The sequence below is a fragment of the Oncorhynchus kisutch genome, linkage group LG28 (genome assembly GCF_002021735.2).
Source record: "Oncorhynchus kisutch isolate 150728-3 linkage group LG28, Okis_V2, whole genome shotgun sequence".
In the NCBI taxonomy this organism is placed as follows: Eukaryota; Metazoa; Chordata; class Actinopteri; order Salmoniformes; family Salmonidae; genus Oncorhynchus; species Oncorhynchus kisutch.
Genome location: NC_034201.2, coordinates 47,300,258 through 47,372,346, shown reverse-complemented (window position 1 = coordinate 47,372,346; position 72,089 = coordinate 47,300,258). Strand labels below are relative to the sequence as shown.

General features: G+C 46.0%; 1 protein-coding gene across 1 annotated transcript; it reads left to right on the top strand.

The window, feature by feature from the left end:
* Nucleotides 1-20,564: 20,564 nt before the first annotated feature.
* smg6 (SMG6 nonsense mediated mRNA decay factor) lies at nt 20,565-66,572 on the top strand. Its single transcript, XM_031807692.1, has 18 exons — nt 20,565-20,703; nt 22,966-25,468; nt 25,907-26,099; nt 33,507-33,617; nt 34,354-34,460; nt 34,639-34,717; nt 35,090-35,200; nt 35,527-35,742; nt 38,446-38,507; nt 38,815-38,960; nt 39,414-39,527; nt 48,530-48,699; nt 49,858-50,037; nt 50,289-50,432; nt 55,464-55,608; nt 61,002-61,264; nt 61,392-61,473; nt 64,594-66,572. The coding sequence occupies exons 1-18, from the start codon at nt 20,610-20,612 to the stop codon at nt 64,722-64,724; spliced, it is 4,851 nt and encodes a 1,616-aa protein (XP_031663552.1). The 5' UTR covers nt 20,565-20,609; the 3' UTR covers nt 64,725-66,572.
* The last annotated feature ends 5,517 nt before the right edge of the window (nt 66,573-72,089 follow it).

The following is a 72,089-nucleotide window of genomic DNA, read 5'->3' as shown; positions in this document are numbered from 1 at the left end:
TTACCATCAGACTGTTGGACAGCTTCTATCACCATCAGACTGTTGAACAGCTTCTATTACCATCAGACTGTTGAGCAGCTTCTATTACCATCAGACTGTTGAACAGCTTCTATCACCATCAGACTGTTGAACAGCTTCTATCACCATCAGACTGTTGAACAGCTTCTATTACCATCAGACTGTTGAACAGCTTCTATCAGACTGTTGAACAGCTTCTATTACCATCAGACGGTTGAACAGCTTCTATTACCATCAGACTGTTGAACAGCCTCTATTACCATCAGACTGTTGAACAGCTTCTATCAGACGGTTGAACAGCTTCTATCACCATCAGACTGTTGAACAGCTTCTATCAGACTGTTGAACAGCTTCTATTACCATCAGACTGCTGAACAGCTTCTATTACCAGACCATCAGACTGTTGAAGAGCTTCTATCACCATCAGACTGTTGAAGAGCTTCTATCACCATCAGACTGTTGAACAGCTTCTATAACCATCAGACTGTTGAACAGTTTCTATTATCAGACCATCAGACTGTTGAACAGCTTCTATTACCATCAGACTGTTGAACAGCTTCTATTACCATCCGACTGTTGTACAGCTTCTATTACCATCAGACTGTTGAACAGCTTCTATCACCAGACCATCAGACTGTTGAACAGCTTCTATTACCATCAGACTGTTGAACAGCTTCTATCACCATCAGACTGTTGAACAGCTTCTATTACCATCAGACTGTTGAACAGCTTCTATTACCATCAGACTGTTGGACAGCTTCTATCACCATCAGACTGTTGAACAGCTTCTATCACCAGACCATCAGACTGTTGAACAGCTTCTATTACCATCAGACTGTTGAACAGCTTCTATCACCATCAGACTGTTGAACAGCTTCTATTACCATCAGACTGTTGAACAGCTTCTATTCCCATCAGACTGTTGGACAGCTTCTATCACCATCAGACTGTTGAACAGCTTCTATTACCATCAGACTGTTGAGCAGCTTCTATTAACCATCAGACTGTTGAACAGCTTCTATCACCATCAGACTGTTGAACAGCTTCTATTACCATCAGACTGTTGGACAGCTTCTATCACCATCAGACTGTTGAACAGCTTCTATTACCATCAGACTGTTGAGCAGCTTCTATTACCATCAGACTGTTGAACAGCTTCTATCACCATCAGACTGTTGAACAGCTTCTATCACCATCAGACTGTTGAACAGCTTCTATTACCATCAGACTGTTGAACAGCTTCTATTACCATCAGACTGTTGAACAGCTTCTATTACCATAAGACTGTTGAACAGCTTCTATCACCAGACCATCAGACTGTTGAACAGCTTCTATTACCATTAGACTGTTGAACAGCTTCTATTACCATCAGACTGTTGAACAGCTTCTATCACCATCAGACTGTTGGACAGCTTCTATCACCATTAGACTGTTGAACAGCTTCTATAACCATCAGACTGTTGAACAGCTTCTATTATCTGACCATCAGACTGTTGAACAGCTTCTATTACCATCAGACTGTTGAACAGCTTCTATCAGACTGTTGAACAGCTTCTATTACCATCAGACTGTTGAACAGCTTCTATCACCATCAGACTGTTGAACAGCTTCTATTACCATCAGACTGTTGAACAGCTTCTATCAGACTGTTGAACAGCTTCTATTACATCAGACTGTTGAACAGCTTCTATCACCATCAGACTGTTGGACAGCTTCTATCACCATCAGACTGTTGAACAGCTTCTATTACCATCAGACTGTTGAACAGCCTCTATTACCATCAGACTGTTGAACAGCTTCTATTACCATCAGACGGTTGAACAGCTTCTATTACCATCAGACTGTTGAACAGCTTCTATCACCATCAGACTGTTGAACAGCTTCTATTACCATCAGACTGTTGAACAGCTTCTATCACCATCAGACTGCTGAACAGCTTCTATTACCAGACCATCAGACTGTTGAAGAGCTTCTATCACCATCAGACTGTTGAACAGCTTCTATAACCATCAGACTGTTGAACAGTTTCTATTATCAGACCATCAGACTGTTGAACAGCTTCTATTACCATCAGACTGTTGAACAGCTTCTATTACCATCCGACTGTTGTACAGCTTCTATTACCATCAGACTGTTGAACAGCTTCTATCACCAGACCATCAGACTGTTGAACAGCTTCTATTACCATCAGACTGTTGAACAGCTTCTATCACCATCAGACTGTTGAACAGCTTCTATTACCATCAGACTGTTGAACAGCTTCTATTACCATCAGACTGTTGGACAGCTTCTATCACCATCAGACTGTTGAACAGCTTCTATTACCATCAGACTGTTGAGCAGCTTCTATTACCATCAGACTGTTGAACAGCTTCTATCACCATCAGACTGTTGAACAGCTTCTATCACCATCAGACTGTTGAACAGCTTCTATTACCATCAGACTGTTGAACAGCTTCTATCAGACTGTTGAACAGCTTCTATTACCATCAGACGGTTGAACAGCTTCTATTACCATCAGACTGTTGAACAGCCTCTATTACCATCAGACTGTTGAACAGCTTCTATCAGACGGTTGAACAGCTTCTATCACCATCAGACTGTTGAACAGCTTCTATCAGACTGTTGAACAGCTTCTATTACCATCAGACTGCTGAACAGCTTCTATTACCAGACCATCAGACTGTTGAAGAGCTTCTATCACCATCAGACTGTTGAAGAGCTTCTATCACCATCAGACTGTTGAACAGCTTCTATAACCATCAGACTGTTGAACAGTTTCTATTATCAGACCATCAGACTGTTGAACAGCTTCTATTACCATCAGACTGTTGAACAGCTTCTATTACCATCCGACTGTTGTACAGCTTCTATTACCATCAGACTGTTGAACAGCTTCTATCACCAGACCATCAGACTGTTGAACAGCTTCTATTACCATCAGACTGTTGAACAGCTTCTATCACCATCAGACTGTTGAACAGCTTCTATTACCATCAGACTGTTGAACAGCTTCTATTACCATCAGACTGTTGGACAGCTTCTATCACCATCAGACTGTTGAACAGCTTCTATTACCATCAGACTGTTGAGCAGCTTCTATTACCATCAGACTGTTGAACAGCTTCTATCACCATCAGACTGTTGAACAGCTTCTATCACCATCAGACTGTTGAACAGCTTCTATTACCATCAGACTGTTGAACAGCTTCTATCAGACTGTTGAACAGCTTCTATTACCATCAGATGGTTGAACAGCTTCTATTACCATCAGACTGTTGAACAGCCTCTATTACCATCAGACTGTTGAACAGCTTCTATCAGACGGTTGAACAGCTTCTATCACATTCAGACTGTTGAACAGCTTCTATCAGACTGTTGAACAGCTTCTATTACCATCAGACTGCTGAACAGCTTCTATTACCAGACCATCAGACTGTTGAAGAGCTTCTATCACCATCAGACTGTTGAAGAGCTTCTATCACCATCAGACTGTTGAACAGCTTCTATAACCATCAGACTGTTGAACAGTTTCTATTATCAGACCATCAGACTGTTGAACAGCTTCTATTACCATCTGACTGTTGAACAGCTTCTATTACCATCCGACTGTTGTACAGCTTCTATTACCATCAGACTGTTGAACAGCTTCTATCACCAGACCATCAGACTGTTGAACAGCTTCTATTACCATCAGACTGTTGAACAGCTTCTATCACCATCAGACTGTTGAACAGCTTCTATTACCATCAGACTGTTGAACAGCTTCTATTACCATCAGACTGTTGGACAGCTTCTATCACCATCAGACTGTTGAACAGCTTCTATTACCATCAGACTGTTGAGCAGCTTCTATTACCATCAGACTGTTGAACAGCTTCTATCACCATCAGACTGTTGAACAGCTTCTATCACCATCAGACTGTTGAACAGCTTCTATCAGACTGTTGAACAGCTTCTATTACCATCAGACGGTTGAACAGCTTCTATTACCATCAGACTGTTGAACAGCCTCTATTACCATCAGACTGTTGAACAGCTTCTATCAGACGGTTGAACAGCTTCTATCACCATCAGACTGTTGAACAGCTTCTATCAGACTGTTGAACAGCTTCTATTACCATCAGACTGTTGAACAGCTTCTATCACCATCAGACTGTTGAACAGCTTCTATTACCATCAGACTGTTGAACAGCTTCTATCAGACTGTTGAACAGCTTCTATTACCATCAGACTGTTGAACAGCTTCTATCACCATCAGACTGTTGAACAGCTTCTATCAGACTGTTGAACAGCTTCTATCAGACTGTTGAACAGCTTCTATTACCATCAGACTGTTGAACAGCCTCTATTACCATCAGACTGTTGAACAGCTTCTATTACCATCAGACGGTTGAACAGCTTCTATTACCATCAGACTGTTGAACAGCTTCTATTACCATCAGACTGTTGAACAGCTTCTATCACCATCAGACTGTTGAACAGCTTCTATTACCATCAGACTGTTGAACAGCTTCTATCACCATCAGACTGTTGAACAGCTTCTATTACCAGACCATCAGACTGTTGAAGAGCTTCTATCACCATCAGACTGTTGAACAGCTTCTATAACCATCAGACTGTTGAACAGTTTCTATTATCAGACCATCAGACTGTTGGACAGCTTCTATTACCATCAGACTGTTGAACAGCTTCTATTACCATCCGACTGTTGTACAGCTTCTATTACCATCAGACTGTTGAACAGCTTCTATCACCAGACCATCAGACTGTTGAACAGCTTCTATTACCATCAGACTGTTGAACAGCTTCTATCACCATCAGACTGTTGAACAGCTTCTATTACCATCAGACTGTTGAACAGCTTCTATTACCATCAGACTGTTGGACAGCTTCTATCACCATCAGACTGTTGAACAGCTTCTATTACCATCAGACTGTTGAGCAGCTTCTATTACCATCAGACTGTTGAACAGCTTCTATCACCATCAGACTGTTGAACAGCTTCTATTACCATCAGACTGTTGGACAGCTTCTATCACCATCAGACTGTTGAACAGCTTCTATTACCATCAGACTGTTGAGCAGCTTCTATTACCATCAGACTGTTGAACAGCTTCTATCACCATCAGACTGTTGAACAGCTTCTATCACCATCAGACTGTTGAACAGCTTCTATTACCATCAGACTGTTGAACAGCTTCTATTACCATCAGACTGTTGAACAGCTTCTATTACCATAAGACTGTTGAACAGCTTCTATCACCAGACCATCAGACTGTTGAACAGCTTCTATTACCATTAGACTGTTGAACAGCTTCTATTACCATCAGACTGTTGAACAGCTTCTATCACCATCAGACTGTTGGACAGCTTCTATCACCATTAGACTGTTGAACAGCTTCTATAACCATCAGACTGTTGAACAGCTTCTATTATCAGACCATCAGACTGTTGAACAGCTTCTATCACCAGACCATCAGACTGTTGAACAGCTTCTATTACCATCAGACTGTTGAACATCTTCTATCACCATCAGACTGTTGAACAGCTTCTATTACCATCAGACTGTTGAACAGCTTCTATTACCATCAGACTGTTGGACAGCTTCTATCACCATCAGACTGTTGAACAGCTTCTATTACCATCAGACTGTTGAGCAGCTTCTATTACCATCAGACTGTTGAACAGCTTCTATCACCATCAGACTGTTGAACAGCTTCTATCACCATCAGACTGTTGAACAGCTTCTATTACCATCAGACTGTTGAACAGCTTCTATAACCATCAGACTGTTGAACAGCTTCTATTATCAAACCATCAGACTGTTGAACAGCTTCTATCACCAGGCTGTGTCAGTTGATATGGACGGTACTGTGTGTGATATGACTGACTGACTGACTGACTCTCTCTCTCTCTGTCTCTCTGTCTCTCTCTCTCTGTCTCTCTGTCTCTCTCTCTCTCTCACACACACCCTTCACTTCCGGCTCCCTCTCATAGACACTATTCCACAGCAGAAACGACACATCCTCCACAACAGCACTGAGTCACAGCATATTCCTAATCAACACTGTGTTGGACCACAACTACATCCATGTATAACCACAATATTAATGCTAAAATGTGTGAATGTTGTCTTCTCCCTCTCCTCTTTTTGTCCTCTCTCTCGGTGTGTCCGTGCTTCCCAAGAAGAAGAAGAAGAAGAAGAAGGTGAGAGAAAAGACAAAGAAGAAGAATTTCTTTGATTCTGGTATTTGATTGGTGGGGCTGAAACTAGGAAGAAGAGACCCTTATAAATGCTGTATGCTGTTATCTACCGATGTAAACACCTACTGAATGCCATCTGGTAGACAACCAGGTCTGAATGATGCCAAACACCTACTGAATGCCATCTGGTAGACAACCAGGTCTGAATGATGCAAAACACCTACTGAATGCCATCTGGTAGACAACCAGGTCTGAATGATGCCAAACACCTACTGAATGCCATCTGGTAGACAACCAGGTCTGAATGATGCCAAACACCTACTGAATGATGCCAAACACCTACTGAATGCCATCTGGTAGACAACCAGGTCTGAATGATGCAAAACACCTACTGAATGCCATCTGGTAGACAACCAGGTCTGAATGATGCCAAACACCTACTGAATGCCATCTGGTAGACAACCAGGTCTGAATGATGCCAAACACCTACTGAATGATGCCAAACACCTACTGAATGCCATCTGGTAGACAACCAGGTCTGAATAATGCCAAACACCTACTGAATGCCATCTGGTAGACAACCAGGTCTGAATGATGCCAAACACCTAATGAATGCCATCTGGTAGACAACCTGGTCTGAATGATGCCAAACACCTACTGAATGCCATCTGGTAGACAACCAGGTCTGAATGATGCCAAACACCTACTAAATGATGCCAAACACCTACTGAATGCCATCTGGTAGACAACCAGGTCTGAATGATGCCAAACACCTAATGAATGCCATCTGGTAGACAACCTGGTCTGAATGATGCCAAACACCTACTGAATGCCATCTGGTAGACAACCAGGTCTGAATGATGCCAAACACCTACTGAATGATGCCAAACACCTACTGAATGCCATCTGGTAGACAACCAGGTCTGAATGATGCCAAACACCTACTGAATGCCATCTGGTAGACAACTAGGTCTGAATGATGCCAAACACCTACTGAATGCTATCTGGTAGACAACCAGGTCTGAATGATGCCAAACACCTACTGAATGCTATCTGGTAGACAACCAGGTCTGAATGATGCCAAACACCTACTGAATGCCATCTGGTAGACAACCAGGTCCTTCCTCCAAGTAGGTCCCAGAGAGTTTTCATGGTCAATAAATACCAGCTGGACTTTATATATAAAGCATTGCCTCAATTCAAGTGTCTTCTACTGTGTCTGCATGTACTGTAGAGTATATACGTTAGGTTACAGAGTCCACTGTTAACATGATGTAGAGTGTATATGTTAGGTTACAGAGTTAATTATCTACATGATGTAGAGTGTATACGTTAGGTTACAGAGTCCACTGTTAACATGATGTAGAGTGTATATGTTAGGTTACAGAGTTAATTATCTACATACTGTAGAGTATATACGTTAGGTTACAGAGTCCACTGTTAACATGATGTAGAGTGCATATGTTAGGTTACAGAGTCCTGTTAACATGATGTAGAGTGTATATGATAGGTTACAGAGTCCTGTTAACATGATGTAGAGTGTATATGTTAGGTTACAGAGTCCTGTTAACATGATGTAGAGTGTATATGTTAGGTTACAGAGTCCTGTTAACATGATGTAGAGTGTATATGTTAGGTTACAGAGTCCTGTTAACATGATGTAGAGTGTATATGTTAGGTTACAGAGTCCTGTTAACATGATGTAGAGTGTATATGTTAGGTTACAGAGTCCTGTTAACATGATGTAGAGTGTATATGTTAGGTTACAGAGTCCTGTTAACATGATGTAGAGTGTATATGTTAGGTTACAGAGTCCTGTTAACATGATGTAGAGTGTATATGTTAGGTTACAGAGTTAACTATCTACATGATGTACAGTAAGCTATTAGTAAATACAGCTCTCCATGTAAAACATCAAACTCTTCTGGAACCTGTCTGTTATAGACCACCCTCTACCTCCTGCCTGTGCTCTGATTGGTCCTTACACTTCCTCAGGTCTGTTATAGACCACCCTCTGCCTCCTGCCTGTGCTCTGATTGGTCCTTACACTTCCTCAGGTCTGTTATAGACCACCCTCTGCCTCCTGCCTGTGCTCTGATTGGTCCTTACACTTCCTCAGGTCTGTTATAGACCGCCCTCTGCCTCCTGCCTGTGCTCTGATTGGTCCTTACACCTCCTCAGAGTTTGCGTCATCAGATGACCTCAACTGGGACATGCTCAGGCCTCCCATCAGTAGGATTCTTTAAACCTCGCCCTGATTGGCTCCAGCAGGATGCTTTAAACCTCTCCCTGATTGGCTTCAGCAGGATGCTTTAAACCTCGCCCTGATTGGCTCCAGCAGAATGCTTTAAACCTCTCCCTGATTGGCTCCAGCAGGATGCTTTAAACCTCGCCCTGATTGGCTCCAGCAGGATGCTTTAAACCTCGCCCTGATTGGCTCCAGCAGGATGCTTTAAACCTCGCCCTGATTGGCTCCAGCAGGATGCTTTGAACCTCGCCCTGATTGGCTCCAGCAGGATGCTTTAAACCTCTCCCTGATTGGCTCCAGCAGGATGCTTTAAACCTCTCCCTGATTGGCTCCAGCAGGATGCTTTAAACCTCGCCCTGATTGGCTCCAGCAGGATGCTTTAAACCTCGCCCTGATTGGCTCCAGCAGGATGCTTTAAACCTCGCCCTGATTGGCTCCCACCAGATACAACCAAGTCTATGGTTATTTTCACTAATATGCCTGCTGAGTACACTTCTGGTGTTTTCTGCCAAGGCCTTTAATGGCCGCTGTTGTATTTCCTGTGTCCGCAACAGAACCACTGTTTAATGTCCCCCTTTGACTATTGTCAAACGTCTATTAAAGCACTTCAATGAGCAGGCCTTCCTACACAACCTGGGGAAATGGGGATACTGTCACGTTCTGACCATCGTTCGTATGTGTTTTCCTTGTTTTAGTGTTGGTCAGGACGTGAGCTGGGTGGGCATTCTATGTTGTGTGTCTGGTTTGTCTATTTCTATGTTTGGCCTGATATGGTTCTCAATCAGAGGCAGGTGTTAGTCATTGTCTCTGATTGGGAACCATATTTAGGTAGCCTGGGTTTCATTGTGTGTTTGTGGGTGATTGTTCCTGTCTCTGTGTTTTGCACCAGATAGGACTGTTTTAGGTTTTTGTACGTTTGTTGTTTTGTTCGTTTATTCGTGTACAGTTTCTTTATTAAAGTACAATGAAAAACAACCACGCTGCATTTTGGTCCTCCTCTACTTCACCTAAAGAAAACACTTACAGATACCTAGTCAGTCGCACGACTGAATGCATTCGACCTAAATGTGTCTTCCGCATTTAACCCAATGCTTGGGGGGGGGGGTGCCTTAATCAATGTCATTTGGTTAACTGCCTCGCACAAGGGCAGAACAGCAGATTTTTTTCTGCCTTTTCCCGAATTGGGGATTCGAACCAGCAACCTTTTGGTTACTGGCCTAACGCTCTTAACCGCTACATTACCTGCCATCTGTACACTGGCCCAGAATCAACTTATCCCCTCGGTTGAGGACGTTTGGTCTTATTCCTCACATTCCTCACATGCCTCTGGTTTAGCACAGAACTGACAAGGAGATGATTGTGGACAACAGGAAAAAGAGGACCGATCGCGCCCCCATTCTCATCGACGGGGCTGCAGTGGAGCAGGTTGAGAGCTTCAAGTTCATCGATGTCCACATCACCAACAAACTAGACAGTCGTGAAGAGGACACGACAAAGCCTATTCGCCCTCGGGAAACTAAAAAGATTGGTTGCATCACTGCCTGGTATGGCAACTGCTCGGCCTTCCGACCGCAAGACGCTACAGAGGGTAGTGTGTACGACCCAGTACATCACTGGGACCAGGTTGTCACGACTTCCACTGCAGGTGGCTCCTCTTCCTGTTCGCTCGGCGGTCTACTAGCTGCCACCGATCACCTTTTTTGGTTTGGTTTCGTCTGTCTTGCGTTCACCTGTGTCTAGTTTAGGCTAATCAGTGGGGTATTTAATCTCGCCCTACCCGTTAGGTTTTGTGTGGGAATGTTTGTGTTACTGTCGTTGGTTTGGGTTGCGTTTTTCTTCTTCTGTTTAACAGGTGAAATTCTTTGATCTCCTGCACCTGACTCCACACCCACCTCTCCTAGGGAGAATCTGACACAAGCTGCCTGCCATCCAGGACCTCTACACCAGGCGGTGTCAGAGGAAGGCCCTAAAAATTGTCAAAGACCCCAGCCACCCCAGTCATAGACTGTTCTCTCTACTACCGCATGGCAAGCAGTACCGGAGTGCCAAGTCTAGGACCAAAAGGCTTCTCAACAGTTTTTACCCCCAAGACATAAGACTCCTGAACAGGTAACCAATGGTTACCCAGACTATTTGCATTGTGTGTCTCCCCCCAACCCCTATTTTATGTTGCAGCTACTCTCTGTTCATCATATATGCATAGTCACTTTAACTATACATTCATGTACATACTACCTCAATTGGCCCGACCAACCAGTGCCCCCGCACAATGGCTAACCGGGCTATCCATTTCACTGTGAGGTCTACTACACCTGTTGTATTCAGCATTTCACTGTCAGGTCTACTACACCTGTTGTATTCAGCATTTCACTGTCAGGTCTACTACACCTGTTGTATTCAGCATTTCACTGTCAGGTCTACTACACCTGTTGTATTCAGCATTTCACTGTCAGGTCTACTACACCTGTTGTATTCAGCATTTCACTGTCAGGTCTACTACACCTGTTGTATTCAGCATTTCACTGTGAGGTCTACTACACCTGTTGTATTCAGCATTTCACTGTCAGGTCTACTACACCTGTTGTATTCAGCATTTCACTGTCAGGTCCCCCCCCCCCCAATACTCTTTCCTTGAACGGCTCAGGGCTAGAGTATGTCTACACCTATAAATATCTTGGTATATGGCTGGGCTGCTCACTCTCATTCCATAACCACATCAGCCACCTTGAATCTAAAGTTACATCCAGGAATGGGTTTATTGTACCACAACGAAGCTTCACTCTCATCCATAACCACATCAGCCACCTTGAGTCTAAAGTTACATCCAGGAATGGGTTTATTGTACCACAACGAAGCTTCACTCTCATCCATAACCACATCAGCCACCTTCAGTCTAAAGTTACATCCAGGAATGGGTTTATTGTACCACAACGAAGCTTCACTCTCATCCATAACCACATCAGCCCCCTTGAGTCTAAAGTTACATCCAGGAATGGGTTTATTGTACCACAACGAAGCTTCACTCTCATCCATAACCAGATCAGCCACCTTCAGTCTAAAGTTACATCCAGGAATGGGTTTATTGTACCACAACGAAGCTTCACTCTCATCCATAACCACATCAGCCACCTTCAGTCTAAAGTTACATCCAGAAATGGGTTTATTGTACCACAACGAAGCTTCACTCTCATCCATAACCACATCAGCCACCTTCAGTCTAAAGTTACATCCAGGAATGGGTTTATTGTACCACAACGAAGCTTCACTCTCATCCATAACCACATCAGCCACCTTCAGTCTAAAGTTACATCCAGGAATGGGTTTATTGTACCACAACGAAGCTTCACTCTCATTCCATAACCACATCAGCCACCTTGAGTCTAAAGTTACATCCAGGAATGGGTTTATTGTACCACAACGAAGCTTCACTCTCATCCATAACCACATCAGCCACCTTCAGTCTAAAGTTACATCCAGGAATGGGTTTATTGTACCACAACGAAGCTTCACTCTCATTCCATAACCACATCAGCCACCTTCAGTCTAAAGTTACATCCAGGAATGGGTTTATTGTACCACAACGAAGCTTCACTCTCATCCATAACCACATCAGCCACCTTCAGTCTAAAGTTACATCCAGGAATGGGTTTATTGTACCACAACGAAGCTTCACTCTCATCCATAACCACATCAGCCACCTTCAGTCTAAAGTTACATATTCCTTCACCCACTCTGCCAAGCTCACCATCCTGCCCATCCTGGACGATGGCCATTTACAGGCCTAACCTCAATAAACTAGACGTCATTTACCACACTGCCATCCACTTTGTTACCAGTGCCTACTTTCAACGCTCATCACTGTGACCTTTACACCCTGGTCAACTGGCCCTCGTTACCGACACAACGCCAGATTTACTGGTGCTCCCACCTCTACCTCAGCTTCCTCCTCTACCTCAGCTTCCTCCTCTACCTCAGCTTCCCTCCTCTACCTCAGCTTCCCTCCTCTACCTCAGCTTCTCTCCTCTACCTCAGCTTCTCTCCTCTACCTCAGCTTCCCTCCTCTACCTCAGCTTCTCTCCTCTACCTCAGCTTCTCTCCTCTACCTCAGCTTCCCTCCTCTACCTCAGCTTCCCACCTCTACCTCAGCTTCCCACCTCTACCTCAGCTCCTCCCTCTACCTCAGCTTCCTCCTCTACCTCAGCTCCCTCCTCTACCTCAGCTCCCTCCTCTACCTCAGCTTCCTACTCTACCTCAGCTTCCTACTCTACCTCAGCTTCCTCCTCCTCATCTCCTCTACCAATAGCAACCTGGGCTCTGGTAGATGTATCACAAGGGTCATTCAAAAGTCATTTATTTGTATGTCTGTGTGTGTGTGCGTGCGTGTGTGTGCGTGTGTACTGGCCTTTATTCCGTAGTGAATCGGTGTTGCTAGGGAAATTAGGATGTTTACTCTACTGTCAAGTAGAGCAGACTGCTGCTATGGTTACAACATCTCTCTGCACTGTTGCTAATACTGTGTCCCCCCATGTGCTGTCTCTCTCTACTATCTGTCCCTCTCTATACCTCTCTCTCTCTCTCTCTCTCTCTCTCCACACCTCCCTCCATCCCTCCCTCTCTCCACACCTCCCTCCCTTTCTCTCTCTCTCTCCCTCCCTCTGTCTATCTCTCTATGTCTCCCTCCCTCTCACTCCCTTTATACCTCCCTCTCTCTCTCTCACTCCCTTTATACCTTCCTCTCTCTTTACCTCCCCCTCTCTCTATACCTCCCTGTCTCCCTCCCTCTTTCTCTCTATAACTCCCTCTGTCTCCCTCCTCTCTCTATCCCTCTCTCTCTCTATAACCTCTCTCTCTCTCTATACCTCTCTCTCTCTCTATACCTCTCTCTCTCTCTATACCTCTCTCTCTCTCTATACCTCTCTCTCTCTCTATACCTCTCTCTCTCTCTATACCTCTCTCTCTCTCTATACCTCTCTCTCCTCTCTCTCTCTCTCCTTCTCTACCTGTCGCTCTCTCTCTCTAACCTCTCTCTCTCTCTATACCTCCCTCTCTCTCTATACCTCTCTCTCTCTCTATACCTCTCTCTATACCTCTCTCTCTCTATACCTCCCTCTCTCTCTATACCTCCCTCTCTCTCTATACCTCCCTCTCTCTCTATACCTCCCTCTCTCTCTATACCTCCCTCTCTCTCTATACCTCTCTCTCTCTCTATTCCTCTCTCTCTCTCTATTCCTCCCTCTCTCTCTATACCTCCTCTCTCTCTCTATTCCTCCCTCTCTCTCTATACCTCTCTCTCTCTCTATACCTCTCTCTCTCTCTATACCTCTCTCTCTCTATACCTCTCCTCTCTCTAGTACCTCTCTCTATACCTCTCTCTCTATTCCTCCCTCTCTCTCTATACCTCTCTCTCTCTATTCCTCCTCTCTCTCTATACCTCTCTCTCTCTATTCCTCCCTCTCTCTCCTTATACCTCTCTCTCTCTATAACCTCTCTCTCCCCTCTAAAACCTCTCTCTCTCATATACCTCTCTCTCTCTATACTCTCTCTCTCTATACCTCTCTCTCTAATACCTCTCTCTTCTCGTCCTATACCTCCCTCCTCTTATATCTCCCTCTCTTCTATACCTCCCTCTCTCTCTATACCTCCCTCTCTCTCTATACCTCCCTCTCTCTCTATACCTCCCTCTCTCTCTATACCTCCCTCTCTCTCTAATACCTCCCCTCTCTCTCTATACCCCCCTCTCTCTCTATACCTCCCTCTCTCTATACCCCCCTCTCTATACCTCCCTCTCTCTCTATACCTCCCTCTCTCTCTATACCCCCCTCTCTCTCTATACCATCCCCTCTCTCGATACCCCCCTCTCTCTCTATACCCCCCTCTCTCTCTATACCTCCCTCTCTCTCTATACCCCCCTCTCTCTCTCTATACCCCCCTCTCTCTCTATACCCCCCTCTCTCTCTCTATACCCCCCTCTCTCTCTATAACCCCCCTCTCTCTCTATACCTCCCCTCTCTCTCTATACCCCCCTCTTTCTCTCTATACCTCCCTCGGTCTCCCTCATCTCTCTCTATACCTCTCTCTCTCTATATACCTCCCTCTCTCTCTATACCCCCCTCTCTCTCTATACCTCCCCTCTCTCTCTATACCTCCCTCTCTCTCTATACCTCCCTCTCTCTCTATACCTCTCTCTCTCTATACCTCTCTCTCTCTATACCTCTCTCTCTCTCTATACCTCTCTCTCTCTCTATACCTCTCTCTCTCTATTCCTCCCTCTCTCTATACCTCTCTCTCTCTATTCCTCCCTCTCTCTATACCTCTCTCTCTCTATTCCTCCCTCTCTCTCTATTCCTCTCTCTCTCTATTCCTCTCTCTCTCTATTCCTCTCTCTCTCTATTCCTCTCTCTCTCTATTCCTCCCTCTCTCTCTATTCCTCCCTCTCTCTCTATTCCTCCCTCTCTCTCTATTCCTCCCTCTCTCTCTATTCCTCCCTCTCTCTCTATTCCTCCCTCTCTCTCTATACCTCTCTCTCTCTATACCTCTCTCTCTCTATACCCTCTCTCTCTCTATACCCCCTCTCTCTTCTATACCTCTCTCTCTATACCTCTCTCTCTCTATACCTCTCTCTCTATACCCCTCCTCTCTCTATACCCCTCTCTCTCTCTATACCTCTCTCTCTCTATACCCCTCTCTCTCTATACCTCCCTCTCTCTATACCCCTCTCTCTATATACCTCCCTCTCTCTATACCCCTCTCTCTCTATACCTCTCCCTCTCTCTATACCCCTCTCTCTCTATACCTCCCTCTCTCTCTATACCTCCCTCTCTCTCTATACCTCCCTCTCTCTCTATACCCCCCTCTCTCTATACCCCCCTCTCTCTCTATACCCCCCTCTCTCTCTATACCCCCCTCTCTCTCTATACCCCCCTCTCTCTATATACCTCCCTCTCTCTATATACCTCCCCCTCTCTATATACCTCCCCCTCTCTCTATATATACCTCCCCCCCTCTCTCTATATATACCTCCCCCCCCTCTCTCTCTACCTCCCCCTCTCTCTCTATATACCCCCCCTCTCTCTCTATATACCCCCCCCTCTCTCTCTATATACCCCCCCTCTCTCTCTATATACCCCCCCTCTCTCTATATATACCCCCCCTCTCTCTATATATACCCCCCCTCTCTCTATATACCTCCCCCTCTCTCTCTATATATACCTCCCCCCTCTCTCTCTATATACCCCCCCCCTCTCTCTCTATATACCTCCCCCTCTCTCTATATATATATATACCTCCCCCTCTCTCTCTATATATATACCTCCCCCTCTCTCTCTCTCTATATACCTCCCCCTCTTTCTCTCTCTATACCTCCCCCTCTTTCTCTCTCTATACCTCCCCCTCTCTCTCTATATATACCTCCCCCTCTCTCTATATACCTCTCTCTCTCTATTCTTTCAGCAGAAAGAAAGAGTGGGAGATGTAATGATGAGAGATGGAGAGAGGGAACAAACAACCAGAGGGGGCTGGTGGGGGGAGCTATAGGAGAAGAAGGCTAATTTGTGATTGGTTGGAATGCAATAAATGGAATGGTATCAAACACTTCAAACATATAAAAACCCCACGTTTGACTCCGTTCCATTACAATGAGCCTGTCTTCTTATAGCTCCTCCCACCAGCCTTCTCTGCTAGCAATTTGGTTGGACACATTCTAAAATATTCATATTTCTATATTATATTCCTGTAGTTGTGTGACTGTCTGTCGTCCAGAGATTGTAAGAGGATGCTGGAAGCTGCAGTGTGTTTGAGCATTGCCAGTCAGGACTTTGAGACTCACTTAATCATATCCAATCGATACTGACACCTGCTGGTCAATGTCTGTAACTGCATATTAAAGATGATTGCCAACAAAGCCATTACAGCCGTGTGTTTTGTTTGTTATATGCCCATATTTACTCCCTGTCTTTTCCTATGTCATTCTTAACACACCGCATGACTCATTGGCTGACTCACAGGCCCCATTCCCTCTCCGTACACACATCAGAGAGAGAGAGAGAGAGATGGCTCTCAAGAGAAGACAGGCTATGTGCTCACTGCCCACAAAATGAGGTGGAAACTGAGCTGCACTTCCTAACCTCCTGCCCAATGTATGACCATATTAGAGAGACATATTTCCCTCAGATTACACAGATCCACAAATAATTCGAAAACAAATCGAACAAATTCGAAAACAAATCGAACAAATTCGAAAACAAATCCAATGTGCCATCACAGCAGCAAGATTTGTGACCTGTTGCCACAAGAAAAGGGCAACCAGTGAAGAACAAACACCATTGTAAATACAACCCATATTTATGCTTATTTATTTTTCATATATAATATGACATTTGTAATGTCTTCATTGTTTTGAAACTTCTGTATGTGTAATGTTTATTTTTATTGTTTACTTGCTTTGGCAATGTTCACACATGTTTGAGAGAGAGAGGTATATAGAGAGAGGGGGAGGTATATAGAGAGAGGGGGAGGTATAGAGAGAGAGGGGGAGGTATAGAGAGAGAGGGGGAGGTATAGAGAGAGAGGGGGAGGTATAGAGAGAGAGGGGGAGGTATAGAGAGAGAGGGGGAGGTAGGTATAGAGAGAGAGGGGGAGGTATAGAGAGAGAGAGGGGGAGGTATAGAGAGAGAGGGGGAGGTATAGAGAGAGAGGGGGAGGTATAGAGAGAGAGGGGGAGGTATAGAGAGAGAGGGGGAGGTATAGAGAGAGAGGGGGAGGTATAGAGAGAGAGAGAGAGAGAGAGAGATGGCCTCTCGAATAGCGCAGTGGTCTAAAGTGAGGTGACACTACTTCCTGGTTCGAATCCAGGCTCTGTCACAGCCAGCCGCGACCGGGAGACCCATGGGGCGGCGCACAATTGACCCAGAGCGTCCGGGTTAGGGGAGGGTTTGTCCGGCAGGGATGTTCTTGTCCCATTGCGCACTAGCGGCGGTGCAGGTCACGCTGACACGGTCGCCAGGTGTACGGTGTTTCCTCCAACACATTGGTGCGGCTGGCTTCCGGGTTAAGCGAGCATTGTGTCAAGAAGCAGTGTGGCTTGGCTGGGTTGTGTCTCGGAGGACGTCTGTACCGTGTCCGTATGGGAGTTGCAGCGATGGGACTAACTACCAATTGGATATCACAAAATTGACGAGAAAAGGGGTACAAAAACGTAAGAGGTGGAGAGAAAGCAAGGAAGAGATGAGATGAGAAGAGAACAATGAAAGATATGGAAGGAACATAAAACTGAAGATTGACAGTGTGTGGGAGAGATAAAATGCATGATGTAAAAAGAGCCTCTTGGTATAGAGAATGAGAAAATAGGACTTATAATGTGTACTAAAACAGAGCTTATTTTTACATATTAAAAAAAACCATTTACTCGCATTTCAGCATCTCTGTAGACGAAGTCAACCTCACTTCACTTACCACCCAACCATTTTATCTTAGGCAAGAAGCCGACAAGATTCACACTGGACTTCACCATAGCCATCAATCAGCATCAGGTTCTATCTATCGGGTAATGGTTAGCACTCTGGTCTCTACATTTTCTCCATAAGCATTTTGGAATCTGAGAATAAATAGAGATGAATATATTGCTAAAAGTCACTTTGTCCGAGAGAGATATGTGCACAGTGCAATCCGTTTTATCACCAAAGCCCCATATACTACCCACCATTGCGACCTGTACGCTCTCGTTGGCTGGCCCTCGCTTCATACTCGTCGCCAAACCCACTGGCTCCATGTCATCTACAAGACCCTGCTAGGTAAAGTCCCCCCTTATCTCAGCTCGCTGGTCACCATAGCATCTCCCACCTGTAGCACACGCTCCAGCAGGTATATCTCTCTAGTCACCCCCAAAACCAATTCTTTCTTTGGCCGCCTCTCCTTCCAGTTCTCTGCTGCCAATGACTGGAACGAACTACAAAAATCTCTGAAACTGGAAACACTTATCTCCCTCACTAGCTTTAAGCACCAACTGTCAGAGCAGCTCACAGATTACTGCACCTGTACATAGCCCACCTATAATTTAGCCCAAACAACTACCTCTTTCCCAACTGTATTTAATTTTAATTTATTTATTTATTTTGCTCCTTTGCACCCCATTATTTTTTATTTCTACTTTGCACATTCTTCCATTGCAAAACTACCATTCCAGTATTTTACTTGCTATATTGTATTTACTTTGCCATCATGGCATTTTTTGCCTTTACCTCCCTTCTCACCTCATTTGCTCACATTGTATATAGACTTGTTTATACTGCATTATTGACTGTATGTTTGTTTTTACTCCATGTGTAACTCTGTGTCGTTTTATCTGTCGAACTGCTTTGCTTTATCTTGGCCAGGTCGCAATTGTAAATGAGAACTTGTTCTCAACTTGCCTACCTGGTTAAATAAAGGTAAAATTTAATTTTTTTTAAAATATACAAGGTTATCAAACCGACAGGGTAAACCTACATGAAACACAGCCCTCATTTGTAGTGTTTCTAAAATCCCATATGGGTGAAATTAATGGTGGGAAAAACGATTGGAACCATTTCCCTGTTTGACCGCAAGGTTTTATGGGTATTATCACACCTCCACTGTGGGGCTCTATATGGCCCACTGGTTCCTTTGAAGCCTCTCATTGGCAAATACACTATAAATGTATGGACTCTATTTCAGCCACACCTGTATCTGACAGGTGTATAAAAATCGAACACACCGCCATGCAATCTCCATAGACAAACATTGACAGTAGAATGGCCTCACTGAAGAGCTCAGTGACTTTCAATGTGGCACCAGTGTAACAGTATAACTTTAAACCATCCCCTCGTCCATACCCGGGCTCGAACCAGGGACCCTCTGCACACATCAACACCTGACACCCACGAAGCATCGTTACCCATCGCTCCACAAAAGCCACGGCCCTTGCAGAGCAAGGGGAACCACTACTTCAAGGTCTCAGAGCGAGTGACGTCACCGATTGAAACGCTGCTAGAGCAGCCCCGGTGCTGTTATTGTGAAGTGGCAATGTCTAGGAGCAACAACGGTTTAGCCACAAAGTGGTAGGCCACACAAGCTCACAGAACAGGACCGCCGAGTGCTGAAGCGCATACAAATCGTCTGTCTTCGTTACAAACTGCCTCTGGAAGCAACGTCAGCACAATAACTATTCGTTGGGAGCTTCATGAAATGGGTTTCCATTGGCCGAGCAGCCGCACACAAGCCTACGATTATAAATGCAAACGTTAAGACATTATTAGCAGCATTACTTTATTGGTAGTATTTAAATTATCAGCTATATTACACTCGTAAGAAATTAAGCATTACGAAACTTCTATTCGATCAAATAAACCTTACCCAGCAAATCAACCGGTATATTTTTTGGGGGCGGGGGGGTGACCAAATTCCACAGTCATTGACCATTATAAAAACTCCTTGCTTGGTGCGCGAAACAACGCCAGCTGCTGGAGGGGGTTGGACCTCCCGCTTCCTCTCCGGTGCGTTCGTAAATTCGCTGAATAATTAATGAGTTTACGAACGCACCCTCTGTTATTGCTTCGTCTGACGAGCTGTTTGGCCACTGCTAACTATAGTCGACTAAATAGCCTATTGATCTCACAAGAAGTGTAACTAAAGTAAACGGTTTTTAAATTATTATTTAAAAAAATATATAATCTTAACATTTTCCAAAATCGTTTAAAAAGGATTGCAAGTCAGATCACTTTGGGCAATGGTCTGATTTGTTTAGTATGCTAGTACAAATGGTAGTTAATTTTTTTGTTGGCCTACCTATGCCTTGTTTCGGCATCTTAACTAAAACATTTTGAATTAATATTTATCCAAATTCACTTCGTAAAAAAAACAACAACAAAAAAACGCAATGTGACAGTTCCAGCTTGACTACTGACACTGTAGGCGACAGAATATTACACAGGTGTGTTTTTTGGTTTCTCAACGCGCTACTCTTGTGTGTAATGTGTGTGCGTGTAATGTGTGTGCGTGTAATGTGTGTGCGTGTAATGTGTGTGCGTGTAATGTGTGTGCGTGTAATGTGTGTGCGTGTAATGTGTGTGCGTGTAGTGTGTGTGTGTGTGTGTGAGATGTGTGTGTGTACACAGAAACGAAGATGGCGGACGAACTAGACCGAGTTCGAATTTCAGCTGCGGAGCTGCGAGCTGAAGCGTCGACTTTGACCAACCATCACGACGATTGTCACAGAGGTGAGAGCGATCACCCGACTGTTATCGTTATAAACCACGAAAGAGAACAACAACAACAACAAACGAGGGTGTAACACAACGTATAAACGGAAACGAAGTAGTTAGCTTGCTAGCTAACGTTAGCTATCTGATGTAACGGCAGCTAGAAGCATCATGTGGTATTTTGTTTTCAAAACACCCCTCCTCTACCTCCTCTTCTACCTCCTCTTCCTCCGCCCAGGGGACTCACTCACCCCCCCGGACTCTCACAACCGAGGTGTCGGTCGGTTCATGTCCCCGTCAGCCCGTAGACCGAGGTTCCCCACCGGCTGCAGTGGTTTGGGGTCTTTGGTCGGTTATTATTATAGCAGCAGAGACGAGCTTCTGGTTTTACCCCCAAATACAACAACACTATGTGTCTGTTCTCTTACAGGCCACAGTTAACGTTGTTGTTATGGAAGAAGGCTGGCGAAAGGGGATAGTTGAACTAGTTAGTTAGCGGACACAAGTTGGGAATAATGTTTTGTTTAGCGTCATTTTATATATAATTTTTTAAAACTAAGTATATCACTATGGCAACCACACTGGTGTAGCTTTCGCCACACTAACTAGCTACACACACACACACATATCTATCTATCTATCTATCTATCTATATCTATATACACATATTTCCTAAATGATCATTGATGAGGCCACTCCGGTGGTCATGGAGAATATGTTTTATTCTAGGCCATCACTAAGGTACCAGTTTTAAAAATAAATGAATAAATCTGACAATCATGATCTTCAGTCTCAGAGTCTGGGCCATGATGAGCTGAACAGGTGTGTTTGAGTAGGGCTGGAACTAAACCCTGCTCACCTACCCAGTAGCTTTTCTAGGACCTTAAATTGGAGACTCCCCTGTTGGACTGACTGATCTTACCCACGTATGGGCAATACACTACACCACTTATAAAATCGTAATAACTTGGACACACTCACACTTCCGGATTTTCCTTGTCCAAAATCTTTCATTTTGTCCAGTCTCAACCCCAGGACGTGCTCACGTTACACACTGATTCCCTAGTTGATCCTGCCTTGCGTTTCTCAGTTGTTGTAGGAAAGAAATGTTGACGCAAACAGTGAGCTGCTTTTTAGTGGTGCCGAGTATTATGTGCAGAAATACCAAAAGAGACAGAGGCCCAGAATATGGACTTAAAATACAAAATAATAATGATATAATTATCTTTTTGATTTCTATCATGGTAGGATGGCTATGTAATATTGGTGGAGTTTGTTTTGCATGGCCCGGTGATCCAGGTGTGTGGAGATTTGACTTAAGGACCAATGGAATGGTCTCCCATCACCTCGGTCCTCACAGTGTTGTTGTTGTTGCTTTCCTCTTCACTGTTGTTGTTTTGGTCTCGCATGCTGAGTGCTCATTAGCTCATTAGCTATTGGCAACAGTCCTTGCCCAATCGTGCTCATACTACAACATGCACGACCAACATTGCAGACACGTCAGAAAATGATCGGGACATCTGGACAGGGGTCTGGATAACGAAACAGCCGCCGTGCGCCCTTGACCCTCTCAAACTACGCCAGTCTCGACTTATTGATCCAAGCCCAAGTTCATAGGATTTGACCCAGATCGTGAACATTTAGAGTTTGACTGGTATTAGCTGTTATTCAGGCCCTGGGGCAGCTGTGTCATTGTTCGTTGTCTTTGTTGAAGTACGGGGTACAGGTGCACTACGTTATCAGGCAGACTGTTCTTCCTGCTATCGCTTTCTCTCTTACCTCCTGCTCTCACCTTCTGGCACTTTCTCCTGCTGTGTGTTAGTCAGAGGAGACTGAGAAAGAACTAAACTTACTCGACTGAGCAAGAGGGAGTGGAAATGAGGATAGAGGGAGTGGAAATGAGGACAGAGGGAGTGGAAATGAGGATAGAGGGAGTGGAAATGAGGATAGAGGGAGTGGAAATGAGGATAGAGGGAGTGGAAATGAGGACAGAGGGAGTGGAAATGAGGACAGAGGGAGTGGAAATGAGGACAGAGGGAGTGGAAATGAGGACAGAGGGAGTGGAAATGAGGACAGAGGGAGTGGAAATGAGGACAGAGGGAGTGGAAACGAGAGGGCGAAAGAGAGAAGGAGAAGGGGCTCTGACCTTCAGAACGGATTGTGTGTCTCTGTTGAAAAGTCAGTCATCACAACTAATATCTCCCATTCTCCTCTCCCTCTCCCATCTCTATTTCTTTCCCAACACTTTCTCTCCCTTTCGTACCCCTCTCTCTGTCACAGAGGAGCGAGGAGAGGAGGGACGTGGCCAACGACAGCAGCGTCACCACGGCAACGACCCGTCAAAACGCCCTGACCTGCAGCGCTACACGCCCGGGGCTGGCCATGGCAACCGTCGCCATGACAGCGAGGACGGCGGCGTAGTCATCTCCCCTGGAGACCTGTTAGCCATGACCTCTGACCCTGAGGTGGAACTGGTGATGTCACTGCCACAGGAGGAGGAAGAAGGACACAACATGGCTGCCACTGAGACAGTTTCAACTGAACCTGGATGTATAGATGGAGGGATGGGGAAAGGAGGAGGAGAGAAATGTGGAGGAGGTTTTTCTTCAAACCGGGGTGGATGCTCTCGAGCGCCTGCACAACAGAGGACTCGAAGAGGTGACCACCACACCACCAGAGCAGACAACAACAACAACAGTAGTGCAAAGGGACCGTCAGGCTCAGCTAACCGACCACAGAACTCCAGACAGAGGGATGAGGTGAGAGGGAAGAACCAGAGGGGTAGAGAGCCAGCAGGGCGTTCCCCTGGCTCTCCCAAGGCCACCAGGAAGACCCGTAAACCTGACCGAGAGATCTACCAGCCTGGGGGTCGGAGGAGCACCACCACCACCCAGGGGGAAGAGGGAAGAGAGACAGAGAAACCTGCTCCTGGTCCCCCTGATCCTGTCAGAGAGGAAAGCCAAGCCAGGAGGGAACCAGTCATATGGAGAGAGAAAGAGGAAGATGGCAGAGGGGGTGAAGAGACAGGCAGAAGGCAGGGGAGGAGAGAAACAGGGAAAGCAGCCGTCTCAGACCATGGAGTAGAGAACCTGACTGGGAAGATACAGACACTCTGCGTGACTGCCCCACCTGGGAGAGAAGAGGAGGGGAAGAGAGGAGAGGGTGAGGAAGGAGTAGGCAGGAGGAGGAAGGCAAGCGGTGAAGGCAGGAGGAGCAGAGCTGGAGGTGGAGGCAAGGGACGAGTAGGAGGAGGAAATGAAGGATGCGAGAAGACTGAGGAGGAGGAGAAGAAGAAGAGAGAGAGGGGAAACCGCAGGAACAGAGGAGGAGGGGAGAAAGGGGAGAATCAGGACTCCAGGAGAAGAGGAGGAGAGGGTGAGCGAGGGATGACCGAGAGAGACAGGAGAGTGTCGGAAGAAGATGGAGAGAGGGAAGCGAACCGTCCTGTAGATGCACAGCCAGCAAAGGGAAGAGAAAAACAGAGGGATAGAGATACTGAGAGAGACAACCAGAGAGGGAACAACAGACCCCAACCTCTACCCTCAGATATAAACAGAGAGAAGAATGTAGAGATGCAGAGAAACAGAGATAGGAGTGAGAGATGCAGGGCTAACACTAACAACCACCACCACTCGTCATCTTCCTCTAAACACAACTCCAAGTCAAACATCAGAAGACCCAGGAATCGCACCTACAGCACCAGTTCTGCCAGCAGTGGCACCAGCCTGGATGGACTGGGACAAGGGGATGATCGGAGGGAGGACAGGGCCCGACGAGACCGACTGGGACACAGGGAGAGAGACGGAGGAGAGGGAGGAGGAGGTCAGCTACCGAACAGGAGGAGAAACACTAGAGACTCCTCAACAGACTCACTGGAGGAGAGGAGGAGAGCTGGAGGAGAGGAGTACTTGAGCCCCCTGTGGAGGAGAGGGGAGGAGGAGAGCAGAGGGGGAAGAGGACACAGAGGAGGAGGGAGAGGAGGGCTCCTGAAAGTGTCTCAGAGCGACAGACAGTCAGGTACCTCCCATGCCACCTCAGGCCCCAGCGATGACCCCCAGGGGCGCCTCAGGCAGGGCACTCTGCCTCGTGGTAAGGAGAGGGGCATTCTCATCCTCCCCGCCCACACTGACCTCTCCAATTTGCCTACGGAGCCCGGGCCAAGGCTCCTGTTTGGTGGGATTCGAGGAGGAAAAGAGGTGGGACTAGGGAGAGGAGGAAGGGGCGGAGGAACAAGGCGGCTCTGGGATCCGAACAACCCCGACCAGAAACCCGCTCTCCGGCTCTCCCAGCATGCCTCTCTCCAGCAGCAGCAGCCCATGTACCTGCAGACGGGTGGTGGTTACGGAGCGCTGCACTTCCTGGATACGGACGACGAGGCTGCAGGGAGTCCCCCGGTCCGCCAGGGGGAGCACTTCTACCCCCAGCAGGAGGCCGCAGCCATGGCCCAGGCCTTCTACAAATACCAGAACTCTGACAACCCTTACCCTTACAATGCCAACCCTAATGCACGTTACCCGTACCCCTACCACACTATGCCTACCACCCCCTACCAGATGCCCTCTTCCAATGGCATTTACCCAGCCCAGTTTTACGGGGAGTATAGGGGCCAGGGGTACCAGACTGGGGCTGGAGCAGGTCTGACACCAGAGGAGGTGGAGCAGCAGGCCAGGGGAGAGCTGGGGAGACAGCTGAGGGCTGCAGACAGCCAGGAGTTACAACTCAGCAACCTCCTATCTAGAGACAGACTCAGTGCTGACGGACTGGACCGCATGGCTCAACTCAGGTAAGATGTTGGGGAGAGGGACAGGGTAGGATATGAAGGGAAGAGAGGGACAGGGTAGGATGGAGGGACAGGGTAGGATAAGGGGAGAGGGACAGGGTAGGATAGAGGGACAGGGTAGGATAGTGGGAGAAGGACAGGGTAGGAGTGAGGAAGGAGACGGACAGGGTGGGAGGGAGGAGAGGGACAGGGTAGGATGGAGGGAAGGAGGAGAGGGACAGGGTAGGATGGAGGGAAGCAGGAGAGGGACAGTGTAGGAGAGAGGGAAGGAGGATAGGGTAGGAGAGAGGTAGGGACAGGGTAGGAGGGAGGGAGGAGAAGTCAGGGTAGGATGGATTGAGGGTGGGAGCTCCAACTTGGTAATATGCTGGGCCGCAACTTGTCTGAAAACTGACTAAGCTCCTTTCTGTCTTGTCTCCTTTTCACCCCCTCTCCCCCCAGAGCTGACCTGTTGACCCTGTATGAGCGGGTGATCCTAACAGACATAGAGTTCAGTGACAGTCAGAACCTGGACCAGGCTCTATGGAAGAACGTGTTCTACCAGGTTATAGAGCACTTCAGACAGCTCCTCAAAGACCCCAGCGGAGACTCAACCCTGCGCATCACCCCCATGCTCCTCACTCTGCTGGACGAGGTAGACGCACTGAACACACGTAGCTAAGCACCAGCTATAGAATTTGGCCTTCCAAGGCCATTAACCAAAATAGCCAATTTTAAATTGATTAGAAAAACGGGGAAAAAAACTCTAGAAATTGTTATAAAAAAAAAAATCTAAGTGGATGTAATTGTCCTTAAATAATTTGCCTGCATGTGAACGTTTAGGTGATAGGCTTGGGCCTTTATTTGGAGAAAAAAAGCCACGTGATGGTTTTTCAATACCGTCAATACCGTTGAAACCATTTCTTTGACGTTTTTAAATAAATATCTATATTTGAAGCTACTTAAATACCTGCTGGCAACTTGTGCAATACGTTAGGAGATAAGAAGCTGATTTTTATTCATGTCACATGTTTCATTATGAAGCTTCCTGGTTGACCCCAGTCACATGGTGTTTGTTTACATACAACGACCGGAGCCTTGTGAGTCTCTCTATTGTCCAGTATGCTCCAGGTGATCTAGTTACAGCAGGGAATTCGCAATTCAATGTTTGCCAGCTACATATCTTATAGCTATTAAGTTAACTGTCTAGAATGTGCTAAATGCGCTGCAGTTGTGCTAAAAATTAGCTAGTTAGCTACCTAGCTAAGTGGTGAGCTCCTTCCAAAATCAAGCATTTGCATGATAACAGCAGAGAACCAGGATCAAAAGCCTTGCTGTCTAATATTTGTTTTGTTTTGTGCAGCTAACTGAGACTAGCAGCTAACTGAGACTAGCAGCTAACTGGGACTAGCATTTTGTTTTGTGCAGCTAACTGGGACTAGCAGCTAACTGGGACTAGCATTTTGTTTTGTGCAGCTAACTTGGACTAGTAGCTAACTGGGACTAGCAGCTAACTGTGACTAGCATTTTGTTTTGTGCAGCTAACTGGGACTAGCATTTTGTTTTGTGCAGCTAACTGGGACTAGCATTTTGTTTTGTGCAGTTAACTGGGACTAGCATTTTGTTTTGTGCAGCTAACTGGGACTAGCATTTTGTTTTGTGCAGCTAACTGGGACTAGCATTTTGTTTTGTGCAGCTAACTGGGACTAGCATTTTGTTTTGTGCAGTTAACTGGGGCTAGCATTTTGTTTTGTGCAGCTAACTGGGACTAGCATTTTGTTTTGTGCAGGGGGGGGCGGCAGGTAGCCTAGTGGTTAGAGTGTAGGGGCGGCAGGTAGCCTAGTAGTTAGAGTGTAGAGGCGGCAGGTAGCCTAGTGGTTAGAGTGTAGAGGCGGCAAGCAGCTTAGTGGTTAGAGCGTTGGACTAGTAACCGAAGGGTTGCAAGGTAATCTTTCGTTCTGCCCCTGAACAGGAAGTTAACCCACCGTTCCTCGGTAGGCTGTCATTGTAAATAAGAATGTGTTCTTAACTGACTCGCCTAGTTAAATAAAAAGAAGGTAAATTAAAGAAGGCTCGATTCGGTCGACGTCCTCTAAGCACGGTTCATTCAGAGAAAGCCCAGTGTCTGTTGTGCACTGCAATCTGAGTGGAGGCATTCAGCATTTTGAAACTATACTAAACAGAAATATAAACGCAACATGCAACCATTTCAAAGATTTTACTGAGTTACAGTTCATAGAAAGAAAGAAATCAATTTAAATTAATTAATTAGGCCCCTAATCTATGGATTTCACATGACTGGGCGCTGGTGGGCACCGAGAGGGCATAGACCTTTATTACAGACAGAAACATAGGCCCCTAATCTATGGATTTCACATGACTGGGCGCTGGTGGGCACCGAGAGGGCATAGACCTTTATTACAGACAGAAACATAGGCCCCTAATCTATGGATTTCACATGACTGGGCGCTGGTGGGCACCGAGAGGGCATAGACCTTTATTACAGACAGAAACATAGTTCCTAATCTATGGATTTCACATGACTGGGCGCTGGTGGGCACCGAGAGGGCATAGACCTTTGTTTCTGTCTGTAATATAGTTCCTAATCTATGGATTTCACATGACTGGGCGCTGGTGGGCACCGAGAGGGCATAGACCTTTATTACAGACAGAAACATAGGTCCTAATCTATGGATTTCACATGACTGGGCGCTGGTGGGCACCGAGAGGGCATAGACCTTTATTACAGACAGAAACATAGGTCCTAATCTATGGATTTCACATGCCTGGGCGCTGGTGGGCACCGAGAGGGCATAGACCTTTATTACAGACAGAAACATAGGCCCCTAATCTATGGATTTCACATGACTGGGCACTGGTGGGCACTGAGAGGGCATAGACCTTTATTACAGACAGAAACATAGTTCCTAATCTATGGATTTCACATGACTGGGCACTGGTGGGCACCGAGAGGGCATAGACCTTTATTACAGACAGAAACATAGGCCCCTAATCTATGGATTTCACATGACTGGGCGCTGGTGGGCACCGAGAGGGCATAGACCTTTATTACAGACAGAAACATAGGCCCCTAATCTATGGATTTCACATGACTGGGCGCTGGTGGGCACCGAGAGGGCATTAGACCTTTATTACAGACAGAAACATAGGTCCTAATCTATGGATTTCACATGCCTGGGCGCTGGTGGGCACCGAGAGGGCATAGACCTTTATTACAGACAGAAACATAGGCCCCTAATCTATGGATTTCACATGACTGGGCACTGGTGGGCACTGAGAGGGCATAGACCTTTATTACAGACAGAAACATAGGTCCTAATCTATGGATTTCACATGCCTGGGCGCTGGTGGGCACCGAGAGGGCATAGACCTTTATTACAGACAGAAACATAGGCCCCTAATCTATGGATTTCACATGACTGGGCACTGGTGGGCACCGAGAGGGCATAGACCTTTATTACAGACAGAAACATAGGTCCTAATCTATGGATTTCACATGACTGGGCGCTGGTGGGCACCGAGAGGGCATAGACCTTTATTACAGACAGAAACATAGGTCCTAATCTATGGATTTCACATGACTGGGCGCTGGTGGGCACCGAGAGGGCATAGACCTTTATTACAGACAGAAACATAGGTCCTAATCTATGGATTTCACATGACTGGGCGCTGGTGGGCACCGAGAGGGCATAGACCTTTATTACAGACAGAAACATAGGTCCTAATCTATGGATTTCACATGACTGGGCGCTGGTGGGCACCGAGAGGGCATAGACCTTTATTACAGACAGAAACATAGGCCCCTAATCTATGGATTTCACATGACTGGGCACTGGTGGGCACCGAGAGGGCATAGACCTTTATTACAGACAGAAACATAGTTCCTAATCTATGGATTTCACATGACTGGGCGCTGGTGGGCACCGAGAGGGCATAGACCTTTATTATAGACAGAAACATAGTTCCTAATCTATGGATTTCACATGACTGGGCGCTGGTGGGCACCGAGAGGGCATAGACCTTTATTACAGACAGAAATACATCTATGGATTTCACATGACTGGGCACTGGTGGGCACCGAGAGGGCATAGACCTTTATTACAGACAGAAACATAGGTCCTAATCTATGGATTTCACATGACTGGGCACTGGTGGGCACCGAGAGGGCATAGACCTTTATTACAGACAGAAACATAGTTCCTAATCTATGGATTTCACATGACTGGGCACTGGTGGGCACCGAGAGGGCATAGACCTTTATTACAGACAGAAACATAGTTCCTAATCTATGGATTTCACATGACTGGGCACTGGTGGGCACCGAGAGGGCATAGACCTTTATTACAGACAGAAATAAATCTATGGATTTCACATGACTGGGCACTGGTGGGCACCGAGAGGGCATAGACCTTTATTACAGACAGAAACATAGGTCCTAATCTATGGATTTCACATGACTGGGCGCTGGTGGGCACCGAGAGGGCATAGACCTTTATTACAGACAGAAACATAGGTCCTAATCTATGGATTTCACATGACTGGGCGCTGGTGGGCACCGAGAGGGCATAGACCTTTATTACAGACAGAAACATAGGTCCTAATCTATGGATTTCACATGACTGGGCGCTGGTGGGCACCGAGAGGGCATAGACCTTTATTACAGACAGAAACATAGGTCCTAATCTATGGATTTCACATGACTGGGCGCTGGTGGGCACCGAGAGGGCATGGACCTTTATTACAGACAGAAATAAATCTATGGATTTCACATGACTGGGCACTGGTGGGCACCGAGAGGGCATAGACCTTTATTACAGACAGAAATAAATCTATGGATTTCACATGACTGGGCACTGGTGGGCACCGAGAGGGCATAGACCTTTATTACAGACAGAAATAAATCTATGGATTTCACATGACTGGGCACTGGTGGGCACCGAGAGGGCATAGACCTTTATTACAGACAGAAACATAGGTCCTAATCTATGGATTTCTCATGACTGGGCACTGGTGGGCACCGAGAGTTCAAAGACCTTTATTACAGACAGAAATAAATCTATGGATTTCACATGACTGGGCACTGGTGGACACCGAGAGGGCATAGACCTTTATTACAGACAGAAACATAGGTCCTAATCTATGGATTTCACATGACTGGGCACTGGTGGGCACCGAGAGGGCAAAGACCTTTATTACAGACAGAAATAAATCTATGGATTTCACATGACTGGGCACTGGTGGGCACCGAGAGGGCAAAGACCTTTATTACAGACAGAAATAAATCTATGGATTTCACATGACTGGGCACTGGTGGGCACCGAGAGGGCATAGACCTTTATTACAGACAGAAATAAATCTATGGATTTCACATGACTGGGCAGAGGTGTTTTTATATTTGGGTTCAATATGTTTTAGCCATAAACGTAATTGTTTAAAACCAGGGCGTTTTGTCATTTTATGAATCACATCTTACCTTGTTTCAAAGTAGCCAACAAATCTGACCATAGAAAGGTTGACGGAATTATTTTGTAAACACTTCCTCATATTGCCATTAAAACCAGTGTTTTTTCTCATGTTCTAACAACTTTCTTTCGTTAGCCATTAGCCATTAGCACAATAGTCATATTAGCAACCCGTGCTAGTTGTTACATCAATAGTCATATTAGCATCCCATGCTAGTTGTTACATCAATAGTCATATTAGCAACCCGTGCTAGTTGTTACATCAATAGTCATATTAGCAACCCGTGCTAGTTGTTACATCAATAGTCATATTAGCATCCCGTGCTAGTTGTTACATCAATAGTCATATTATCAACCCATGCTAGTTGTTACATCACTAGTCATATTAGCAACCCGTGCTAGTTGTTACATCAATAGTCATATTAGCAACCCGTGCTAGTTGTTACATCAATAGTCATATTAGCATCCCGTGCTAGTTGTTACATCAATAGTCATATTAGCATCCCGTGCTAGTTGTTACATCAATAGTGATATTAGCAACCTGTGCTAGTTGTTACATCAATAGTCATATTAGCATCCCATGCTAGTTGTTACATCACTAGTCATATTAGCAACCCGTGCTAGTTGTTACATCAATAGTCATATTAGCATCCCGTGCTAGTTGTTACATCAATAGTCATATTAGCAACCCGTGCTAGTTGTTACATCAATAGTCATATTAGCATCCCGTGCTAGTTGTTACATCAATAGTCATATTAGCATCCCGTGCTAGTTGTTACATCAATAGTGATATTAGCAACCTGTGCTAGTTGTTACATCAATAGTCATATTAGCATCCCATGCTAGTTGTTACATCACTAGTCATATTAGCAACCCGTGCTAGTTGTTACATCAATAGTCATATTAGCAACCCGTGCTAGTTGTTACATCAATAGTCATATTAGCAACCCGTGCTAGTTGTTACATCAATAGTCATATTAGCATCCCATGCTAGTTGTTACATCAATAGTCATATTAGCATCCCATGCTAGTTGTTACATCACTAGTCATATTAGCATCCCATGCTAGTTGTTACATCAATAGTCATATTAGCAACCCGTGCTAGTTGTTACATCAATAGTCATATTAGCATCCCATGCTAGTTGTTACATCACTAGTCATATTAGCATCCCATGCTAGTTGTTACATCACTAGTCATATTAGCATCCCATGCTAGTTGTTACATCACTAGTCATATTAGCATCCCATGCTAGTTGTTACATCAATAGTCATATTAGCATCCCATGCTAGTTGTTACATCAATAGTCATATTAGCATCCCGTGCTAGTTGTTACATCACTAGTCATATTAGCATCCCATGCTAGTTGTTACATCAATAGTCATATTAGCAACCCATGCTAGTTGTTACATCACTAGTCATATTAGCATCCCATGCTAGTTGTTACATCACTAGTCATATTAGCATCCCGTGCTAGTTGTTACATCAATAGAGCTCCACTCTTTCAAAACGGATATTTTCAGTTAGCTTTTGAGAACAGTGTTTTCCTGCTAATTGTATTTTGGAACATGTGCACGTATAGCCTAAGGCCGTGTTGCTAAACGTTCTGATCGCATCAGCCTCATTGCTTTAAGAAAATGAATGATGTTTAATGGTCCTGGTGCCACAACTCTCCCAGAGTCTGTTTAAAAAATATTTATTTATCACACAGAACAACAAGCTGACCGATAGACTAGGTAAATGTTTCTATTATGGGGGATAGTGGATTGACATAGGTTGGTGATTTTTGCTGTTTGTAACTTTTCTTGTTGGATGAGGAAAAGTAAATGTGGACAATTATTCAAACCTATTCAGTGCGCGCCTCGTAATTCAGAATTTTTTTTGTTAGGGGGAGAGCTGGCTGGCTGGCTGGCTGGCTTATTGCCATACAAGAGCGTGGCCTGGTACTCACACACACACACCATGTTCAACTTCATGCAACTATTTTGAAACAGCCTTAGTGTTTCCTCATGGAGCTAATCATTTTGGTGCACTGTGTTTGTTTCCCAGGGGACGGTGTTCTTTGATGCACTGTGTTTGTTTCCCAGGGGACGGTGTTCTTTGATGCACTGTGTTTGTTTCCCAGGGGACGGTATTCTTTGATGCACTGTGTTTGTTTCCCAGGGGACGGTATTCTTTGATGCACTGTGTTTGTTTCCCAGGGGACGGTATTCTTTGATGCACTGTGTTTGTTTCCCAGGGGACGGTATTCTTTGATGCACTGTGTTTGTTTCCCAGGGGACGGTATTCTTTGATGCACTGTGTTTGTTTCCCAGGGGACGGTATTCTTTGATGCACTGTGTTTGTTTCCCAGGGGACGGTATTCTTTGATGCACTGTGTTTGTTTCCCAGGGGACGGTATTCTTTGATGCACTGTGTTTGTTTCCCAGGGGACGGTATTCTTTGATGCACTGTGTTTGTTTCCCAGGGGACGGTATTCTTTGATGCACTGTGTTTGTTTCCCAGGGGACGGTATTCTTTGATGCACTGTGTTTGTTTCCCAGGGGACGGTGTTCTTTGATGCACTGTGTTTGTTTCCCAGGGGACGGTGTTCTTTGATGCACTGCTGCAGAAGCTTCAGACGGTGTTTCAATTTAAACTGGAGGATTACATGGACGGCATGGCCATCAGACCACGGCCACTACGCAAGACGGTAACAGCACCACGTCTGTGTGTGTCTGTCTGTCTGTCTGTCTGTCTGTCTGTCTGTCTGTCTGTCTGTCTGTCTGTCTGTCTGTCTGTCTGTCTGTCTGTCTGTCTGTCTGTCTGTCTGAATGTGTGTGTCTGTCTGTCTGTGTGTGTCTGTCTGTGTGTGTGTGTGTGTGTGTGTACACGTGATGTGTGTTCAGAACGACACGACTACTGTGTGTGTGTGTGTGTGTGTGTGTGTGTGTGTGTTCAGTGTGTGTGTGTGTGTTCAGACTGTGTGTGTGTGTGTGTACAGACTGTGTCTGTGTGTGTGTGTGTGTGTACATGTGATGAGTGTTCAGACTGTGTGTGTATAGGGCCCTATAAAAAATAGTATTTTCCCAAATCTCCGTTTCGTTCGTCTACTTAGCACCATCGCTAACGGCTACACGAATACCACACAGCAGACAGGGTTGCCTCTTCAGAGAGTTGCAGGAAATACGAAATCACTGATGCATTCTGTTCCTTGTCTTATGATAAACTCGGGAAAATTGTATAAATAGTTTTATACATTTTAGTTTTTTCCCTACAGGCTCGACAACCAGAATATACATTTCAGTTGTCCAAATGGACAAGTTAAAAAGAATATTAAAAAATATATATATATATATATCTATTTGAATGTGTGGATTCTGTCCTCGTTCTCCCCGTTGTAGATTCTCTAGGGTCCTACGTTAATGGTATTACATGTGTTGCTCCAGGTGAAGTATGCTCTGATCAGTGCCCAGCGGTGTTTGATCTGTCAGGGGGACATCGCCCGTTACCGAGAGCAAGCCAGCGACTCGGCTAACTACGGCAAGGCCCGCAGGTACTGTACCTTGGCCACCAGGGAAAAGCATCTTATCCGTGTTCCTGTCCGTTGACAAATCGTACATGGGGGGAAACTAGTGTTGTTAAAATGTTGTACTTATGAAATAAGACTCCTTTACATCTCTCTTGCGAAGGAGACTCAGACACAATGTGCTCCTCTTCCTCCTCCCGTCTAGCTGGTACCTGAAGGCCCAGCAGATTGCTCCTAAGAACGGACGACCTTACAACCAGCTGGCCCTGCTGGCTGTTTACACGGTGAGAGTCGTGACAAAGGGAGGGAGGGAGAGAACTGTACTTTTTTTGTGTGGCCAGTATAGCCAAGATTTTGAGAGAAATATCACATTTTTCTCAATCTCTCTCCTTCCTCCCCTCTCTCGCTCTCTCTCTCCTTTCCTCCTTCTCCTTTCCCTCTCCTTCCTCCCTCTTTCTTTCTCTCTCCCCCTTCTCTCTCCTTCCTCCCGTCTCTCTCTCTCCCTCTCCTTCCCTCCTCTCTTTCTCTCTCCCCCTTCTCTCTCCTTCCTCCCGTCTCTCCCTCTCCTTCCCTCCTCTCTCTTTCTCTCTCCCCCTTCTCTCTCCTTCCTCCCATCTCTCCCTCTCCCCCCCCCCCTCTCCCCCCTCTCTCTCTAGAAGAGGAAGTTGGATGCAGTGTATTACTACATGCGTAGCCTTGCTGCCTCCAACCCCATCCTCACTGCCAAGGAGAGTCTCATGAGTCTGTTTGAAGAGGCCAAACGCAAGGTCACACACACACACCACACACACACACACACACCACACACATTCCACACACACACCACACCACACACACACACACACACACACACACACACACACACACACACACACACCACACACATTCCACACCACACCACACACACATACACACCACACACATACCACACACACACCACACCACACACACACACACACCACACACACCTCAAGTCATAACCCAGCTAATGCATTCATTGACCAAACACCAGGCCTTTATAACATGTGATGTTGTGTAGCAGGGATTCACACCTGCCCCTTTGACCCTTGACCTTTCACCCCCCCCCCCCCAGGCGGACCAGATGGAGCGGAGGAGGAAGCAGGAGTCGGAGGGGGGGTCCAGGGGCCCGGGGGTCCGAGGAGGAGGACGGGGGGAGGAGGGGGCCAGGGTGGAGATCTGGGTCGGCCCTATTGGACAGGCAGGGGTTCCATCATCACACCGCGGGGGCAGCGAGTCCAGCAGAGACTCTGAACAGGAAGGAGAACTGGGCAACCTCAGCCCTAGTGATGTGAGTAGAACACTTTACACTGACACACGCACCACACACACACCATCCATGCATATATACACACACACACCACACACACACCATCCATGCATATACACACACGTATGGATTATCTGCAGCTTCTCTTCTGGTTCTGTTCCAGTTCTTTTATACTGGATGTTGTCTTTACTGTCTGTGCCTCTCTGGGTCTCTCTTTGTCTCTCTGTGTCTCTCTGTGTCTTTGTGTCTCTCTGTGTCTTTGTGTCTCTCTGTGTCTCTCTCTGTGTCTCTCTCTGTCTCTCTCTGTGTCTCTCTCTGGTTCTCTCTCTGTCTGTCTATCTTGCTGTGTCTCTCTGTATGTGTCTCTGTATGTGTCTCTATCTCTCTCTCCATGTCTCTCTCTGACTCTCTCTCTCTTTCTTTCGCTGTCCTCTCTCTCTGTCTCTCTCTCGCTCTCTGTCTCTCTCTCGCTCTCTGATTCTCTCTCGCTCTCTGATTCTCTCTCGCTCTCTGATTCTCTCTCGCTCTCTCTCTTTCTCTGTCCTCTCTGACTCTCTCTTTCTCTGTCCTCTCTCAATTGAATCCAAGGGGCTTTATTGGCATGGGAAACATGTGTTAACATTGCCAAAGCAAGTGAGGTAGATAATATATAAAGTGAATATATAAAGTGAAATAAACAATCAAAATTAACAGTAAACATTACACATACAGAAGTTTCAAAACAATAAAGACATTACAAATGTCATATTATATATATATATATATACACAGTGTTTTAACAATGTACAAATGGTTAAAGGACACAAGATAAAATAAATAAGCATAAATATGGGTTGTATTTACAATGGTGTTTGTTCTTCACTGGTTGCCCTTTTCTTGTGGCAACAGGTCACAAATCTTGCTGCTGTGATGGCACACTGTGTAATTTCTCTCTCCTCTGACTCTCTCTCTCTTTCTCTGTCCTCTCTGACTCTCTCTCTCTGACTCTCTCTCTCTCTTCTCTTTCTCTATCTCAGTCCTCTCTGACTCTCTTTCTCTGTCCTCTCTGTCTCTCTCTCTCTCTCTCCTCTCTCCTCTCTCTCTCTCTCTCTCTCCTCTTCTCTCTTTCTCTCTATTTCTCTGTCCTCTCTGACTCTCTCTCTCTGACTCTCTCTCTCTCTCTGACTCTCTCTCTCTCTCTCTCTCTCTCTCTCTGACTCTCTCTCTCTGTCCTCCCTCTGACTCTCTCTCTTTCTTTCTCTCTATTTCTCTGTCCTCCCTCTGACTCTCTCTCTCTCTCTGTCCTCTCTTTCTCTCTCTCTATCTCTGTCCTCTCTGACTCTCTCTCTCTTTCTCTGTCCTCTCTGACTCTCTGTCTCTCTCTCTCTCTCTCTCTCTCTCTCTCTCTCTCTCTCTATTTCTCTGTCCTCTCTCTTTCTCTGTCCTCTCTCTGTCTCTCTGTCCTCTCTCTGTCTCTCTGTTTGTTGATTCTGGATCATATTTCTCTCTTTCCACACACACATACTAGAAATGTTTTACATACTAGAGATGTTTTACATACTAGAGATGTTTTCTCTCCCAGGAAGTGGTGGCTCTGTGACACACCCTCTGTAGCAGACAGACGGTGCTTTGTGGGCCATGGTGCTCTTGTTATTGCCATCTCCATGGAGATACTACCGCGTAAACACACGCGCACACAGACTCACATCCTCACCACGCGCACACAGACTCACATCCTCACACACACACACACACACACACACACACACACACACACACACACACACACACACACACACACACACACACACACACACACACACACACACACACACACACACACACACACACACACACACACACAGGGTGTTTCTTAAGACGACCCCATTGATAAATCAATAGTTACTGAGAAATCTCTTTGTTTCCAAGACTCATTTACTCTTCCTCTGTTTCCCTCCTTTCTTATTTTCTGATGTAAGTTGGCCTGTTGTCAAATTCTCTCATTCCCTCTCCATTCTGCTCAGACCCCTTCACCTAGCTGTTGTAACCTGTTATAGCCAGTCCCCTTCACCTAGCTGTTGTAACCTGTTATAGCCAGTCCCCTTCACCTAGCTGTTGTAACCTGTTATAGCCAGTCCCCTTCACCTAGCTGTTGTAACCTGTTATAGCCAGTCCCCTTCACCTAGCTGTTGTAACCTGTTATAGCCAGTCCCCTTCACCTAGCTGTTGTAACCTGTTATAGCCAGTCCCCTTCACCTAGCTGTTGTAACCTGTTATAGCCAGTCCCCTTCACCTAGCTGTTATAACCACTGTTATAACCCGCCCTCTTCACCTAACTGTTATAACCACTGTTATAACCCGCCCTCTTCACCTAGCTGTTGTAACCTGTTATAGCCAGTCCCCTTCACCTAGCTGTTGTAACCTGTTATAGCCAGTCCCCTTCACCTAGCTGTTGTAACCTGTTATAGCCAGTCCCCTTCACATAGCTGTTATAACCAGTCCCCTTCACCTAGCTGTTATAACCAGTCCCCTTCACCTAGCTGTTATAACCAGTCCCCTTCACCTAGCTGTTATAACCAGTCCCCTTCACCTAGCTGTTATAATAGCACTCATACCAAGGCCAATGATGTCACAGAGAAATAGCATTTAACAATGATAGATGGCAGGACAGACATGTCTAATCAATGCCAGACTGTCTGACTCATCAGTGCTCTGTTGCTCCTGTCTCTCTGCTTCTGTCTGCAGCTCAATAAGAGGTTTACACTCAGCTTCCTCCACGCTCACGGAAAACTCTTCACTAAAGTGGGGTGAGTACTCTGCCCTGTGTGTGTGTGTGTGTGTGTGTGTGTGTGTGTGTGTGTGTGTGTGTGTGTGTGTGTATGCGCAAGCTTGTTTTTTTTCATGTCGTGAATAAAATATGTAGACGTCATGTTCATGTAGTCTTGTCGCAGACAGCTTTTCTAACTCACACTGATTATGAGAGTTTAGCTGCTGTTCACAAGAAAGATTTAGCTTCCAGTCCCTGTGATGCGTGGTTGGTCTTTCTGTGACGTCTGTAAGTCTCTCTGGGTAAGGAGTGTTTGCTAAATGAGCTACGTACATAATGTGTTGCAGCATGGAGTCGTTCCCTTCGGTGGCCAGTCGGGTTCTCCAGGAGTTCACAGTGCTGCTCCAACACAGCCCCTCCCCTCTGGGCAGCACACGCATGTTGCAGATCATCACCATTAACATGTTCACGATACACAACGCTCAGAGCAGAGGTAACATACACACAGAAGTGTGACCTTGTGCCTGCAACACTCAAGCCTGTGACTAAATGTCTCTCTCTCTCTCTCTCTCTCTCTCTCTCTCTCTCTCTCTCTCTCTCTCTCTCTCTCTCTCTCTTCCTCTCTTCTCTCTTTTTGTCCTTCTCTCTCTCTCTTCCTCTCTCTTCCTCTCTCTCTTCTATCTCTCTCTCTTCTCGCTCCTCTCTCTCTCCTCTCCTCCCCTTTCTCTCCTCTCCGCTCCTCTCTCTCTCCTCTCCCCTTTCTCTCCTCTCCTCTCCTTCCTCCTCTCCTCCTCCTCTCTCCTCTCCTCTCCTCTCCTCTCCTCTCCTCTCCTCTCCTCTCCTCTCCTCTCCTCTCCTCTCCTCTCCTCTCCTCTCCTCTCCTCTCCTCTCCTCTCCTCTCCTCTCCTCTCCTCTCCTCTCCTCTCCTCTCCTCTCCTCTCTCTAGGAGGAGACAGTGAGGTGAGATCTGTGTTACAGGAACAGACTACAGCTCTGGGTCTGGCCATGTTCTCTCTACTGGTCCAACGCTGCACAGAGCTGCTGAGAGACACACCCGCAGGTACACACACACATACGCCTAATATGTAAGGGCATACGATAACGTACAGTTATGACAATAACTACTGTTCTCTGAAGGAGGGAACAAGGTATAACATACTACGGGGAGTCAACAACAATCATAATCACCTAAAATCACGCTGCAACCCCAAAACGGGCCAATGGATATCGAGCTCGCCCTTGGTAGTAACACCAGAAACTGTGGACTCGCTCGCTGACACGGCAACCCAAGGCTTAAACCCAAGGGAAACCTGCAGTAACCCGGAAACTGTGGTCTCGCTCGCTGCCACGGCAACCCAAGGCTTAAACCCAAGGGAAACCTGCAGTAACCCGGAAACTGTGGACTCGCTCGCTGACACGGCAACCCAAGGCTTAAACCCTAGGGAAACCTGCAGTAACCCGGAAACTGCGGACTCGCTCGCTGCCACGGAACCAATTTGCCACCCGCGACAGCAGATATGGGATCTGTGGGTTTAGGCCCCATAAACTGTTTATGATCTCTGCATAGTCACTTAACCTACATGTAGAAATGACTTTGACTAACCTGTACCCCCACACATTAACTTGGTACTGGTACCCCCTGTATATAGTCTCATTACTAACCTGTACCCCCACACATTAACTTGGTACTGGTACCCCCTGTATATAGCCTCATTACTAACCTGTACCCCCACACATTGACTTGGTACCGGTACCCCCTGTATATAGCCTCATTACTAACCTGTACCCCCACACATTAACTTGGTACTGGTACCCCCTGTATATAGCCTCATTACTAACCTGTACCCCCACACATTAACTTGGTACCGGTACCCCCTGTATATAGCCTCATTACTAACCTGTACCCCCACACATTGACTTGGTACCGGTACCCCCTGTATATAGTCTCATTACTAACCTGTACCCCCACACATTAACTTGGTACTGGTACCCCCTGTATATAGCCTCATTACTAACCTGTACCCCCACACATTAACTTGGTACTGGTACCCCCTGTATATAGCCTCATTACTAACCTGTACCCCCACACATTAACTTGGTACTGGTACCCCCTGTATATAGCCTCATTACTAACCTGTACCCCCACACATTAACTTGGTACCGGTACCCCCTGTATATAGTCTCATTACTAACCTGTACCCCCACACATTAACTTGGTACTGGTACCCCCTGTATATAGCCTCATTACTAACCTGTACCCCCACACATTAACTTGGTACTGGTACCCCCTGTATATAGCCTCATTACTAACCTGTACCCCCACACATTAACTTGGTACTGGTACCCCCTGTATATAGTCTCATTACTAACCTGTACCCCCACACATTAACTTGGTACCGGTACCCCCTGTATATAGTCTCATTACTAACCTGTACCCCCACACATTAACTTGGTACTGGTACCCCCCTGTATATAGCCTCATTACTAACCTGTACCCCCACACATTAACTTGGTACTGGTACCCCCTGTATATAGCCTCATTACTAACCTGTACCCCCACACATTAACTTGGTACTGGTACCCCCTGTATATAGTCTCATTACTAACCTGTACCCCCACACATTAACTTGGTACTGGTACCCCCCTGTATATAGTCTCATTACTAACCTGTACCCCCACACATTAACTTGGTACTGGTACCCCCTGTATATAGCCTCATTACTAACCTGTACCCCCACACATTGACTTGGTACTGGTACCCCCCTGTATATAGCCTCATTACTAACCTGTACCCCCACACATTAACTTGGTACTGGTACCCCCTGTATATAGTCTCATTACTAACCTGTACCCCCACACATTAACTTGGTACTGGTACCCCCTGTATATAGTCTCATTACTAACCTGTACCCCCACACATTGACTTGGTACCGGTACCCCCTGTATATAGTCTCATTACTAACCTGTACCCCCCACACATTAACTTGGTACCGGTACCCCCTGTATATAGTCTCATTACTAACCTGTACCCCCACACATTAACTTGGTACTGGTACCCCCTGTATATAGCCTCATTACTAACCTGTACCCCCCACACATTGACTTGGTACCCCCTGTATATAGTCTAATTATTGACCTGTACCCCCACACATTGACTTGTATATAGTCTAATTATTGACCTGTACCCCCTGTATATAGTCTAATTATTGACCTGTACCCCCTGTATATAGTCTCATTATTGACCTGTACCCCCTGTATATAGTCTAATTATTGACCTGTACCCCCTGTATATAGTCTAATTATTGACCTGTACCCCCTGTATATAGTCTGATTATTGACCTGTACCCCCCTGTATATAGTCTAATTATTGACCTGTACCCCCTGTATATAGTCTAATTATTGACCTGTACCCCCTGTATATAGTCTAATTATTGACCTGTACCCCCTGTATATAGTCTAATTATTGACCTGTACCCCTGTATATAGTCTGATTATTGACCTGTACCCCCTGTATATAGTCTAATTATTGACCTGTACCCCCTGTATATAGTCTAATTATTGACCTGTACCCCCTGTATATATACTAATTATTGACCTGTACCCCCTGTATATAGTCTAATTATTGACCTGTACCCCCTGTATATAGTCTAATTATTGACCTGTACCCCTGTATAGTCTAATTATTGACCTGTACCCCCTGTATATAGTCTAATTATTGACCTGTACCCCCTGTATATAGTCTAATTATTGACCTGTACCCCTGTATATAGTCTAATTATTGACCTGTACCCCCTGTATATAGTCTAATTATTGACCTGTACCCCTGTATATAGTCTAATTATTGACCTGTACCCCCTGTATATAGTCTATTATTGACCTGTACCCCTGTATATAGTCTAATTATTGACCTGTACCCCCTGTATATAGTCTAATTATTGACCTGTACCCCCTGTATATAGTCTAATTATTGACCTGTACCCCCTGTATATAGTCTATTATTGACCTGTACCCCTGTATATAGTCTAATGATTGACCTGTACCCCCTGTATATAGTCTCATTATTGACCTGTACCCCCTGTATATAGTCTCATTATTGACCTGTACCCCTGTATATAGTCTCATTATTGACCTGTACCCCCTGTATATAGTCTCATTATTGACCTGTACCCCCTGTATATAGTCTCATATTGACCTGTACCCCCTGTATATAGTCTCATTATTGACCTGTACCCCCTGTATATAGTTCATTATTGACCTTACCCCCTGTATATAGTCTCCATTATTGACCTGTACCCCCTGTATATAGTCTCATTATTGACTGTACCCCCTGTATATAGTCTAATTATTGACCTGTACCCCCTGTATATAGTCTCATTATTTGACCTGTACCCCCTGTATATAGTCTCATTATTGACCTGTACCCCCTGTATATAGTCTCATTATTGACCTGTACCCCCTGTATATAGTCTCATTATTGACCTGTACCCCCTGTATATAGTCTCATTATTGACCTGTACCCCCTGTATATAGTCTCATTATTGACCTGTACCCCTGTATATAGTCTCATTATTGACCTGTACCCCTGTATATAGTCTCATTATTGACCTGTACCCCCTGTATATAGTCTCATTATTGACCTGTACCCCCTGTATATAGTCTCATTATTGACCTGTACCCCTGCACATTGACTTGGTACCCCCTGTATATAGTCTAATTATTGACCTGTACCCCCACACATTGACTTGGTACCCCCTGTATATAGCCTCATTACTAACCTGTACCCCCACACATTGACTTGTATATAGTCTAATTATTGACCTGTACCCCTAAACATTGACTTGGTACCCCCTGTATATAGTCTAATTATTGACCTGTACCCCCACACATTGACTTGGTACCCCCTGTATATAGTCTAATTATTGACCTGTACCCCCCTGTATATAGTCTAATTATTGACCTGTACCCCCTGTATATAGTCTGATTATTGACCTGTACCCCCTGTATATAGTCTAATTATTGACCTGTACCCCCCTGTATATAGTCTAATTATTGACCTGTACCCCCTGTATATAGTCTAATTATTGACCTGTACCCCCTGTATATAGTCTAATTATTGACCTGTACCCCCTGTATATAGTCTAATTATTGACCTGTACCCCCTGTATATAGTCTGACCGTACCCCTGTATATAGTCTCCATTATGGACCTGTACCCCCTGTATACTAGTCTCATTATTGACCTGTACCCACCTGTATATAGTCTGATTATTGACCTGTACCCCCCTGTATATAGTCTAATTATTGACCTGTACCCCCTGTATATAGTCTAATTATTGACCTGTACCCCCTGTATATAGTCTAATTATTGACCTGTACCCCCTGTATATAGTCTAATATTGACCTGTACCCCCTGTATATAGTCTAATTATTGACCTGTACCCCCCTGTATATAGTCTAATTATTGACCTGTACCCCTGTATAAGTCTCATTATTGACCTGTACCCCTGTATATAGTCTGATTATTGACCTGTACCCCCTGTATATAGTCTAATTATTGACCTGTACCCCCTGTATATAGTCTAATATGACCTGTACCCCCTGTATATAGTCTAATTATTGACCTGTACCCCCTGTATATAGTCTAATTATTGACCTGTAACCCCTGTATATAGTCTAATTATTGACCTGTACCCCCTGTATATAGTCTAATTATTGACCTGTACCCCCTGTATATAGTCTGATTATTGACCTGTACCCCCCTGTATATAGTCTAATTATTGACCTGTACCCCCTGTATATAGTCTAATTATTGACCTGTACCCCCTGTATATAGTCTAATTATTGACCTGTACCCCCTGTATATAGTCTAATTATTGACCTGTACCCCCTGTATATAGTCTGATTATTGACCTGTACCCCCTGTATATAGTCTGATTATTGACCTGTACCCCCTGTATATAGTCTAATTATTGACCTGTACCCCCTGTATATAGTCTAATTATTGACCTGTACCCCCTGTATATAGTCTCATTATTGACCTGTACCCCCTGTATATAGTCTAATTATTGACCTGTACCCCCTGTATATAGTCTAATTATTGACCTGTACCCCCCTGTATATAGTCTCATTATTGACCTGTACCCCCCTGTATATAGTCTCATTATTGACCTGTACCCCCTGTATATAGTCCTCATTTTATTGGACCCTGTTACCCCCCTGTATATAGTCTCATTATTGACCTGTAACCCCCTGTATATAGTCTCATTATTGACCTGTACCCCCCGTATATAGTCTCAATTATTGACCTGTACCCCCCTGTATAATAGTCTCATTATTGACCTGTACCCCCTGTATATAGTCTCATTATTTGACCTGTACCCCCTGTATATAGTCTAATTATTGACCTGTACCCCCTGTATATAGTCTGATTATTGACCTGTACCCCCTGTATATAGTCTAATATTGACCTGTACCCCCCTGTATATAGTCTAATTATTGACCTGTACCCCCTGTATATAGTCTAATTATTGACCTGTACCCCCTGTATATAGTCTAATTATTGACCTGTACCCCCTGTATATAGTCTAATTATTGACCTGTACCCCCTGTATATAGTCTAATTATTGACCTGTACCCCCTGTATATAGTCTAATTATTGACCTGTACCCCCTGTATATAGTCTAATGATTGACTGTACCCCCTGTATATAGGTCTAATGATTGACCTGTACCCCTGTATATAGTCTAATGATTGACCTGTACCCCTGTATATAGTCCTCATTATTGACCTGTACCCCCTGTATATAGTCTCATTATTGACCTGTACCCCCTGTATATAGTCTCATTATTGACCTGTACCCCCTGTATATAGTCTGATTATTGACCTGTACCCCCTGTATATAGTCTATTATTGACCTGTACCCCCTGTATATAGTCTCATTATTGACCTGTACCCCCTGTATATAAGTCTCATTATTGACCTGTACCCCCTGTATATAGTCTCATTATTGACCTGTACCCCCTGTATATAGTCTCATTATTGACCTGTACCCCCTGTATATAGTCTAATTATTGACCTGTACCCCCTGTATATAGTCTAATTATTGACCTGTACCCCCTGTATATAGTCTAATTATTGACCTGTACCCCCTGTATATAGTCTAATTATTGACCTGTACCCCCTGTATATAGTCTAATTATGACCTGTACCCCCGTTATATAGTCTCATTATTGACCTGTACCTCCCTGTATATAGTCTAATTATTGACCTGTACCCCCTGTATAATAGTCTAATTATTGACCTGTACCCCCTGTATATGTCTAATTATTGACCTGGTACCCCCCTGTATATAGTCTAATTATTGACCTGTACCCCCTGTATATAGTCTAATTATGACCTGTTACCCCCTGTATATAGTCTCATTATTGACCTGTACCCCCTGTATATAGTCTCATTATTGACCGGTACCCCCTGTATTAGTCTCATTATGACCTGTACCCCCCTGTATATAGTCTCATTATTGACCTGTACCCCCTGTATATAGTCTAATATTGACCCTGTAACCCTGTATATTAGTCTCATTATTGACCTGTACCCCCTGTATATAGTCTCATTATTGACCTGTACCCCCTGTATATAGTCTCATTATTGACCTGTACCCCCTGTATATAGTCTCATTATTGACCTGTAACCCCCTGTATATAGTCTCATTATTGACCTGTACCCCCCCGTATATAGTCTAATTATTGACCTGTACCCCCCTGTATATAGTCTCATTATTGACCTGTACCCCCTGTATATAGTCTAATTATTGACCTGTACCCCCTGTATATAGTCTAATTATTGACCTGTACCCCCTGTATATAGTCTGATTATTGACCTGTACCCCCTGTATATAGTCTAATTATTGACCTGTACCCCCTGTATATAGTCTAATTATTGACCTGTACCCCCTGTATATAGTCTCATTATTGACCTGTACCCCCTGTATATAGTCTAATTATTGACCTGTACCCCCTGTATAATAGTCTAATTATTGACCTGTACCCCCTGTATATAGTCTCATTATTGACCTGTACCCCCTGTATATAGTCTCATTATTGACCTGTACCCCCCTGTATATAGTCTCATTATTGACCTGTACCCCCTGTAATATAGTCTCATATTTGACTACCCCGTATATAGTCTCATTATTGACCTGTACCCCCTGTATATAGTCTCATTATTGACCTGTACCCCCTGTATATAGTCTCATTATTGACCTGTACCCCCTGTATATAGTCTCATTATATTGACCTGTACCCCCTGTATATAGTCTAATTTATTGACCTGTACCCCCTGTATATAGTCTAATTATTGACCTGTACCCCCCTGTATATAGTCTGATTATTGACCTGTACCCCCCTGTATATAGTCTAATTATTGACCTGTACCCCCTGTATATAGTCTAATTATTGACCTGTACCCCCTGTATATAGTCTAATTATTGACCTGTACCCCCTGTATATAGTCTAATTATGTTATTTTATTGTTACTTATTTATTTTATTTTATTTTTTTTAATTTTAGTTTATTCAGGAATGTTGTTGTTAACTCTATTTTCTTAACTGCGTTGTCGGTTAAGGTGTAAAACGGTTGTGTTGGCCGACAAATAATTTGATTTGATTTGATTATGAGCCCCGCCCAAAAGGCGGATAATCTCTAGGAACCAGGGTTGTCTGGCCCAACAGGGGAGCCTCTCCACGGTGGCCTGAATCAGATCCATAGAGCAGGGTCCGAGGCCACTGATAGGCCAAAGCATCCGTTCCCAACGGAGCGCTCAGATCCCTTTATTGAGAAGGGCAGACTGCAATGCGGGTTTTCTTGCGATTCTTTACATGTACAGGACCAGTCATAAGTTCGGACACCAACTCATTCCAGGGTGTTTCTTCATTCGGTACAATTTTCTACATTGTAGAGTAATAGTGAAGACATCAACACTATGAAATAACACCTATGGACTCATGTAGTAAACCAAAATCTTTTAACCAAATTAAAATATATTTGAGAATCTTCAAAGTAGCTACCCTTTGCCTTGATGACAGCTTTGCACACTCTTGGCATTCTCTCAACCAGCTTCAAGAGGTAGTCACCTGGAATCCATTTCAATGAACAGGTATGCCTTGTTAAAAATGTATTTGTGGAATTTGTTTCCTTATTATGTTTTAGCCAATCAGTTGTGTTGTGACAAGGTAGGGGTGGTATACAGAAGATAGCCCTATTTGGTAAAAGTTCATGTCCATATCATGGTGAAGGAACGGTGCGTTCTGATGCCTGGCCCATACCAGGTTCGGGGACCTTGGCAACCGGTAACTTGTCCCCCCCCCCCCCCAATTGACCGAGCCACTTGAGAGCACTGTTGCCACAGTAAATATTTGGGGATGGAGAGCCCCGAGCCATCACAAATGAAACTGGCTCATCACAAATGTATCCGCCTGTCCCTCTCAGAATCCTGAGAAGAGGCACTGTTTATTCAGAAGCACCGTGCGACGAAGAGTAGCCTCCTTGTTAGCCTCTTGATCGAAGTAGATCGGCACTCATTTGCTAATTCTTTATTACGCACTCACTCGCTAAATCTCAATCACTCAGAGCCCATCCCAGCGGAGGAGAGGAGAAGAGGGGCAGGAGGGGATGGTGAGAGTTTCTGCCTTTCCATTGGACCTGAGGGAGCTGCTGCCTAGCGTCAAGGTCTGGTCTGATTGGATGCTTGGACACCCCAACCAATGGAATCCTCCACCTTGCCGTATAGAGTAAGTACAACACACACACACGATGAGCTCTTTTTTTCCCTGTTTGTTGACTGAGTGGGTGGATTTGGCACTCAATTGCAAATGTAATAGACTTTTAATTTTAAAAGATTCTGAGACACACACACACTGACACACACACACTCTGACACACACTGACACACACACACTCTGACACAACTCTGACCCACACACACTCTGACACACACTGACACACACACACACTCTCCTCTCTCTCCCCCTGTAGCTGTAGTCTTGATGTGTGGCGTAGCCTGGCAGACCTGTGTAATGCGTTGGCGCGTGTCGACCACGGCGAGGCGCCTCTGTACAAGGCAGACGGGGACGGAGGCGAGGGGGATGAGGAGCTCCGCCTGCTGCTATTGGAGGAGGACAGGCTACTGGCGCCGGCTTCGTCCCGCTGCTCGCTGCCCCACAGGAACCCGGCTTACGTAGACTGCCACCGGGGATACAGTGAGTTTACCACCTATACACACACACTAACACACACAATCACACAACCGTATCAGTAGACCAATATTCTCTCCCTTTTCTCCTTCCCCCCCCTTTCTCTCCTCTGCCCTCCCTTTTCCTCCCTCTTCACCCCCCTTTTTTCTTCCTCTCCCCCCCCTTTTCTCCCTCTCCCCCCTTTCTTCCCTCTCCCCCCCCTTCTCTCCCCATCTACCCCCCCCCTTTCTTCTCCTCTCCCCCCTTTCTCCCGTCTCCCCCCTTGTCCCTCTCCCCCCTTTCTCCCTGCTCCCCCGCTTTTCTCCCTCTCCTCCCTTTTCTCTCCCTCTCCCCCCTTTTCCCTCTCCCCCCTTTCTCCCTCTCCCCCCGTCTCCCTCTCCCCCCTTCCTCCCTCTCCCTCCACTTTTCTCCCTCTCCCCCCTCCCCTTTCTCCCTCTCCCCCCCTTTCTCCCTCTCCCCCCTTTTCTCCCTCTCCCCCCCCTTTTCTCTCTCCCCCTTTCTCCCCCTCCCCCCTTCTCTCCTTCTCCCCCCCTTCTCTCCCTCCCCCCCCTTTCTCCCTCCTCCCCTCCCCCCCCTTTCTCCCTCTCCCCCCCTTTCTCCCTCTCCCCCCTCCCCCCCCTTCTCTCCCTCTCCCCCCTTTTTCTCCCCCCTCCCCCCCCCTTCCCCCCCCCCTTTTCTCCCTCTCCCCCCCCCCCTTTCTCCCTCTCCCCCCTTTCTCCATCTCCCCCCTTTCTCCCTCCCCCCCCTTTCTCCTCCCCCTTTCTCCCTCTCCCCCCTTTCTCCCTCTCCCCCCTTTCTCCCTCTCCCCCCTTCTCTCCCTCTCCCCCCTTTCTCCCTCTCCCCCCTTTCTCCCCCTCTCCCTCTCCCCCCTTTCTCCCTCTCCCCCCTCTCACTCTCCCCCCCTTCTCCCCCCTTCTCCCCTCTCCCTCTCCCCCCTTCTCTCCCTCTCCCCCCTTCTCTCCCTCTACGCCCCTTTTCTCCCTCTCCCCCCTTCTCTCCCTCTACGCCCCTTTTCTCCCTCTTCCCCCCTTCTCTCCCTCTCCCCCCCTTCTCTCCCCTCTACCCCCCTTTTCTCCCTCTCCCCCCTTCTCTCCCTCTCCCCCCCTTCTCTCCCTCTCCTACCCTTTTCTCCCTCTCTCTAGGCGATAGCTGCAGACTGTAAAAGGGTAACAGTATTGAAGTATTTCCTGGAGGCTCTGTGTGGACAGGAAGAACCTCTCCTGGCTTTTAAAGGAGGGAAGTACGTCTCCATGGCAACCTCTCCCCAACCCGGTCGCCCCGGCGACGCGCGCAGCAGACAGGACTCGCAGACAGAGAGAGAGGTGTGTCCGTCTCCTGTCCCCTGTGTGTCGCTGGCTTTTACCCAAACAACGGAAGTTAAACAGCTGATTCAACCGTGTTTTAATGCTGAACCTCACAACATTGATTTCCATGTCAATGGTCAGTTATCATATAGCAACTAGTCACCTTCATGAAGACCTTGGTTAGCTGAGTCGTGTGTGTGTGTGTAATTGTGTGATTGTGTGTGTCTCAGTTTTGTAACACGTCCTTCTCTTCCGTTGCTGTGTCGCAGAGTGATGACGTCATCGTGGAGGCGGAGTCGTCTGTGTCGGACGGTGATGATGGCAGTGAGGATGACATCCGAGAGCTCCGGGCCAGACGCAGCGCCCTCACCAACAAACTGGCTGAGCAGCAGAGACGCAGGGACAAGATACAGGTAACACACACTATATACACACTACACTATATACACACTACACTATATACACACAGGGACAAGATACAGGTAACACACACTATATACACACTACACTATATACACACTACACTATATACACACTACACTATATACACACAGGGACAAGATACAGGTAACACACACTATATACACACTACACTATATACACACTACACTATATACACACTACACTATATACACACAGGGACAAGATACAGGTAACACACACTATATACACACTACACTATATACACACTACACTATATACACACAGGGACAAGATACAGGTAACACACACTATATACACACTACACTATATACACACTACACTATATACACACTACACTATATACACACAGGGACAAGATACAGGTAACACACACTATATACACACTACACTATATACACACTACACTATATACACACAGGGACAAGATACAGGTAACACACACTATATACACACTACACTATATACACACTACACTATATACACACAGGGACAAGATACAGGTAACACACACTATATACACACTACACTATATACACACTACACTATATACACACAGGGACAAGATACAGGTAACACACACTATATACACACTACACTATATACACACAGGGACAAGATACAGGTAACACTACACTATATACACACTACACTATATACACACAGGGACAAGATACAGGTAACACACACTATATACACACTATAGTATAAACATACACTATATATATATATATATATACACACTATACACACACTACACTATATACACACTATACACACACTATATACACACACTACACTATATACACACTATACACACACTACACTATATACACACTATATACACTATATACACACACACTATATACACACTATATACTATTTAGTGTGTATAGTGTGTATTTAGTGTGTATATAGAGTGTATATAGTGTGTGTATAGTGTGTATATAGTGTAGTGTGTAGTGTGTATTTATATACACTATACACACACTACACACTATATACACACTATATACACTATATACACACACTATATACACACACTACACTATATACACACTATACACACACTACACTATACACACACTACACTATATACACACTATACACACACTACACTATACACACACTATATACACTATATACACACTATACACACACTACACTATACACACACTATATACACTATATACACACTACACTATATACACACACTACACTATATACACACACTACACTAGAAACACACACTATATACACACACTACACTATGTACACACACTACACTATATACACACTATATACACACTACACTATATACACACTATATACACACACTACACTATATACACACACTACACTAGAAACACACACTATATACACACGCTACACTATATACACACACTACACTATATACACACTATATACACACTATACACACACTATATACACACTATACACACACTATATACACACTATACACACACTATATACACACTATACACACACTATACACACACTATATACACACTATATACACACAGGGACTAGATACAGGTAACACACACTATATACACACGACACTATATACACTAGAAACACTATACACACACTATACACACACACTACACACTATATACACTATATACACACACTATATACACACACTACACTATATACACACTATACACACACTACACTATACACACACTACACTATACACACACTACACTATACACACACTATATACAATATATACACACTATACACACACTACACTATACACACACTATATACACTATATACACACTACACTATATACACACACTACACTAGAAACACACACTATATACACACACTACACTATGTACACACACTACACTATATACACACTATATACACACTACACTATATACACACTATATACACACACTACACTAGAAACACACACTATATACACACACTACACTATATACACACTATACACACACTATATACACACACTATATACACACTATATACACACTATACACACACTATATACACACTATACACACACTATATACACACTATACACACACTATATACACACTATACACACACTATATACACACTATATACACACAGGGACTAGATACAGGTAACACACACTATATACACACACGACACTATATACACTAGAAACACTATACACACACTATATACACACTATACACACTATATACACACTATATACACACAGGGACTAGATACTGGTAACACACACTATATACATTAACTCTGTATCGTAATACCCTGTATATAGCCTACACATTGACTCTGTACCGGTACCCCCTGTATATAGCCTCCACATTGACTCTGTACCGGTACCCCCTGTATATAGCCTCCACATTGACTCTGTACCGGTACCCCCTGTATATAGCCTCCACATTGACTCTGTACCGGTACCCCCTGTATATAGCCTCCACATTGACTCTGTACCGGTACCCCCTGTATATAGCCCCACATTGACTCTGTACCAGTACCCCCTGTATATAGTCTCCACATTGACTCTGTACCGTAATACCCTGTATATAGCCTCCACATTGACTCTGTACCGGTACCCCCTGTATATAGCCTCCACATTGACTCTGTACCGGTACCCCCTGTATATAGCCTGAACATTGACTCTGTACCGGTACCCCCTGTATATAGCCTCCACATTGACTCTGTACCGGTACCACCTGTATATAGCCTCCATTGACTCTGTACCGTAACACCCTGTATATAGCCTCCACATTGACTCTGTACCGGTACCCCCTGTATATAGCCTCCACATTGACTCTGTACCGGTACCCCCTGTATATAGCCTCCACATTGACTCTGTACCGGTACACCCTGTATATAGCCTCCACATTGACTCTGTACCGGTACACCCTGTATATAGCCTCCACATTGACTCTGTACCGGTACACCCTGTATATAGCCTCCACATTGACTCTGTACCGGTACCCCCTGTATATAGCCTCCACATTGACTCTGTACCGGTACCACCTGTATATAGCCTCCATTGACTCTGTACCGGTACCCCCTGTATATAGCCTCCACATTGACTCTGTACCGTAACACCCTGTATATAGCCTCCATTGACTCTGTACCGTAACACCCTGTATATAGCCTCCACATTGACTCTGTACCGGTACCCCCTGTATATAGCCTCCACATTGACTCTGTACCGGTACCCCCTGTATATAGCCTCCACATTGACTCTGTACCGGTACACCCTGTATATAGCCTCCACATTGACTCTGTACCGGTACACCCTGTATATAGCCTCCACATTGACTCTGTACCGGTACACCCTGTATATAGCCTCCACATTGACTCTGTACCGGTACCACCTGTATATAGCCTCCATTGACTCTGTACCGGTACCACCTGTATATAGCCTCCATTGACTCTGTACCGGTACCCCCTGTATATAGCCTCCATTGACTCTGTACCGGTACCCCCTGTATATAGCCTCCACATTGACTCTGTACCGTAACACCCTGTATATAGCCTCCACATTGACTCTGTACCGGTACCCCTGTATATAGCCTCCACATTGACTCTGTACCGTAACACCCTGTATATAGCCTCCACATTGACTCTGTACCGTAACACCCTGTATATAGCCTCCACATTGACTCTGTACCGTAACACCCTGTATATAGCCTCCACATTGACTCTGTACCGTAATACCCTGTATATAGCCTCCACATTGACTCTGTACCGTAATACCCTGTATATAGCCTCCACATTGACTCTGTACCGTAACACCCTGTATATAGCCTCCACATTGACTCTGTACCGTAACACCCTGTATATAGCCGCCACATTGACTCTGTACCGTAACACCCTATATATAGCCTCCACATTGACTCTGTACCGTAACACCCTGTATATAGTCTCACTATTGTTATTTCACTGCTGCTCTTTAATTACTTGTTATTTCTATTTCTTATTCTATTTTACATTTTTTTTACCTGCATTGTTGGTTAGGGGCTCATAAGTAACTACTACACCTGTTGTATTCAGCATTTCACTGTGAGGTCTAATACACCTGTTGTATTCAGCATTTCACTGTGAGGTCTACTACACCTGTTGTATTCAGCATTTCACTGTAAGGTCTACTACACCTGTTGTATTCAGCATTTCACTGTAAGGTCTACTACACCTGTTGTATTCAGCATTTCACTGTAAGGTCTACTACACCTGTTGTATTCAGCATTTCACTGTAAGGTCTACTACACCTGTTGTATTCAGCATTTCACTGTGAGGTCTACTACACCTGTTGTATTCAGCATTTCACTGTGAGGTCTACTACACCTGTTGTATTCAGCATTTCACTGTGAGGTCTACTACACCTGTTGTATTCAGCATTTCACTGTGAGGTCTACTACACCTGTTGTATTCAGCATTTCACTGTCAGGTCTACTACACCTGTTGTATTCAGCATTTCACTGTGAGGTCTACTACACCTGTTGTATTCAGCATTTCACTGTGAGGTCTACTACACCTGTTGTATTCAGCATTTCACTGTAAGGTCTACTACACCTGTTGTATTCAGCATTTCACTGTAAGGTCTACTACACCTGTTGTATTCAGCATTTCACTGTAAGGTCTACTACACCTGTTGTATTCAGCATTTCACTGTGAGGTCTACTACACCTGTTGTATTCAGCATTTCACTGTGAGGTCTACTACACCTGTTGTATTCAGCATTTCACTGTGAGGTCTACTACACCTGTTGTATTCAGCATTTCACTGTGAGGTCTACTACACCTGTTGTATTCATCATTTCACTGTGAGGTCTACTACACCTGTTGTATTCAGCATTTCACTGTAAGGTCTACTACACCTGTTGTATTCAGCATTTCACTGTAAGGTCTACTACACCTGTTGTATTCGGGCGCACGTGACAAATAAACGTTGATTTGATTTTTATTTGTAACGTGTGTGTGTGTGTTCGCTCCATCCAGGCGGTGTTACAGACGTGTGGTCAGTTGGAGTTAGAGGTACGTCCTCTTTTCCTGGTCCCTGACACCAATGGTTTCATCGACCACCTCACCGGCCTCAAGACACTGCTTCAGTCTGGGACCTACATTGTGGTGGTGCCCCTCATAGGTAACTACCACACACTAACAAACATACTTCATCGACCGCCTCACCAAAACACTTCAGAAAGTATTCACACCCCTTGGGGCACAACACATCACTGAGTACTTCATATTTTCAAGCATGGTGGTGGCTGCATCATGTTATGGGTATGCTTGTCATTGACAAGGACTAGGGAGTTTGTTTTTTAGGATAAAAAAAAACGGAAGAGCTACGTAAGCACAGGCAAAATCCTAGAGGAAACCCTGGTTCAGTCTGCTTTCTAACAGACACTGTGAGATATTGACCTTACAATCAGGACAATAACCTCAAACAGAAGGCCAAATATACACGGGGCGGCAGGTAGTCTAGTGGTTAGAGTGTAGGGGTGGTAGGTAGTCTAGTGGTTAGAGTGTAGGGGCGGCAGGTAGCCTAGTGGTTAGAGTGTAGGGGCGGCAGGTAGCCTAGTAGTTAGAGTGTAGGGGTGGTAGGTAGCCTAGTGGTTAGAGTGTAGGGGTGGTAGGTAGCCTAGTGGTTAGAGTGTAGGGGTGGCAGGTAGCCTAGTGGTTAGAGTGTAGGGGCGGTAGGTAGCCTAGTGGTTAGAGTGTAGGGGCGGCAGGTAGCCTAGTGGTTAGAGTGTAGGGGCGGCAGGTAACCTAGTGGTTAGAGTGTAGGGGCGGCAGGTAGCCAAGTGGTTTTTAAAAGAATAAGTGCAAATATTGTATAATCCAGGTGTGTAAAGCTCTTAGATATTTACCCAGAAAGACTCACAGCTGTAATCGCTGCCAAAGGTGATTCTAGCATGTATTGAATACTTACAGTACCAGTCAACAGTTTTAGAACACCTACTCATTCAAGGGTTTTTCTTTATTTTTACTATTTTCTACATTGTAGAATAATAGTTTAGACATCAAATGCATTCCAGGTGACTACCTCATGAAGCTGGTTGAGAGAATGGCAAGTGTGTGCAAAGCTGTCACCAAGGCAAAGGGTGGCTACTTTGAAGAATCTCAAATATAAAATATTTTAATTTGTTTCAACACTTTTTTTGGGTTACTAGAGGGTAGGGTAGCCTAGTGGTTAGAGCGTTGGACTAGTAACCAGAAGGTTGCGAGTTCAAAACCCCCGAGCTGACAAGGTACAAATCTGTCGTTCTGCCCCTGAACAGGCAGTTAACCCACTGTTCCTAGGCGGTCATTGAAAATAAGAATGTGTTCTTAACTGACTTGCCTAGTTAAAAAAAGGTCAAATTAAAAATTCCATATGTGTTTTTCATAGTTTGTCTTCAGTATTATTTTACAATGTAGAAAGAGAAAGAAAAACCCTTGAATGAGGTGTGTCCACTTTTGTCCGTATTGATTTTGTCAAAACATTTGCTAACATTTCCAAAAACATGTTTGTCATGGTGGGATATTGTGTGTTGATGGTGAGATAATTATTATTTTTTAATAAATGTTTAATTCAGGCTGTAACTCAACATATAATGTGGAATAAGTCAACTGGTATGAATACTGTCTGAAGGCACGGTCCATACTGGTGGTGCCCCTCTATTGTGAGACTAAGAGGGAAGGAGTAGAGCACTGCACGGGTATGACATTTAAGCTTGAGCCCTACCCTATCCTACTCTACCCTATCCTACTCTACCCTATCCTACTCTACCCTAGCCTATCCTACTCTACCCTATCCTACCCTATCCTACTCTACCCTATCCTACCCTATCCTACTCTACCCTAGCCTACCCCATCCTACTCTATCCTACCCTAGCCTATCCTACCCTACCCTATCCTACTCTACCCTATCATACCCTATCCTACTCTACCCTATCCTACTCTACCCTATCCTACCCTACTCTACCCTATCCTACTCTACCCTAGCCTATCCTACTCTACCCTAGCCTATCCTACCCTACCTTATCCTACTCTACCTTACCCTATCCTACTCTACCTTACCCTATCCTACTCTACCTTACCCTATCCTACTCTACCCTAGCCCACCCTACTCTACCCTAGCCTACCCTACTCTACCTTACCCTATCCTATCCTACTCTACCCAAGCCTAGCCTACTCTACCCAAGCCTATCCTACTCTACCCTAGTCTACTCTACCCAAGCCTATCCTACTCTACCCTAGCCTACTCTACCCTAGCCTATCCTACTCTACCCTAGCCTACTCTACCCTAGCCTATCCTACTCTACCCTATTCTACTCTACCCTAGCCCATCCTACTCTACCCTAGCCTATCCTACTCTACCCTATCCTACCCTATCCTACTCTACCCTAGCCTACCCCATCCTACTCTACCCTAGCCTACCCCATCCTACTCTACCCTAGCCTACCCCATCCTACTCTACCCTAGCCTACCCCATCCTACTCTACCCTATCCTACCCCATCCTACTCTACCCTAGCCTACCCCATCCTACTCTACCCTAGCCTATCAAATCAAATCAAATCAAATTTATTTATATAGCCCTTCGTACATCAGCTGATATATCAAAGTGCTGTACAGAAACCCAGCCTAAAACCCCAAACAGCAAGCAATACAGGTGTAGAAGCACGGTGGCTAGGAAAAACTCCCTAGAAAGGCCAAAACCTAGGAAGAAACCTAGAGAGGAACCAGGCTATGTGGGGTGGCCTGTCCTCTTCTGGCTGTGCCAGGTAGAGATTATAACAGAACATGGCCAAGATGTTCAAATGTTCATAAATGACCAGCATGGTCGAATAATAATAAGGCAGAACACTCACACTACTCTACCCTATCCTACTCTACCCTATCCTACTCTACCCTAGCCTATCCTACCCTAGCCGATCCTACCCTATTCTACCCTAGCCTATCCTACTCTACCCTATCCCACCCTACTCTACCCTACCCTAGCCTGGCCGACTCTACCCTAGCCTGGCCGACTCTACCCTAGCCTGGCCGACTCTACCCTAGCCTATCCTACTCTACCCTAGCCTATCCTACTCTACCCTAGCCTATCCTACCCTATCCTAGCCTATCCTACTCTACCCTACCCTAGCCTGGCCGACTCTACCCTAGCCTATGCTACTCTACCCTAGCCTATCCGACTCTACCCTAGCCTACCCTATTCTACTCTACCCTAGCCAAGCCGACCCGAGCCTAGACGACCCTAGCCTAACCGATCCTACCCAAGCCTGGCCGACCCTACTCTACTCTAGCCGACCCTACTCTAGCCTATCCTACTCTACCCTATCCTACCCTACCCTGGCCTATCCGACTCTACCCTAGCCAAACCGACCCGAGCCTAGACGACCCTAGCCGACCCTACCCAAGCCTGGCCGACTCGACCCTACTCTACTCTAGCCTATCCTACTCTACCCTAGCCTACCCCACTTTACTCTACCCTATCCTACTCTACCCTACTCTGGCCTATCCGACTCTACCCTAGCCTAGCCGACCCTACCCTAGCCTAGCCGATCCTACCCAAGCCTGGCCGACCCTACCCAAGCCAACCCTACCCTACCCAAGCCTACCCTGCCCTAGCCAAGCCTGGCCGACCCTACCCTACCCAAGCCTACCCTGCCCTAGCCTAGCCTGATTGCTTCTGCCAAATGATTATTTTACTCTACCCTAGCCTATCCTACCCTAGCCTATCCTACTCTACCCTACCCTATCCCACCCTACCCTACCCTAGCCTGGCTGACTCTACCCTAGCCTGGCCGACTCTACCCTAGCCTATCCTACTCTACCCTAGCCTATCCTACTCTACCCTAGCCTATCCTAGCCTACCCTATTCTACTCTAGCCTATCCTACCCTGCCCTAGCCAAGCCTGGCCGACTCTACCCTAGCCTATGCTACTCTACCCTAGCCTATCCTACTCTACCCTAGCCTATGCTACTCTACCCTAGCCTATCCTACTCTACCCTAGCCTATCCGACTCTACCCTAGCCTACCCTAATCTACTCTACCCTAGCCAAGCCGACCCGAGCCTAGACGACCCTAGCCTAACCGACCCTACCCAAGCCTGGCCGACCCTACTCTACCCTAGCCGACCCTACTCTACCCTATCCTACTCTAGCCTATCCTACTCTACCCTATGCTACTCTACCCTACCCTATCCTACTCTACCCTGGCCTATCCGACTCTACCCTAGCCAAACCGACCCGAGCCTAGACGACCCTAGCCGACCCTACCCAAGCCTGGCCAACTCGACCCTACTCTACTCTAGCCTATCCTACTCTACCCTAGTCTACCCCACTTTACTCTACCCTATCCTACTCTACCCTACTCTGGCCTATCCGACTCTACCCTAGCCTAGCCGACCCTACCCAAGCCTGGCCGACCCTACCCTACCCAAGCCGACCCTACCCTACCCAAGCCTGGCCGACCCTATCCTACCCAAGCCTACCCTGCCCTAGCCTAGCCTGATTGCTTCTGCCAAATGATTATTTTACTCTACTCTACCCTAGCCTATCCTACCCTAGCCTATCCTACTCTACCCTACCCTATCCCACCCTACTCTACCCTACCCTAGCCTGGCTGACTCTACCCTAGCCTGGCCGACTCTACCCTAGCCTATCCTACTCTACCCTAGCCTATCCTACTCTACCCTAGCCTATCCTACTCTACCCTAGCCTACCCTATTCTACTCTAGCCTATCCTACCCTGCCCTAGCCAAGCCTGGCCAACTCTACCCTACCCAAGCCTACCCTGCCCTAGCCTAGCCTGATTATGATTATTTTACAACTTTTCAGAGTAATGTTGACTGTTTATTTCCCTTTTTGTTTGTCTATTCCACTTGCTTTGGCAATGTAAACATGTGTTTCCCGAGCAGAGAGTGAGAGAGATACTGTAGTTAGGCAGCCATCAATATCAGGTTTTAGGAGTTAGGGGAATGTTTAGTTCTGACTGTAGATGTCTTTGCCCTCCTCTCTCTCTTCTCTCCCCCTCCTCTTCTCTCTCCCTCCTCTTCTCTCTCCCTTCCTCATTTCTCTCCTCTCCCCCTCCTCTTCTCTCCCTGTCCTTCTCTCTCCTTCCTCTTCTCTCTCTCTTCCTCATTTCTCTCTTCTCTCCCCCTCCTTCTCTCTCCTTCCTCTTCTCTCTCCCTCTTCTCTCTCTCTTCTCTCTCCCTTCCTCATTTCTCTTTTCTCTCCCTATCCTTCTCTCCCCTCCTCTTCTCTCTCCCTTCCTCATTTTTCTCTTCTCTCCTCCTCTTCTCTCTCCTTCCTCATTTCTCCCTCTTCTCTCTCTCTCCCTTCCTCATTTCGCTCTTATCTCCCCCTCCTCTTCTCTCTCCTTCCTCATTTCTCCCTCTTCTCTCTCTCTCCCCCTTCCTCATTTCTCTCCTCTTCCCCTCCTTCCTCATTTCTCCCTCTTCTCTCTCTCTCCCTTCCTCATTTCTCTCTTCTCTCCCCCTCCTCTCTCCTTCCTCATTGCTCCCTGTTCTCTCCCTCCCCTCCTCCAGTGATAACAGAGTTGGATGGTCTGGCAAAGGGGCAGGAGAGCTGCGATGGCTCTGGCAGTGGGCGTGGTGGCAGTGGTTGTCGTGGAAACACCGGTGGTGGTGGCCCGACCCACCACCGGTCAGTCCAGGAGAAGGCTAAGGTTGCCGTGGCGTTTCTGGAGCGAGGGTTCGAGGCCAGGGAGCCCTGTCTCAGAGCGCTGACCAGCAGAGGAAGTCAACTGGAGTCTATCGCCTTCCGCAGCGAAGACACCTCCGGACAACAGGTGTGTGTGTGAATTAGAGTTTGGAGCAGTCTTCCACTGCAAGTCAATGCTATTTCATCCAATTCCGGACTGTCATTGAAATTCAGCTTTAGATTTACCGGTCTCCCCCCCCCCCCCCCCTCTCCAGGGAAACAATGATGATGTCATCTTGTCCTGCTGTCTCCACTACTGCAAAGATGAGGCTAAAAGCTTGATGCCTGCACAGACAAGTAGCTGTCTCCTTCCACCAACACACTCATGCATGTGTTGCACAATCTGTCTATACTATATTTATTCTACCTTTACTCCTCCCTCCCTCCCCACCTCCATCTCCCCTCCTCCCTCCGTCTCTCATATCTCCCCTCCTCCCTTCGTCTCTCATACCACCCCTCCTCCCTCCGTCTCTCATACCTCCCCTCCTCCCTCCGTCTCTCATATCTCCCCTCCTCCCTCCGTCTCTCATATCTCCCCTCCTCCCTCCGTCTCTCATATCTCCCCTCCTCCCTCCGTCTCTCATATCTCCCCTCCTCCCTCCGTCTCTCATATCTCCCCTCCTCCCTCCGTCTCTCATATCTCCCCTCCTCCCTCCGTCTCTCATACCTCCCCTCCTCCCTCCGTCTCTCATACCACCCTCCTCCATGTCTCATATCTCCCCTCCTCCCTCCGTCTCTCATACCTCCCCTCCTCCCTCCGTCTCTCATACTACCCCTCCTCCCTCCGTCTCTCATACTACCCCTCCTCCCTCTCATACCTTCCCCCGTCTCTCATACCTCCCTCCTCCCTCCGTCTCTCATATCTCCCCTCCTCCCTCTCATACCTTCCCCCGTCTCTCATACCTTCCCCCGTCTCTCATACCTCCCCTCCTCCCTCCGTCTCTCATACTACCCCTCCTCCCTCTCATACCTTCCCCCGTCTCTCATACCTCCCCCCGTCTCTCATAACTCCCCTCCTCCCTCCGTCTCTCATACCTCTCCCCGTCTCTCATATCTCCCCTCCTCCCTCCGTCTCTCATACCACCCCTCCTCCCTCCGTCTCTCTTACCTCCCCTCCGTCTCTCATACCTCCTGTCCTCCCTCCGTCTCTCATACCACCCCTCCTCCCTCTCATACCTTCCCCCGTCTCTCATACCTCCCCTCCGTCTCTCATACCTCCTGTCCTCCCTCCGTCTCTCATACTACCCCTCCTCCCTCTCATACCTTCCCCCGTCTCTCATACCTCCCCCCGTCTCTCATAACTCCCCTCCTCCCTCCGTCTCTCATACCTCCCCCCGTCTCTCATATCTCCCCTCCTCCCTCCGTCTCTCATACCACCCCTCCTCCCTCCGTCTCTCATACCTCCCCTCCGTCTCTCATACCTCCTGTCCTCCCTCCGTCTCTCATACCACCCCTCCTCCCTCTCATACCTTCCCCCGTCTCTCATACCTCCCCTCCGTCTCTCATACCTCCTGTCCTCCCTCCGTCTCTCATACCACCCCTCCTCCCTCTCATACCTCCCCTCCTCCCTCCGTCTCTCATACTACCCCTCCTCCCTCTCATACCTTCCCCCGTCTCTCATACCTCCCCTCCTCCCTCCGTCTCTCATACCTCCTGTCCTCCCTCCGTCTCTTATACCTCCCCCTGTCTCTCATATCTCCCCTCCTCCCTCCGTCTCTCATACCACCCCTCCTCCCTCCGTCTCTCATACCTCCCCTCCTCCCTCCGTCTCTCATACCTCCCCTCCTCCCTCCGTCTCTCATACCTCCCCTCCTCCCTCCGTCTCTCATACCTCCCCTCCTCCCTCCGTCTCTCATACCAACCCTCCTCCCTCCGTCTCTCATACCACCCCTCCTCCCTCCGTCTCTCATACCTCCCCTCCTCCCTCCGTCTCTCATACCTCCCCTCCTCACTCCGTCTCTCATACCTCCCCTCCTCACTCCGTCTCTCATACCTCCCCTCCTCCCTCCGTCTCTCATATCTCCCCTCCCTCCGTTTCTCATACCTCCCTCGGTCTCTCATATCTCCCCTCCTCCCTCGGTCTCTCGTGTCTCCCCTCCTCACTCCGTTTCTCATACCTCCACTCCTCCCTCGGTCTCTCATATCTCCCCTCCTCCCTCCGTGTTTCCCCTCTTCCCTCAGTCTCCCATACCTCCCCTCTTCCCTCCGTCTCTCATACCTCCCCTCTCCCTCCGTCTCTCATACCTCCCCTCCTCCCTCTGTCTCTCATACCTCCCCTCCTCCCTCCGTCTCTCATACCTCCCCTCCTCCCTCGGTCTCTCATATCTCCCTCCTCCCTCGGTCTCTCATATCTCCCCTCCGTCTCTCATACCTCCCTCGGTCTCTCATATCTCCCCTCCTCCCTCGGTCTCTCGTGTCTCCCCTCCTCACTCCGTTTCTCATACCTCCCCTCCTCCCTCGGTCTCTCATATCTCCCCTCCTCCCTCCGTGTTTCCCCTCTTCCCTCAGTCTCCCATACCTCCCCTCTTCCCTCCGTCTCTCATACCTCCGTCTCTCATACCTCCCCTCCTCCCTCGGTCTCTCATATCTCCCCTCCTCCCTCCGTGTTTCCCCTCTTCCCTCCGTCTCCCATACCTCCCCTCCTCCCTCCGTCTCTCATACCTTCCCTTCCTCCCTCGGTCTCTCGTGTCTCCCCTCCTCACTCCGTTTCTCATACCTCCCCTCCTCCCTCGGTCTCTCATATCTCCCCTCCTCCCTCGGTCTCTCGTGTCTCCCCTCCTCACTCCGTTTCTCATACCTCCCCTCCTCCCTCGGTCTCTCATATCTCCCCTCCTCCCTCCGTGTTTCCCCTCTTCCCTCAGTCTCCCATACCTCCCCTCTTCCCTCCGTCTCTCATACCTCCGTCTCTCATACCTCCCCTCCTCCCTCGGTCTCTCATATCTCCCCTCCTCCCTCCGTGTTTCCCCTCTTCCCTCCGTCTCCCATACCTCCCCTCCTCCCTCCGTCTCTCATACCTTCCCTTCCTCCCTCGGTCTCTCGTGTCTCCCCTCCTCACTCCGTTTCTCATACCTCCCCTCCTCCCTCGGTCTCTCATATCTCCCCTCCTCCCTCCGTGTTTCCCCTCTTCCCTCAGTCTCCCATACCTCCCCTCTTCCCTCCGTCTCTCATACCTCCGTCTCTCATACCTCCTCTCCTCCCTCGGTCTCTCATATCTCCCCTCCTCCCTCCGTGTTTCCCCTCTTCCCTCAGTCTCCCATACCTCCCCTCTTCCCTCCGTCTCTCATACCTCCGTCTCTCATACCTCCCCTCCTCCCTCCATCTCTCATACCTCCCCTCCTCCCTCTCTCTCATACCTCCCCTCCGTCTCCCCTCCTCCCTCCGTCTCTCATATCTCCTCTCTTCTTTCCTCTCTCCCAGACGGTCCGGTGCGTTTGCGTCGGGAGGTGGTTCTCCTGACAGATGACCGTAACCTGCGGGTCAAAGCCCTGACCAGGAATGTGCCGGTCAGAGACATCCCCGCATTCCTCACCTGGGCCAAAGTGGGCTGAACCGGGTCACACACAGACCACGCCCAGAGCACCCAGACAACCAATCAACTGCTGATAACCGCTGGCCACCTCCCACACCACCTTGGAGTGGAGAAGGAGAATATACGCTAATGCAGAAGAGAAGACTGTTGGGGGGAGAGAGACGAAGGAGAAACTCTTTTTTTTTTTTGGTGGAAAAGCTCAAATGAAAACCAAAAAAAATGTTATTTTTTGGGGGGAGGAGTGGAATGAGTTGAATTGCCTGAGAGCTTTTTTCTCCTCTCGTTGTGGTGAGGTGTGTGTGTTAATAACTGCTCCTCTCAGAGGGAAGGAGGAGGGAGGACAGGAGCAGAGAGAGATGCAGGAAGAACTGTAGGAGAGAGAGAGAGAGGGGAGAAGAGGTGTGTGTTATTATCTGGCTTCTCCATTCCAGCCGTGCGCCCTTCATAACTTCTGCAGTGTGTTCACAAGGCCAGCAGCAGTATTTATCTCTGGAAACGACAGAGCAGAGAAGGAATAGAGAGAGAGAAAGAGGTTAGGGCTGAGGAGGAAGGCCATAGCTGAAGACTTATCTCTGGCTGTGTGATTTGTCTGTTTAACTGACATCTTGTCTGTAACCCCAGAGCAGCACAAAGAGAGGCCCTGTAGTGGCAAGGAGGGAGGCTGTGGTGATGGATTACCAGGTTCTGGTGTATTAGATAGGGGATTGGTACACCCACCTTAATCTCCTTGACGCAGAGCCACACGCTCAGCCTCGGATGGCCAGGATGTGGTTTGCATCCCAGTTGCCCAGCAACAGTGTTGGTGATGTTGGTACCCCCAGCAGCTTGATGGTGACGGAGTCATTTCCAAGTTGGGGTTTCTATAAAGGAGCAGCTTTAAAGAAACGTTTTTAAAAAGATGAAGAAAATAGACTTTTTCTGATTTAGCATTGTGGATGTGGCGGTGGTTAATGTAGAGGCCATAATGACATCACAATACCCCATAATGACATCACAATACCCCATAATGACATCACAATACCCCATAATGACATCACAATACCCCATAATTTTTCTTTTCTTTTTCTGATTTAGCATTGTGGATGTTGCGGTGTGTTTTGTGTCCATTGTGTGTGTGTGTGTGTGTGTGTGTGCGTACGTGTTTGTGTGTGATGTTTATGCTCTACAGAAGAGCTCGTCTTTCTGCTTACATTTTTTTTCCACCCACAAACCGTTTTGGTTTGTTTTAAGTTTTTTAACAAGTCAAATAAGATTTGAATGTTTTATTTCATCATAAATGTAGTTTGTTTCTCTTGGGTTTTTACCACCAACAGCTTAACTGTTGTAACTCAACAGCTTGTTCAGCTTCTATTCATTATCTATCTATTTTTCTTCACATTAAGTATAGAACTCTGCTGATCTGAGTGAACATATCTAGACTGGCTAGATATGTTCAGTAACGTGTGTGTGTGTGTGCGTGTGCGTGTGCGTAACAGGATTTCTTGTTAATGGTAATTGGCGGATTTTTCCCCACTCCCTAAAAAATAAAACAAGGTAAGGCGATAAATACAATTTGCCTCAGCCAAATTGTCCGGAAGAATCTCATTTGCAAAAGATTGCTTTTGTTGTTGTTGTTGTTGGAAATACATTTATCCGGTCCTGCTTATCGGCCTGTAGGTAAATGTGCATAATTAAGTGGAATTAAATTGTCGCGTTCCATCTTCCCACGGCATACAGAGACCTGAACATCACCTGTCAGACAGAGCTGCTGCTGCTGAGACTCTGGTTCAGCTCGTTGCTCGACTGAAAAGCACTTTTATAAGCCCAGCTATTATTACGCAACAATTCTAAATGTAATCGCGTGTTAACAGTTTTGATTGCCACGATTTTTTTTTTTTTTAAATAACTACAAAAAAAAATATTTCTCAACTGGTATGCCTTTATTGAGGTGCGCCTCCAATTTGAGTGCATATGCAACGGTAAGTAGTCAGCGCTTCACCCACCACTTGGCAATGTGAGCTGGAGGCATTATGAAAACAGGGCGTAAGTATTCACACCTCTTGGCTTTTTCTACATTTTTGTTCTTAAAAAGCCTGAATATAAAATGGATTTGATTTTGTGTCACTGATCTACACACAATACCCCATAATGACATCACAATACCCCATAATGACATCACAATACCCCATAATGACATCACAATACCCCATAATGACAAGGTGGAATTATGTTTTTAGAAACGAACTAAAAATGAAAGGCTGAAATGTCTTGAGTCAATAAGTATTCAAACCCTTTTGTTATGGCAAGACTAAATAAGTGCTTAACAAGTCACATGGACCGACTGTGCAATAATGTTCAACATGATTTTTAAATGACTAAATGACTCATTTCAAGCACAGATTCAACCAGGGAGGTTTTCTAACAGTTCTCAAAGAAAGGCACCTTTTGGTAAAAAAACAAAAAAAAGCAGACATTGAATATCCCATTGAGCCTGGTGAAGTTATTAATTACACTCTGGATGGTGTATCAATAAACCCAGTCACTACAAAGATACAGGAGTCCTTCCTAACTCAGTTGCCGGAGAGGAAAGAAACCTGCTCAGGAATTTCACCATGGAGGCCAATGGTGATTTTAAAATGGTTACAAGGTTTAATGGCTGAGATAGTAGATAACTAAGGATGGGTCAACAACATTGTAGTTACTCCACAATACTAACCTAATTGACAGAGTGAAAAATATTCCAAAACATCCCATCCTGTTTGCAATAAGGCACTAAAGTAATACTGCAAAAAAAAAAATGTGAAGAATATAACTTTTTGACCTTAATATAAAGTGTTATATTTGGGTCAAATACAACTTATTACTGAGTACCATATTTTCTCTCTCTCCCCCCCCCCCCCCCTCTTCGGTGGCTTTTTTTTTGGGGGGGGGGGGGGGGGTTAGACAGATGAAAAGACAGTAGAGCTAAGCACAGGAAAATCCTAGAGGAAAACTTGGTTCAGTCTGCTTTCCACCAGACACTGGGAGATCAATAACCTATAACACAAGGCCAAATCTACACTGGGAGATGAATTCACCTTTCAGCAGGACAATAACCTATAACACAAGGCCAAATCTACACTGGAAGATGAATTCACCTTTCAGCAGGACAATAACCTATAACACAAGGCCAAATCTACACTGGGAGATGAATTCACCTTTCAGCAGGACAATAACCTATAACACAAGGCCAAATCTACACTGGGAGATGAATTCACCTTTCAGCAGGACAATAACCTATAACACAAGGCCAAATCTACACTGGGAGATGAATTCACCTTTCAGCAGGACAATAACCTATAACACAAGGCCAAATCTACACTGGGAGATGAATTCACCTTTCAGCAGGACAATAACCTATAACACAAGGCCAAATCTACACTGGGAGATGAATTCACCTTTCAGCAGGACAATAACCTATAACACAAGGCCAAATCTACACTGGGAGATGAATTCACCTTAGCAGGACAATAACCTATAACACAAGGCCAAATCTACACTGGGAGATGAATTCACCTTTCAGCAGGACAATAACCTATAACACAAGGCCAAATCTACACTGGGAGATGAATTCACCTTTCAGCAGGACAATAACCTATAACACAAGGCCAAATCTACACTGGGAGATGAATTCACCTTTCAGCAGGACAATAACCTATAACACAAGGCCAAATCTACACTGGGAGATGAATTCACCTTTCAGCAGGACAATAACCTATAACACAAGGCCAAATCTACACTGGGAGATGAATTCACCTTTCAGCAGGACAATAACCTATAACACAAGGCCAAATCTACACTGGGAGATGAATTCACCTTTCAGCAGGACAATAACCTATAACACAAGGCCAAATCTACACTGGGAGATGAATTCACCTTTCAGCAGGACAATAACCTATAACACAAGGCCAAATCTACACTGGGAGATGAATTCACCTTTCAGCAGGACAATAACCTATAACACAAGGCCAAATCTACACTGGAGTTGCTTACCTAGACAACATTAGATGTTCCTGACTGGCTGAGTTAGTTTTTACTTAAATTGGAATTAAATCTATGGCAAGACTTGGAAATGGCTGTCTAGCAATGATCAACAAACAACTTGACAGAGCTTGAACAATTTTTGTAAGAATAAGTGCAAATATTGTACAATCCAGGTGTGTAAAGCTCTTAGAGACTCACCCAGAAAGACTCACAGCTGGAAACGCTGATAAAGGTGATTCTAACATGTATTGACTCAAGGGGGTTGAATACTTATCTAATAAATATATAATTGTGTTTTGAATTTTTCTTTGACAGAGTATTTTGTGTAGATCGTTGACCGAAAAATCCATTTTAATCCCAGTTTGTAACGTAAGAAAACGTGGAACTAGTTAAGGGGTGTGAATACTTTCTCACCCGAAAGGTTTTACTTCATATTATGAGGCATGTCTTACAAAGTTCGACCATAAACGTGGAGGCAATTATTTTATAAAGACTTCCTCATTAAGCCATTTCTCTCCTATTCTATTGGTTTTTCATATCAACAAACCGTATTTTACATCGTTAGATCCTCTTTCTAACAGAGATGATGATCTGAGATGCACTGTGTTTACAAAAGTATGTGGACACCACTTCAAAATAGTGGATTTCGGCTATTTCAGACACCCGTTGCTGACAGGTGTATCAAAATCGAGTACACAGCCATGCAATCTCCATAGACAAACATTGGCAGTAAAATGGCCTTATTGAAGAGCCCAGTGACTTTCAACGTGATGCCACGTTTCCAACAAGTCAGTTTGTCAAATTTCTGCCCTGCTAGAGCTGCCCTATTCAGCTGTTATTGTGAAGTGGAAACGTCTAGGAGCAACAACGGCTCAGCTGCGAAGTGGTAGGCCACACAAGCTCACAGAACGGGACCGCCGAGTGCTGTAGCGTGTAAAAATCGTCTGTCCTCGGGTTGCAACACTCACTACAGAGTTCCTAACTGCCTCTGGAAGCAACGTCAGCACAAGAACTGTTCGTCAGGAGCTTCATGAAATAGGTTTCCATGGCTGAGCAGCCGCACACAAGCCTAAGATCACCATGCGCTACGCCGAGCGTCGGTTGGAGTGGTGGAAAGGTCGCGGGCAGTGGAAACACGTTCTCTGAAGGGATGAATCACACTTCACCATCTGGCAGTCCGATGGATGAATCTAGGTTTGGTGGATGCCCCAATGCATAGTGCCAACTGTAAAGTTTGGTGGAGGAGGGATAATGCTCTGGGGCTGTTTTTCATGGTTCAGGCCCCTTAGTTCCAGTGAAGGGAAATAATTACATTCCAGCACACAATGACATTCTAGACGATTCTGTGCTTCCAACTTTATTGCAACAGTTTGGGGAAGAACCTTTCCTGTTTCAGCATGACAACGCCCCCGTGCATGAAGCGAGGTCCACACAGAAATGGTTTGTCGAGATCGGTGTGGAAGAACTTGACTGGCCTGCACATTGCCCTGACCTAAACCCCATCGAACACCTTTGGGATGAATTGGAACGCCAACTGCGAGCCAGGCCTAATCGCCCAATATCAGTGCCCGACCTCACTAATGCTCTTGTGGCTGAATGGAAGCAAGTCCCCGCAGCAATGTTCCAACATTTAGTGGAAAGCCTTCCCAGAAGAGTGGAGGCTCTTATAGCAGCAAAGGGGGGAACCAGCTCCATATTAAATGACCATGATTTTTGGAAGGAGATTTTCGATGAGCAGGTGTCCACATATTTTGGTCATGTAGTGTGTATATAGCAAACGGTGTTTTCTCACGAAAATGCCTTTTTTTATTTGGCAGCTTCATTACAGGAGTTGCATGTTTGGTTAAGATGAATAAACATCATCTAAATGTGATTTCTGTCATTCTGAACACCGTGGGTGAATGCACTAAATGGGTTGATGCAGCCGATGCATAATGGTCCGGTAAAATTTTCAGATGTCGCCTGACGTCATCAATTAAGACGTGCCCGGTCACTTTGCCCGGCCCCTACATTTTGCATAAGGAAACCCCTGGTTACGCAAACAACTCTAAATGCATATGAACCCGCGTCACAGTACTTTCGCAACCATACAACGTCCCACACGCTGTAAACAAATATAACATCTGTGAATGACATTTACCTGACGTAAATGTTTACGTCATGTCGGCATGCTGTGATCGTTTTATTATGCGTGCTCACGTTGTGTTACCAGTTCTACAGACCGTCCAGAGTTAGTTAGCCCTCTGTTTATTACCAGTCTATATGACAGGAACACACACGTCTGTAACAGTCTGTTAGCCAAGTCTACGAACAACTACAGATAACATTAGTTGATACTCTCGATCGTTTGGTCTTTACCTTTGTGTGTGCGTGTGTGTACACTTTTAATTTATTCAAGAATATTTGGGTGAAACTAGCTAGCTAACTGAAATCACAGGCATGCATGTCCTAGCCTCTCAATGCTTTTCCATTTTCTGTTTCAATAAAGTATTTGTTTTTATTAAAATCAGTTGTCTGTTTTATTTATGTGTTTTACGTGTGGTTGTGGTGCGCAGTGATGTGTTTACATATATACTGATGTGGCAAATCCTTTAGATGCAAGTACTCCTTCAAACAAACGTGAGGACTATTTACCCAGGTGCAGCGACATACAGCGGTCCTGTGTGCAGTAAAGGCTTGAAGAAACCAAAGCCTTAAAAAAAAAACAAGATAAGTCACAGGGAGAAAAAAACACAAGTGTCCAGTGTGCATTAAACACATCACGAGTGCAAAGAATGTGACAAATGCTTCTACTGCAAGGGGCATCTGGTGAGGCATATGATGACTCACACAGGGGAGAAACTTTAAGTGCTGCATGTGGAAAAGGCTTCACATCAGCCTCTTCTCTAAAAAACAAATCAGGCCATTGACTTCACACTGGAGATAAATCGTATCAGTGCCAAGAATGTGGCAAATTCTTCAGGGTTAAGCCAGACTTCAACAAGCATATAGGTTGTAGTGTGGGGGTACCAACCAGGTTACAGTACCAACCAGGTTGTAGTGTTTGGGTACCAACCAGGTTGTAGTGTGGGGGTACCAGCCAGGTTGTAGTGTGGGGGTACCAACCAGGTTGTAGTGTGGGGGTACCAACCAGGTTATAGTGTGGGGGTACCAACCAGGTTGTAGTGTGGGGGTACCAACCAGGTTGTAGTGTGGGGGTACCAACCAGGTTATAGTGTGGGGGTACCAACCAGGTTGTAGTGTGTGTGTGGGGGGGGGGGGGGGGTACCAACCAGGTTGTAGTGTGGGGGTACCAACCAGGTTGTAGTGTGGGGGTACCAACCAGGTTGTAGTGTGGGGGTACCAACCAGGTTATAGTGTGGGGGTACCAACCAGGTTATAG

Coding starts and splice junctions, on each gene's coding strand:
- smg6 (XM_031807692.1), top strand. CDS start 20,610: ATGGCGGACGAACTAGACCGAGTTCGAATTTCAGCTGCGGAGCTGCGA. Junction 35,743..38,445: donor GCAACCTCAGCCCTAGTGAT/GTGAGTAGAACA, acceptor TTCTGTCTGCAG/CTCAATAAGAGGTTTACACT. Junction 50,038..50,288: donor ACTCGCAGACAGAGAGAGAG/GTGTGTCCGTCT, acceptor GCTGTGTCGCAG/AGTGATGACGTCATCGTGGA.